Source organism: Phocoena phocoena, chromosome 10 (genome assembly GCF_963924675.1).
Source record: "Phocoena phocoena chromosome 10, mPhoPho1.1, whole genome shotgun sequence".
Taxonomy (NCBI): Eukaryota; Metazoa; Chordata; class Mammalia; order Artiodactyla; family Phocoenidae; genus Phocoena; species Phocoena phocoena.
Window position 1 is genome coordinate 64351750 of NC_089228.1, and position 60948 is coordinate 64412697.

The 60948-nt window shown below is 56.6% G+C and overlaps 5 protein-coding genes across 9 annotated transcripts; 3 read left to right on the plus strand and 2 right to left on the minus strand.

The window, feature by feature from the left end:
* Window positions 1–8060: 8060 nt before the first annotated feature.
* COL11A2 (collagen type XI alpha 2 chain) lies at window positions 8061–35533 on the minus strand. The gene is made up of 66 exons (XM_065886400.1): window positions 35452–35533; window positions 32628–32777; window positions 32283–32493; window positions 31644–31806; window positions 29992–30183; window positions 29108–29185; window positions 28422–28484; window positions 27561–27740; window positions 25336–25395; window positions 25194–25235; window positions 24908–24970; window positions 24549–24623; window positions 23994–24080; window positions 23676–23732; window positions 23456–23509; window positions 23313–23366; window positions 23152–23205; window positions 22941–22994; window positions 22702–22755; window positions 22581–22625; window positions 22404–22457; window positions 21938–21982; window positions 21697–21750; window positions 21460–21504; window positions 21304–21357; window positions 21016–21060; window positions 20731–20784; window positions 20557–20601; window positions 20381–20434; window positions 19913–20020; window positions 18834–18887; window positions 18505–18558; window positions 18360–18404; window positions 18222–18275; window positions 18071–18115; window positions 17879–17932; window positions 17726–17779; window positions 17455–17508; window positions 16955–17062; window positions 16719–16808; window positions 16496–16549; window positions 16184–16291; window positions 15948–16055; window positions 15752–15805; window positions 15598–15651; window positions 15309–15416; window positions 15031–15084; window positions 14726–14779; window positions 14447–14500; window positions 14253–14306; window positions 13803–13910; window positions 13364–13417; window positions 13149–13202; window positions 12979–13032; window positions 12397–12450; window positions 12019–12126; window positions 11871–11924; window positions 11678–11731; window positions 11340–11447; window positions 11133–11186; window positions 10790–10825; window positions 10535–10588; window positions 10155–10422; window positions 9488–9600; window positions 8918–9124; window positions 8061–8201 (listed from the first exon to the last, which is right to left on the minus strand). Exons 1-66 carry the CDS (start codon window positions 35531–35533, stop codon window positions 8061–8063), a joined length of 5211 nt encoding a protein of 1736 aa, XP_065742472.1.
* Window positions 35534–36923: 1390 nt separating this feature from the next.
* Window positions 36924–43755, minus strand: RXRB (retinoid X receptor beta). 4 transcript variants are annotated; one of them, XM_065886402.1, is made up of 10 exons: window positions 43209–43449; window positions 42290–42537; window positions 41639–41795; window positions 41095–41274; window positions 39786–39958; window positions 39266–39395; window positions 38930–39062; window positions 38723–38814; window positions 38299–38404; window positions 36924–38187 (listed from the first exon to the last, which is right to left on the minus strand). In XM_065886402.1, the coding sequence occupies exons 1-10, from the start codon at window positions 43447–43449 to the stop codon at window positions 38040–38042; spliced, it is 1608 nt and encodes a 535-aa protein (XP_065742474.1). In that variant the 3' UTR covers window positions 36924–38039. The 4 variants fall into 4 exon arrangements, with proteins under 4 accessions (XP_065742474.1, XP_065742473.1, XP_065742477.1 ...); XM_065886401.1 differs by having other exon boundaries at window positions 38723–38826; XM_065886405.1 differs by lacking the exon at window positions 43209–43449 and adding an exon at window positions 42911–42950.
* A 49-nt stretch (window positions 43756–43804) lies between these two features.
* Window positions 43805–48093, plus strand: SLC39A7 (solute carrier family 39 member 7). Of its 2 annotated transcripts, XM_065884792.1 has the most exons (8): window positions 43805–43911; window positions 44223–44631; window positions 44721–44889; window positions 45051–45104; window positions 45268–45411; window positions 45560–45700; window positions 45894–46090; window positions 47208–48093. In XM_065884792.1, the coding sequence occupies exons 2-8, from the start codon at window positions 44227–44229 to the stop codon at window positions 47478–47480; spliced, it is 1383 nt and encodes a 460-aa protein (XP_065740864.1). In that variant the 5' UTR covers window positions 43805–43911; window positions 44223–44226; the 3' UTR covers window positions 47481–48093. The 2 variants fall into 2 exon arrangements, with proteins under 2 accessions (XP_065740864.1, XP_065740866.1); XM_065884794.1 differs by lacking the exon at window positions 43805–43911 and having other exon boundaries at window positions 44318–44369; window positions 44737–44889; window positions 47208–47480.
* A 218-nt stretch (window positions 48094–48311) lies between these two features.
* HSD17B8 (hydroxysteroid 17-beta dehydrogenase 8) lies at window positions 48312–50420 on the plus strand. Its single transcript, XM_065884963.1, has 9 exons — window positions 48312–48371; window positions 48560–48777; window positions 48880–48996; window positions 49109–49201; window positions 49304–49389; window positions 49481–49565; window positions 49766–49808; window positions 49969–50043; window positions 50227–50420. The coding sequence occupies exons 1-9, from the start codon at window positions 48326–48328 to the stop codon at window positions 50241–50243; spliced, it is 780 nt and encodes a 259-aa protein (XP_065741035.1). The 5' UTR covers window positions 48312–48325; the 3' UTR covers window positions 50244–50420.
* Window positions 50421–52123: 1703 nt separating this feature from the next.
* RING1 (ring finger protein 1) lies at window positions 52124–56155 on the plus strand. The gene is made up of 7 exons (XM_065885489.1): window positions 52124–52264; window positions 52386–52520; window positions 53436–53596; window positions 53698–53913; window positions 54610–54999; window positions 55182–55455; window positions 55737–56155. Exons 2-7 carry the CDS (start codon window positions 52443–52445, stop codon window positions 55836–55838), a joined length of 1221 nt encoding a protein of 406 aa, XP_065741561.1. The 5' UTR covers window positions 52124–52264; window positions 52386–52442; the 3' UTR covers window positions 55839–56155.
* The last annotated feature ends 4793 nt before the right edge of the window (window positions 56156–60948 follow it).

Below are 60948 nucleotides of genomic sequence, written 5' to 3' on the forward strand. Positions count from 1 at the left end.
TTCAGTTAGAGTAGTGTGTATATGTCAATCCCAATCTCCCAATTTATCCCTCCCCCCAAATAGCTAATTGTAAATATTACTCAGTGATTAAAAAAAAGAATGAAATATTGGACAATAAGATCCTACTTTATAGCACAGGGAAATATATTCAATGTCCTGGGACAAACCATAATGGAAAATAACATTAAGAAAATAATGTGTAGGGCTTCCTTGGTGGCACAGTTGTTAAGAATCCGTTTGCCAGTTCAGGGGAAATGGGTTCAAGCCCTGGTCCGGGAAGATCCCACATGCCGCAGAGCAACTAAGCCCGTGCGTCACAACTACTGAGCCCACGTGCCACAACTACTGAAGCCCGCACGCCTAGAGCCCGTGCTCTGAAACAAGAGAAGCCTCCGCAATGAGAAGCCCGCGCGACACAACGAAGAGTAGCCCCCGCTCGCCGCAACTAGAGAAAGCCTGTGCACAGCAACAAGGATCCACAGAGCCAAAAATAAAAAATAAAATAAAAAGTAAAGTGACTGTTAAAAAAAATAATAATAATGTGTATATATATATATACATATGTATAACTGAGTCACTTTGCTGTACAGCAGAAATTAACACAACACTAAATCAACTATACTCCAATTTTTAAAAAGTAAAACAAAAAAATTTTTAATTAAAAAATATAAAAGAATGCCATTTGCGGCAACATGGTTGGACCTAGAGAATATTATACCTAGTGAAGTCAGAGAAAGACAAATATATGATATCACTTATATACGGAATCTAAAACCTAATACAAATGAATCTATATGCAAAACACACTCAGAGACATAGAAAACAAATTTATGGTTACCAAAGGGAAGAGGGAGGGAGAGAAAAATTAGGAGTAGGGAATTAACAGATACAAGCTACGATACCTAAAATAGATAAGCAACAAGGATTTACTGTATAGCACATGGAATTATACTCAATATCTTGTAATAACCTAGAGTAGAATTTAATTTGAAAAAAATACATAACTGAATCACTTTACTGTACACCTGAAACAAACACAATGTTGTAAATCAATAAAGTTTTTTAAAAGAATAATAGCTAATTCTTTGTTTTTTAATAACTAATTCTTAAATCGTGCTTACTAGATGCCAGGGATTGTTCTAAGTACTTATTATATATTTCACTCATCTAATTTTTTTAAAATAGGGCTTCCCTGGTGGTGCAGTGGTTAAGAATCCACCTGCCAACGCAGGCGACACGGGTTCGAGCACTGGTCCGGGAAGATCCCACATGCAGCAGAGCAACTAAGCCCGTGTGCCACAACTACTGAAGCCCACCTGCCCTAGAGCCCGTGCTCTGCAACAAGAGAAGCCCCCGCAGTAAGAAGCCCGCGCACTGCAACGAAGAGTAGCCCCGGCTCACCACAACTAGAGAAAGCCCACGCACAGCAACGAAGACCCAATGCAGCCAAAACTAAAATAAAATAATTTTTTAAAAAAAATTAAAAAGAGTAAATAAATAAAAATAGACAAAATGTGGTTAGCACTGTACCTGATATTATTTCCTTAGTAAAAGATCTTTCTAAGTCAATCCTTGATTAGCGTGTATGCATTCATCTGGCTGATATATTCTCCTCAATATCAATAAGCTATGTCCATCACCAGTTTGCTTTCCCTTGGCTGCCCCAACAAGTCTCATTTATTATATGACCTCAGTAGATTTTTTCACCCTGAGGCGCAATCCAATAAAGCAGAAGTTAAAGAGATGACCTAAACCTAATGCGAGTATTAAAATTGTTCGTTACACTTATGACACATTAACCAGGAGTGAACTGAAAACAATTATGCCTGTGAGGAACGTTATGGGGGTGGTAGAAATAGCTTTTATCTTGATAGTGATGGTGATTACACAATGAATATGCTTGTTAAAACTCATAGGACAGTACAGCTAAGGAGGATGAATTTCACCGTAAGTAAAATATATCTCAGTAAACCTGATTTTTTAAAAAGCAACTGCACCCCAAAACTATGTCTTCCCTTATTGATTTTATGATTGAAAGGAATGAACCATAAAGCCATAAAATTTTCAGTAAATTGGGGGAGAAAAATTCTGCCTAGGATCAGGGAAAAGCCCTTGCCCTTGAAACACCCTACCCCAGAAAAGAAGACCAGAAATTAATTGGCATGTGTGAATTCTGAAATCTGCATCTCCCACATCCGTATTTAACTTGGATCTCTTCATCATATTACTAAAAATGGATCCAAATCATATGGATCTTTAAACAGCAAGATACCTTAGGACTGTGCTGTCTGATATGGTAGCCACTAGCTACATGTGGCTATTTAGATTAATTAAAATTTAATAAAATTAAAACTACAATTCTTGTAGGACTTCCCTGGAGGTCCAGTGGTTAAAACTCTGCTCTTCCAATGCAGGGGACACGGGTTCGGTCCCTGGTTGGGGAACTAAGATCCCGCATGCCGTGTGGCCAAAAAACAAACAAAAAAATAAAATTCTTTAGGTGCACTAACCACTTTTCAAGTGCTGGATAGCCACATGTGGCTAGTGGCTGCCATATTGGATTGTACAGATGCAGAATATTTCCTTCATCACAGAATGTTCTAGTGGACAGCACTGCTCTAGAAGGCAAATAGATATATAGACCACTGGAGTTTAAGGACTGGAATACTGAATACATATCTGTATGGCATGGGTCTCTGAAAATTCAACTGGCTGACATTTCTAATTAAAATCATCTTGAGATGATACACATTCTAACTATTCTACTTATGCTCCAACAAGGCCAATTACCTTCTCACTCAGAGGCAAGCACACCAATAGAGATAACTCATGGTGAAGTCAGGGAGGAAAGTGTGACAACAAGAACAAGCTCTAGGGACTTCCCTGGTGGCACAGTGGTTGAGAGTCTGCCTGCCGATGCGGGGGACGCGGGTTCGTGCCCCGGTCCGGGAAGATCCCCCATGCCGCGGAGCGGCTGGGCCCGTGAGCCATGGCCGCTGAGCCTGCGCATCTGGAGCCTGTGCTCCGCAACGGGAGAGGCCACAACAGTGAGAGGCCCGCGTACCGCAAAAAAAAAAAAAAAAACAAGCTCTAGGTGCCTGTAACAGCCTGCAGAAACTTCAAGAACTCCCTAGAGGGAAGTTTGCAAAACAGAATACATAGTCTATTTGTTTTTAAATTTCTCCTTAGTACTTTGCCTAGTGCTCGGGGGTAGATAATATTGGAAACCCCTCCCCTCAGGGCAAATATGTTCTTAAACAACGGATTTTTATGAAAATTGTGGGACTGCTTTATTGGTAAAAGCAGCCACTGGAGAATCCCCCATTTCCGGATCTAAAGAAATGATTTAGAGACATGGCAGGCAGAGAATTGTCCCCTAATACCCATAATTCCACAGTTCCTCATAGAACCTTCTGTTTTATTTGGGAACATGGACTTCCAGAATAAGTCCTAGTTTCCCATCCTTCTTTCCAGTTATGTGTGGCCACACGTAAGTTTTGTCCAATGCTCTGTAAGGAGAACTGCTGTGTGCAACTTCCAGAAGGTGGCCTTATAAAGAGGGTGATGGGTCCTTCTTTCCCTTTCCTCTTTCCTGCTGATTTGAATGCAAATCTGAAAGCTGGAACTCAAGCAGTCATATTGAACCTGAGAAGGAAGAGCCATGTTGAGGCTGGTGGAACAAGAAGATGGAAAAAAAGTCTGAATCTCTGACACTGTTAAACACCCTACCAGCCCTGGAGCTCAACGTGAGAGAGAAATAAAAGTCTATCTTGGTTAAACCACGATTGTTCTCAGGGTATCTGTGTCTCACAGCTCAACCTAATCTGAACCAATATATATAGCATCTCTTGTTCGCAGCCAAGCTATAATAAGAGTAGATTCATGGAAATGTAAAACGGAGCTCTCAATGTACATATCACCCTCAAGCATCAGATACAGTAAAATGATGGAATGGTTTCCTTCAGTCCCAGTGCAGGACTGTCACGAACAGCTCTCTCACGGGGGCTTGTCTTCTTGGTAATCACACCTTACATTGTGCCTTGTCCAACATGGCACCCTCCACGGTGCTTGTCAGTAAAGAGCCCCGAAACTGTGACTGACAGGATGGAGAAGGAATCCCAGACGCTGTTGTGTGGGCCCGTGGGCATCTGCTGAGTTTAGTGCCATATCAAAGGATATCAGAAAGGAGCTGGCATAGATTTACTTGTGGTAATAACTCAATAAGACAATGCAGTGGCTGATACACTTTCCAATATCCATGTTGCATCCCGAGCTGCCAGGTAGGAGACTTAGTATCTTCAAAGCTTTTGCAATAGCCATAAAACCACTCTTTAAAGACACAGCAAAGTAGAACTGGGTTTTTCTACCGCTAAGTGGTGTCAGGTATGTCTAATGAATGAATGTCGGTGAATGTCATGTGTGATAGTGACATAAACAGAACCACAACAGCTATAACCAAAACATGTGCATGTACTTTAGGCAAAGAAAATGTGTAAGAATTCACACAGTGGTGCCATATTTCACTGACTTGATGACCAAGGGAAGACAGAGATATGTAGGCCATGGCCCTCTGGGATACGTAGTGCTCCCAAGTACAGTTACCTAAGTTGTCCACATTTTACAAGTTTTTGGTTTTTTTGCAGTACGCGGGCCTCTCACTGCCGTGGCCTCTCCCGCTACGGAGCACAGGCTCCGGACACGCAGGCTCAGCGGCCATGGCTCACAGGCCCAGCCGCTCCGCGGCATGTGGGATCTTCCCGGACCGGGGCACGAACCCCCGTCCCCTGCATCGGCAGGCGGACTCTCAACCACTGCGCCACCAGGGAAGCCCTACAAGTTGTTTTTTGACCATAAGTCACAGACGCCACAAATACAGCTCAAGGCTAAGAAGCAGCTCCAAGATGTGACAGGCTAGAGGACCCAACCCCCCAGGCTTCACGCTATAATCTCATTGTCCTCCCTCCTCCTAGTTCACCCCTCCTAAGTCTCCCAACCTGTTGTTGTCTGTGTGTCTAGGACCTTCACACCCTCCTCCAACCTGGGGGGCCCAAAGTCACTCCCCCAAGTCTCTATTTCTCTCTCCTTTATCTCCTCCCCATCCCATCTAGAAGTCTCCACTGTCCACAAGCCACTGGAGTCCCTGCCAGCCCCCACATGTCCAGATTCCAGGACGCTTGCACTACCTACGCCCAGTCACACACCAAAACTTCCACCTCTGGGTGCTTCCCCTCATCTTTCCTTAGAGCCAGGCCCCAGCTTGCTGGATGAGGGGGCAGGAGATGCCCCACTGCAAGGAGAGGGCTGTGGTCCTGGCGTCCTCAGCTGCAGCTTGGCACAGAATTGCTCATAAAACCGTTTGACGGGATTGCTTGGCATACTAGTTAAATAGGCTTTTGTGGATGGGCCTGGGGACCTAACCGCCGTGTATAAATGTTAGTTGAGTAAATGCATGGCTTTGTTTCCACGGAGAAAATCTCTCTGAGCTCAGAGCATCTGACCAAAAGTGACCTTTGGGAACACTCCCCTCTGTGCTCCAAGGGCGACCTCTGTGGGTTTGGCTCCAACTGCAAAGAGAGCTCCGGAGAAACCTCAGCTCTGGCCCGGCTTGTCTGGGAGTGGGTGCGGGCGAGCGGTGTGAGGAGCATCTATTTAGGTCTGATCTTCTGTTCAGCTGAGGCCTGGGATTGGGGGGAGAAGGGTGCCTGAAGCCATTGAGATAGAGGGGAGGGCGTGGCTGATCCCAGAAACCACGTCCATCGCCTGATTCCATATAGACGAGGGCCAGGGGCTTCTGCTCCATTCAGCCTCCTCCTGGGTTGGGGGAGTGGGAATGAGGGTTCAGTTGGTGACGCAGGAGGGGCGGCGGTTTAGGGATGTCTTAGGGCGCGGAATCACTGCGCTTGCGCTTTAGCCGGGCGAGGTCTCCGCGCCACCACCAGGGGGCCGCAGAGGCAGAGAGATGCGCGGAGCCCGAAGAGCAGGCGCGCGGAAGCGGGTTTTCACCTGCGCTCGCTTTTCCTGCCCACCCGCCGCCGATGCGAGGCCGGACTTCTAGATGCCCATAGGAGAGCTCCCTGGGATCGATACTGAGTTAGCTCCAGCACTTCAGGGTTTCAAGATCGGGGCTTTGTCCTTGCCGTCGGGGATCCGCCGGGAGGAAGAAGTACGGGGACGAGGGTTGGGGGCGCTGCCTACTGGGACTCCGGGTCTGGGGTGCAAAGCAGCCCCGCCCCGACCCGCACCGGGGGTTTGCGGAAGAGAAGCAGGGACAGACATACGTGCACACGCTCGTACACCGTCCCCCTCCCGCACCAGCAGCCCGAGGAAAGGGGCGTCGTAATCAGGAGGCCCTGAAAGAAGTCTTCATCTCCTGCCAGGACGGGCGGGAGGCAGGATGTGCTGTGTGAGGATGGGAAGCCCAGGAGCTGCCAAGAATGCCCGGCTGTGCAGCCAGCCCTGAACAGAGGAGACACCTGACCCAGAGGGCTCGGAGCTGCTGAATAAACCCCGAGAGGGGCCGCCAGCGGGCGGCACGGAGTCGGAGGAGACGCTGGGCGAGGATTATGCATCTTGACACGGCACAAAGCCTGGAGTAATGTAGACGCTAATACACACAAGCATGAGGGGCCCCAGCCGAAGCCCTGGCTTTTTATGGCAGGACATTCGAGCCTGTACCAAAGGGACTGGGGCGGTAAACGCTGTCGTGAAAGTGAGCCTCGGTCTCATTTGCAAACAGTTCAGACTAGACATCTGAGGCTCCTTCCAGCCCTGAGGTCCCTAAAGCTGGGAGGCAATGGGGTGTTTGAGGTGAAACCAGGGAGGGCAGGCACACCGAACCAATCCAGCGCCAGCGTCAGGCAGAACCCTGGACCCCCACCTGCTGTCACTGGGGGATCTGTTTGAGATTCTGAACTCTTATGCCAGGCTTTATGAACTCTCTCTGCACCCTAACACCCCAGCTGGACAGGCCCTCCAGGAAATAGGGATTAAGCCGTTCATTTCTGGGAACAGCTCAGCCAGAAGGGGCACCTTTGGATGAGAGTGGGGGTGGGGATTGAAATAACAACACAAGCACCACACACATGCACCCCAGCAGGAGACAATCACATTTTTTAACCATCAGTCAGAATGGGCGCAGGTCATAGTGCTAGACAAGGCCCTGGGAGTCCCATCCAGATGCCACACATTAACCCTTTAATTGCAGGATCAGAGAAGGTGAGGGGGCACCCAGGGGAGGGATGGGGGTGGCCAGGATGGCAGTGGTGTACCGGGGGGACTCAGGGCCACGGCGATTTCCCAGCTAACGTGGAAGAATTTCAATAGTTCAACAGTCTGCTGACCGCAGGGCCTGCACACACCCCTCACTATTCCATTTCTCCCCTGAGGGGCTGGCCTGGTCCCCAAGTAGCAGGCATTCCTGCGAGCCCCAGACCAAGTGAAAGACAGCAGGCATGCGGGCCACAGAGCCAAACACCCGGTAGGTAGAGATGAGCAAGCCCCACACTGGGCAGAGAGAGGCAGAGCCCTGAGACAAAGGAGACCGTGTATTACAACGTTCACAGTGGGTGCTGCAGGTGGGGTGTGAGGGAGGTGGGGTTCGGCCCCCAACCCCCCACAGTCTCTGAGGAGAGCCCTGAGGCAAAGATGAGGGTGCCAGGCTCACCCCTGGAGAGCCCTGTCTCCAAAGTCCGCTGATTTTTGTTGGCATTTCTCTCTTTATCTTTTTTGTCATTTTGTTTTCCACTCTTTAAATAATTAATATAATTACTTTTAAATACAAAATACACAGTGTCCTTTCTCTTCCACGTGTTTGGGGTGATTGGGAGGTAAATTTTAAATAAGGGTCTCAGCTGTCGAACAGGGCACAGGCTCCAAGTGGGAGGGCCACGAGCCCCAGGTGCACCCCTCCCCTGCACTGCCCCTGACTGGGGGCTCTCGGTGCCCTGGCCCAAGGCCCCCTAGATGGCGAGGAGCCCTTCTGCGAGGTGGCACAGAGCCGATGCTGTGGGATTCCAGGTGGGCCTGGTGTCGACGGACAGGGTCAGACAGAGGAGAAGGTCTTAGCCCATGAAGCAGACAGGCCCCAGCAGCACCCCTCCCCGCCTCGGGGGGGCCCCCAGGTCTGAGAAGGAGGCGTCCAGCACTGGCAGCTGCTCCAGTACAGGTGTTCGAACCTCCAGCACCGTCCGGCCTTGCTGGGTCTTGAGGGGGAGACACCAGAGTGGGAGGAGTGAGCATAGGGGAGGCACACAGGGCCTGCAGACACCCCAACCTCAGGCCCAGGCTCTCCGCGCCTTCAAGTGCCCTGAGATGCTGTTCCTCTCATCCGTGTCCCATGTTCAGACTTTGCTAAAGTTTCTTCCAGAGAGTCAGGATTGGGAAAGCTGGGAGGGTTGTGCGTGTGTGTGTGCACGCACACGCATGCAGTCTTGAGCCAGTCTGAACACCTTTGTGTTTGCCTTTGAGATTATTTGTCTGTAGTGGTGGTGTGAGCCTGTGTGACTCCACGGGGACGTGTGTACATGTGTTTGTGGGTGTAAGTGTGTGATGACAGCCAACACGATTCCACGTGTGTGTACCTGTGTGACCCTCTCCAGGCAACTCTGGGGATGTATATACGGATTGGGGGTGTCCGTGTGCCCCTCCGTTTGGGAGGGGGCATTGTTTATACCCCGTGTGTGCAGAGGGCAACCTGTGTAAATGTGCTTACAAGCCTGCATGACTCACTCTGGGTGACACTGCCATGTGCACACAGGTGACACCCACCTTCCATCCTTCCATCCTTCCTGCCCTTCCTGACACCAGGAAGCTGGCCTCCTCGTGCTCTCCCCGAGCGCCCCTGCCCGAAGGGTCTTCCCACCGCCTCCTCCAGCCTGAGTCTGGGACCTGCCCCCACCCAGCTCTCCCTGGTTCCCACCTGACAGCCGTCTCTGAATTCCTTGACATAGGGGCTGGTCTCCGGGCTCAGCTCATCCTCATTGGCCCCTCGGAGCTTCAGGGGGCCATCCCGGATCTCCCCAGAGCAGGGGTACGAGATGTTCTGGTGGGCTGAGACGCTGAGCAACCGCAGGAAGGTGAGCTGGACCACACCGACCGGGGAGCCTTCGGAGTCCACGTAAGAGAACTGGCAGGAGAGAGGGCTGTAGTCAAGGATGGACACGGGCCTGCAGAGCAGCTACAGAAGCAGGGCGGCTGAGCCAGGGTCACGGGCGGGGAATGGGTGGGAGGAAAGGGCTGGGGGAGAAGTAAGGGGCCAGGGCGGGAGCCAGGGCATAAATAAAAGGCAGACTTTTGTCTTAGGTTGTCAAGGGAAGGAGATGAAGTGAGCACCAGAAGACTGGTGAGAAGGAACGGAATAAGAGAATAGTCTGCAGGCTCCGCAGGGTCAAGGGTCAGGGAACTTGTCACACAAACCCAGAAACCACTAGGCCCAGAGGGGGGCTCCACTGTGGTGCAAGGGACAGGGCCGTCAGAGGCCAGATCTCACCTGCGTGACATCATCCCTGGGCGTCACACAGGTTTCCCCTCCTGCCGTAAAGTTGCAGAAAACCCGGAAGGCATCCCGAGCACAGCCCTGGTTGGGGTCGACCCAGTACTCTCCTGTCGAGTGGGGGAGGGTCAGGGCCCCTGAGGCCTTGGACCCAAGATGCTCTTTGCCTCACTTCCCTCCCACTGCTCCAACCAGCCGCCCCCACATATGCCCTCAGACACCCAGTCCTCCGTTCCCCCGCCAGGCCCCCAGAACACAGCTCTGGTTTCCCTCATCACCTTATGCCCCTGTCCGGCTCTGCCGCCCCTCCCCCCAGCAGCACCCCCAGGCTCGCCAATGGAGGCGGTAGGAGCACTGACACCCTCACGCTGGTCCAGCGTGTGGCTGTAGGCTTGCACACGTGTCTGTGTGTGTAAATGCCAGCATGTGTGTCCACGAGTCTATGTTTATCTATTTCTGTAGACCCTGAGCGGATAATGAGCCGAAGGTAGGACCATGTCAGTTGCTAAATACTGAAATACCTCTGACCCAGTTGGTAAAGAGCTGCTGCCCCAAGCCCCTCCACCCTCACCCCCACCCCACAGCTTCCCCAAGCCTCCCCCGACATCCGTCCTGCTTGTTCATGCCCACGCAGTTGTTCACATGTCGTGTCCCTGGCACTGACCGTCGGGCAGCTCTGGGTGGCAGAGCTTCAGGTCCTGGCAAGTGCGAGCGGGACTGTCCTGGGTCCCTGTCGGCCGCCTCATCTGCTCAATCTCCTCCCGCAGGGAGTCCAGGGAGCCAAAGACCTCCTCCAGCCCCCCAGGACTGCCCGGGGCCCCCCCAGTTGGCACGGCCTCATCTTCCTGCATCAGCTGGCTCCCATCCACTGAGCGCCGAGTCTTCTTGGGCATCTGGATGGGCAGGGGCTGGATTACCTCACCGGGGGGGCCCTGGTGGAGGGAAGGGCGGAGAGGGCAAGAGACAGGTCAGGGTGAGGGCGATGTGGAGAAACACCCAGACAGAGGGGGACCGTCAGAAGAGCAGGACCTGACACTGACTCACCGGGTGTCCAGGAGGGCCCTGGATGCCCTTCTCTCCCTTAGGTCCGGCTGGGCCCTGCCAAGGGAGTCAATGAAGTCATGGAGGGGTCAGAAGGTCAAGAATGCGATCAAGGTCACAGAAGGGTCAAATCAGTCTCTGGGCTGGGAATGAGGGGCTCCACCAGCAGGGAGTATGTTTGTCTTGAAGAGACAGTGTCAAGTCCACCTATGGAGGGCTGGGGGAAGGGAAGGTCAGAGCTGGCTGGGGGTCACTCACTGTGGCTCCTTTGGCTCCTTTGGGGCCAGCAGGTCCCTGTGAAACAAGGAACAAGAAAGAGATGGTCAGCACAGGGGAAGGTCAGGACAAGGAGAACTGGAGAGGCAAGGTCACGAGTTCACAGGACCCGGGAGCCATCACAAGAGGGGCAGGCATGGGAGACATGGGGACATTCGGGAGGCCCTGGAAGGACAGGAGTGGAAACACTGAAAGTGTAGGAACATATTGGGGACACGGGAACCTATGAGTGTTATGCTGGCGTCGTCATGGAAGCCAGTGGGGGATTATGGAGGGGGGCAGTGGGGTTTAGAGGACTGAGTTGAGGAACAGATGGGGTACTCACAGGGAAGCCGGGGGGCCCTCCAGGACCAATAGGGCCAGATGCTCCTGGGATGCCCTAGGAAAGGGAGGGGCCTGGTTCAACTGGGTCCTCCTCCCCTCCCCCTCCCTCACCCCACAGCTGAGTCTCCACCCCCCACCTTCCCACACCCCCATGAATCCCCACCCTCACCCCACCCTTAGACCTCCCAGGACCACGCCCTCTACTCACCGTCTCCCCCTTTGGCCCTGTGGATCCCTGAGGACCAGGAAGCCCTCGATCACCCTTCTCTCCCTGCTCCCCCGGGGGGCCAATCAGTCCAATGAGACCTGGGTGACCCTGGAAAAGGGGCCAGGTGGTCAGGGGGATGCAGAGAGGAGACACATGGACGGGGAGAAGGAGAACCACAGGGGTCAGAGCCCAGAAGACAAGAGAGGGACTCGGGCCGGGTCTGAGGAAAGAGCAGGGGCTGCCACGGCCCTGACTGAGGAAGGGCTCCCCAAGAGCACAAGGCCCCCCGGAGGTTTCAGGGGTGGGGCTGAGACACCTGGCAATGTGCGGTCACTCACCTTCTCTCCCTTGGCCCCAGCATCGCCCCGGAGGCCAGGAAGCCCTGGGGGTCCCTGTGGGGAGATAGGAAGTCACTCTCTCCTGGGGGAGGCAGGACCACACTCTCCCCCCACCACTTCCCACTTCCTCCAAGGCTGGATGCCCACTGCCCCAGGGCCCCCCCACCCACCAACCCTATCCACAGTCACTCACCACAGGGCCTGGAGGCCCAGCCTGGCCTGTGGCCCCGGGACGGCCTTGCTGGCCCTGCAGATTCAAGGGGACCACAGGGATGAGGAAGAGTGTCCCCACACCGTGCGCCTCCCCCTCCCCAGCCAAGCCTCTCTGCCCCGTGACTCACCACTGCGCCCAGGAGCCCCCGCAGACCATCAGGGCCAGGTTTTCCTGCTGGCCCTGCAGGACCCACAGGGCCTGTCTTTCCCGGGGCACCCACAGCACCAGGATCCCCCTGAAACACACCCAAAAAAGTGTCCTGAAGGGCAAAGGAGGGGGTGTGGCTGGGGGCAGTGGGTCCAAGGTGGACGGGGGTGAGGCAGGGAGGAGGGGTCAAACCCCAGGGACTCCTGGGCAGGGACAAGTATAGGGAACCCTGTCCCCGCAGGGGGCTCGGCGTGGAGATGGTGGATGTGGGGGAGGTGTTTGGAGGCTGCTGTGTGAGGACCAAAGGGGTGGGAAAATGGAAGGGATGTTCCAGCATCCAGGGCGGCCTCTCCCTCACCTTGGCTCCCTTCTCTCCTTGTCGCCCCTCAGGACCAGGCGCACCAGCAGGTCCCTGCAGGTGGAGGCGGCAGTGAATAGCCAGGCTCACCTCCCTCCCCCTCGCTGTCCTCCTGGTGCACATACACACGTGTACACACACACACGTGTACACACACACACATACCTGCGCATGCACAGGCACGACCGCAGAGGCCGACTCATGGATGGGAGAGCCGGTACAGCTGTATCAGCTGTTAAAATACTGAGTAGTTCTGTGCATTTGGTGAAGAGCCTCTTGCCCACACACCACCAGCAAAAAGAGGGTTAATCCTGACCCAGCAGGGACCTCCCCAGGAAAGCCAGCCCCTTCCCTCCGTGTCCATTCTGATTGGCTGGTACACAACACCACCCCTGGCAAGAACAGATGGAATATACAGGAACAAATATGCACAGCACGCTTACAAACACACATGGTCACACACATACACACCTCACCCAAGGACAACCGGCACACCAGGCATCTCCCTCCACATCCCACCTGCCATTGCCCCAACTGCCATCCAGCCTGCCCCGCAAGGTCCCAGGTGACGACCTCACTTACCCGCTTTCCAAGAGGTCCAGGAGGTCCATTCTCCCCAGTGGGACCAGGGGATCCCTGTGGAGGGAGGAAGAGTGGTGGGTGAGGGACCCCTCAGGCATAGGGCATAGTAGAGGGGAAACAGGGCTGAGGGCCTGGGCTCAGTGGTGGGGTAGGGGTCCCCGGGCACTCACAGGCTGTCCTGGCTCTCCATCTTCTCCACGGTCACCCTTAACACCATCCTGGCCCTGCAGGGATGAAACAAGGTCAGAAGGTCAAACTGCCAATCCTCCCATCCCTCCACCTGCCTTACCAAAACCCCGGTTCCCATGCCCACACCCATCGGCCACACAGAGCCCCTCCAGAGCAGACCACCTCTTTGCCCCTCCCCTCCCCAGGTAAGACTCACCCGAGGGCCACTTTCTCCAGGAGGGCCAGGGTCACCAGGAAAGCCAACAGGACCCTGATCCAGAGGGAGACCAAGGGTCAGGGTCACAGACCCCTAAGCCCACGCAGGGCCAACAGACCCCCATGGCCACATGCCACACTCTCCCTCTCTACAGGCAGTGCCCACCTGCACCATTTAGGAAGAGGGTCTCCGGCACCCCCTTTTCCCCACCTCCTGCACTGCCTGCCCTCTAAGGCTTTCAGGTTATTAACTAGGGTTTCTCTCACTTTCTCTCTGGATCCCAGACCCCGTACATCCCTCCCAGGAGACCCCATTCGCAAAGCCTTCCTCCCAGGCATCCCCCACACTCTTGGGCTCCCCAAACTCCAAGATCCTCACACCCATATCCCCAGATCTCCATTCACAGGGGCCTCCTCGCAGCCCCTCCCCACAAACTCACAGGGTTCCCTTTGGGGCCATCATCACCGGTGGGGCCCTTAGGCCCTGGTGGTCCCGCCTCTCCTGGCTGCCCCGACTCTCCTTTCTCCCCACGTTCCCCGCGTGGACCCTAGAGGATGAGCGGAGGTTACAGCTGGTCCCAAAGGGGTCCCAGAGATCAAAGATCCAGCCCCTGCTTCTAAAAAACCTTCAGCTTCCCCCTCGTGCATCGCCGACATCGGGGTGCACACAGAAAGGCAAGCCCATCATGGGAGTCCCTGGCCCCTCTTCCCTTCAAGGAAAGGGGACAGGGCCCACCCGGATCCAGGGACCAGGCCTCATGGAGAATGACCAGGAGCACAGACTCATGGGCTGCGCAGAAGTTCCAGCTCCAGGAGGTCAGAGGAAAGGTGGGGGTGGGATTGAGGGGGTGAAGGGGATTGCAGAGCAGGGCCTCAGAACTACCACTCACCTTGACCCCTGGCTCGCCCTGGACTCCTGGAGATCCTGGCTCTCCTGGCTCCCCCTGCAAGGAGATTGGGGTCAAAAACCTCCACCCCCCAAAAAAGAATCCTGATATTCCCCCTCACTCTCTTTTGACCCCCCAAAATTGGCAAAAGTCCAACCCTCATCCCCCCAGACCATCTATGTATCCCTTCCCAGTACCTTCTCTCCAGGGGGACCCAGGTTCCCAACACCTCCAGGGGGACCTTGTGGACCCTGGAAGAGGAATAGAAATAGGGATCATTGCTTATGGGGGGGGGCATGGGGGGGCAGAGCCAGGAGGAGGGCCTAAGGTCAGAGCAGTGAGACAGAGGGAGACCTTCCCAGGGTCCACCGGCTTCTCTTGGCATCTGAGATGAGACTAGAGTTTACAGTCTGGGGAAAGGGAGGCAGAGGACCGGCCACACTGATCTGGAGGGACAAGGGGCCAAGAGGACTCACATCAGCTCCATTGGGTCCAGCTGGGCCTCGAGGTCCTGGGGGCCCGGGGGGTCCCTGGAGAAAAGATACACGTGACGGGAAGGGACGTGAGAGAAAGCCAGCCATAGATGCACGTGAGTGGTGGAGGGTGAGGGAGGCAGAGGTCCTGGCGGGGAGGGAGGCAGCCAGGCCAGGGAATGGCATGCAGGGAGCTGGGAGTCGGAGGCAGTGGGCTGCTGGGGTGGGGGCTGGATGAGCAGGGGTGTGCCTAGCGGGTGGGGCTGGAATCAGTCGGGATCACACCCTATCAATGGGGTCCCACTCACCATAGGGCCCACGTCTCCTGTTTCTCCCTTCTCCCCCGAGGGGCCTGGCAAACCCTGCGCAGGTGTACACAGCACAGACCCAGGTGACCAAACCACCTGGAGCACAGCCTTCGGCAGAGGGGTCCCCCCCATACAGATCCCACATACCCCCCACCACCCAGTCCTCTGCCCCCACCTCCCCAGACCTCCTTTGTCAGCAGGGGGCTGGGGGGTCTGGGGCGGACATCAGCTCCAGCGTGAACCCACCTCTCAGCCCCTGTCTCCACCCCCCAACTCACCTGTAGACCAATGGGTCCTGGGGGCCCATTGAACCCTCTTGTTCCCTCATCACCTTTGGCTCCAAAGTGTCCCTGGGGACCCCGAGCTCCAGGCTCCCCATCTGCCCCCTGAGGTGGGAGGAGGGCAGGACAAGGACACAAAGATGGTCGTGGGTCAGGTGTGTTCTAGCCACAAGCCCCACACAGAGCCGGGCACCAGGCCTGGAGCCCCCCACTCCCACCCCCAACCCCATGGGCAGAGGGAAACTGAGGGCAGAATCAAGGCTGCACACAGAACATCGTCACTCACCGCGGCTCCAGGCTGCCCCACGGGACCAATGGGTCCAGGGGGTCCAGGAGGGCCCTGGGGGAGAAAGAAGAGTCAGAGATGCCAAGATGGGGAGAGACCAGGTGGGAATGAGGTTAAAGGCCAGAGGTGAAAAGTCAAAGGAATGGACACTTACATGTTCCCCCTTGTTCCCTTTAGTGCCCTTCTGTCCGGGGTCTCCCACCTCACCCTGGGGGTAGAAAGCACGTGGGACGTTAGAGGAAGGAGTGGGGGGGGCGGGGAGAATAAGCAGACAGGGATTGCGGGCCATGCCCAGACCAGCGATCTCATCGGGAAAGAAGACTGAGTCCAGGGTCTGTGGCCTCCCTCACCTTGTCTCCATCCTCTCCTGCCATGCCCGGGGGGCCAGCAGGGCCAGGAAGCCCCACGGGACCCTGCACCCCATCGCGGCCAGTCGGACCGATGGGGCCCTTCTCACCCTGTGAGAGAAGGAAGGAGTCATGACCCAGAGATAGCTGTCCCCCTCAAACACCCCTACAGGAAATCCCCCGTAACCCATCAGCTCACAGACCCCTCCCCAGCATCTCCCCAGGGACCCCACACTCACCGGAACACCTTTCTCTCCTGCTGCTCCAGGGGGACCTTGCGGCCCTGGGCGCCCTGGGGGGCCAATGGGTCCCCCAGATCCTGCTGCACCTCGCTCCCCAGGGGATCCCTGAGACAGGAGATAGAGTGAGACACCCCAAAGGAAGAGACCACAGCCCACCTACACCAGAGGACCACTGACCATGGTTCCCAGGAGAAGAGCCCAACATCAGATGCCTTATGGCTGACCCTGCCCGGTCCCGCAGCCCCCCCAAAATCCAGATGCCGCACCGCATCCTTCCTCCCCTCTGCCCCCCAGGGACCCCAGACTTACTGCAGGGCCAGGGGGACCAGCCGGACCTTCATTTCCCTTCAAACCAAGTCCGCCCTATGAACCAGAAATCAGAGGCAACAGACTTGAGACAGGAAGGGGGGACATGGGGTCCAGGAGACAAGCGGGGAAGGATGGGGGTGGGGAGACGGGAGTAGGGTGACGCTGAGGGGTGCCGGGAAGACTGGTGACTTATTACAGACAGCCAGGTTGGAGTCACACTCACAGCAGTGCCAGGGAGGCCTCTCTCTCCCGGGAAGCCCCTCAGACCAGCGGGACCATCCTTCCCTGGGGCCCCAGGGGGCCCAGGGTCACCCTAAAAGGAAACAGAGGTGATGAGCCACTTCCACACTCCCAAATTGGGCAGAGAGATCTCTGTCCCCTCAAATCCCCGTTTGCCTGTTCCCTTAGGCACCCCAACCCTAGACCCCCAAGTTCCCCCCTGCCGGGCCCCTTACTGACCTTTGTCCCTTCTTTTCCAGCTGTTCCAGTGAGTCCCTGCTCTCCAGGGGGTCCCGGGGGGCCTGGGTGACCTCGCTCCCCCATGGGCCCGCTTTCTCCTGCGGCTCCCTGGGAAAGAGAGAGAGAGACTCCAATCTCAGAGCCTTCACCTCACTCTGTCCACCTTAAATTTTCCCTTAGAACCCCTTCATGTCTGCCCCAAAGCTCCTGGGAAATTCCTGGAGCTCTCCTAGGCCTCCGCTCTGGTTTTCATTCCCCGGTGTGGAGTAACCATACCACCTGGTGTCCCTGAGGGGACCTTCCTCTTCTCCAAGATGTGAGAAGATGAGAACTGGCCCAGGAAACAGACTGAAATTTGGGATCCCTGCTCCAAATCCCAGTCCCAGGGGTCCAGCTCAGTCAAAGGAGGGGCAGGGGCCCGTGACCGGGAAAAGGGAGAAGAGAGGCAGATAGACTAACTCCAGGGTCTGGGGTCCTTTCTCTCCAGGGAGCAGGCATACCTGGGGTCCCACCACTCCTGGGGGGCCAGGGGGGCCGGTCTTCCCTTGGAAACCCTGAGAGAGGAAGAGAGGAGAGGGCAGTCAGAACACACAGTCAGGCGTGGACATTGTGGCACAGACCCCAGGCTCCCGGAGGGTCACCACCAAGTCCTTGGCTGTGGTCTGAGCAGCGCCGAGATGCGCTCCACTCAGCCAGGAGAACCTTCCCAGAGGGCCTTCGGGACAGGACAGCTCGGGAGTGAGGGTCTGAGGAGGCCGGGGCACCACTTACCACTTCTCCTCTCTGGCCTGGGTGTCCCGGCAGCCCATCCTTCCCGGGGGGGCCCTGGAAGAGGTTCAGATGTCAGGTGAGCTCTAGGCTGGGAAGGGGGATGGGGAAGGATTCACAGTACCAGAGCGGGTCAGAGGTCAGAGGTCAGCTTACTGGAGGTCCTTTGGGGCCAGGAAATCCGTTGGGGCCCTGAGGTCCAGGGAGACCCTAGATACAAAGCTAGGTTGAGTCAGGAGAATGGGGAGGGGTGCTGGGCAAGGGGTCTCTCCCTGCAGTGAGAGGGAGCCGGCCCCACTCCGGCTCCCTGGGGAGCGCTGGGGAACAGGGGGCTCAGGCCACACTCACCCTCTCTCCGGGGGGCCCGTGGGGGCCATCACCACCCGATGTTCCCTGTGGGGGAAACAGTCAGAGAGTGAGAGAAGATGCTTTCTAGTCAACCCTGAGGCCAGAGGAGAGCAGCTGGGCTACAGGGCAGAGCCCTGCCAAGACCACCAACCTTAGCTCCAGACTTCCCAGTGGCACCTCGGGGTCCCCTCTGACCCCGTGGACCCTAGAGAGAGGACAGGGGAGTTATCAGAAAAGCCCCAAAGCACCTCTTTGGATCTTGAGCCGCACGTCTCTCCCCTGCACTCACCGTGGGGCCACGTTCTCCCCGAGGCCCTGATTTGCCCGACACGCCCTGGTGGGAACGAAGCAGAAACAACACATCACCCAGGGCGTGAGGCCCCTGCTCCCAGAGCTGCCCCTCCCTCTGCCCCCCCCACCCTTCCCCAGCTTACACGGGCTCCCTTCTCTCCACTGGCTCCAGGAAAACCAGGAAATCCCAGAGACCCCTGGTGAGGATGGAGAAGGGGAAAAATTGACACGTCACAAAAGGGGAGGACCAAGGAAGGGCCAAGGGGGGTCAGGAGAGGTGGTGGAGGCAGCAGGGTGGGAGACCCGGGCTCTGCCAATAACTAGTGCTTCTGGCCTCTGTTCCCTCATCTGTAGAATGGGAGTGGGCTAAATTCTCTCTAGGGTCCCCCGCTGCTCTGTCAGTCTGTGCTTCCTGTAATTAGGGGTCAGGGAAGGGAAAAGGAGGAGGGGCACATGCGGGGCAACGAATCACCTTGGGACCTTGGCGTCCAGGGTAGCCAGGCAGACCAGGAACACCCAGCTTGCCCTGTGGATGGACAGCGAGCGATCAGGAGCGAGAGGAACCACGAATGCCGCTCCATCCCTGGAGATCCCAACCCTCCCCCCACCCAGAAAAGCCCCAGCCCCTGGCCCCTCATTTCCCACCTCCCAGGATGCCTGGCTTTTGTAACCTCTCCTTGCTGAGTGTGGATTTTCCCTGAACTCTAGTGCTGGAATCTCCCCTCCCCTGTGTCTTAAAATCCGCAGCTCAAGTCCTGCAGGCGCTGTGATCCGGCCCCTGCCTACCTGTAAACCTCAGCTCCATCTTCCCAGCACACAGTCCAGCTCCACCAAGACCGGCCCCCTTGAAGGCAGCCCCGCCCCCAGCCTCACTCCCTGGCTCCACTCTGCACCACCCCGGGCCCCCCCCACCGACCATCCACGCCTGCCCCCTGAGGCCTCAGGACCTATCTTGCCAAGGCAGCTGTGGAGCGGAAGTGGGGAGCAGGGGCTCTGCAGCCTGACTTTCGGGGCTCAAACCCTGGCTCTGGCCCTCACTGGCTGTGTGACGAACAAGTTTCTAAACCTCCTGATGCTTCAGGACTGTAGTAGCGCCCACCCCCCAGGACTGACAGGACAAGACGTCACGGTGCTGGCACACGGCGAGGGCTTGGTGAGAGTTAGCTCTGAAGATGTCAGAGCTCACCTCCTCTCTGACTCTCTTCCTTCTCGGAATGCCTACTGCTTGGAGTCTGGACACATTTTCACTCTGCCCGGCACCTTCAGGTATCCTATGACGGCCTCTCTGCCCTGTCCCCATCAATCTGCTGTAAAGTCTTCACGACAGAGACTTTTCCTTAACTTCTTATGTATTCCCCGCCCCCGCTTCAACGCATCAGTGTCTAGGAGGCGCCATGTACACACAGAGGAGCATAATGCATGGTCATCTTTGATTGACTTGCAGACTTCAGCTGTTGGCACCCCACCCCAGCCCTGATCCCAGCGCCCCTGGCCTCACCCCCTCCATGCCCTACAGCATGTAGACCAGACCCCTCACACCCTCCCCATCACCTTCTCGCCCATGAGCCCAGGGGGGCCAGGGTCTCCAGTGGGTCCAGTGCGTCCCTTCGGCCCCTCGGGACCATCCTCTCCCCTGGAACCAGGGACTCCAATTTCTCCCTGGGTGAGGGGGTTGGAGAGGTTACTGATAGGGACTAGGGGAGGGGCTGAGCCCCAAGAGGAGAGGCAGGCCCCAGTGAGGCTGAGTGGGGTCGGTGGGGGTCCCCGAAGCTACTGCAGAACAGGGAGCCCCACAGGGGCAGGGATGTGCTGTGATTGGCGAGCCGATGGGTCACAGAGCACGGGGTTGGGTTCCTGCACAGATCAGGCTCTAGAGGGTGATCAGATGCTCTAAAGGGAGCCTGGAGATGAGGAGTCTGGGGTATTGGGGGGTGGGGGGAAGGCTGGTAACTGGGGGCTCCAAAGGGGAGGATCATCAGCACTTAGAGTTGGGGGACCACTGTGGGGATTTCTACTCACCCTGTCACCTTTCACACCCATGTCACCTTTGAACCCAGGAAAGCCATCCTCGCCCTGAGAAAGATTGGGGTGAAAGGACACCACAGATGATGGAGGGAGGGGGTGAGGCAGAGATGGACAGAAAGGCTGGTGTGGGGCAGGTGGAGGGGCTGGGAAGTTAGGGGTGCATTGCTCACCTTTTCACCCTTGTGACCCTTCAGACCCCGAATTCCATCCACACCCTGGAATTAGAATGGGGCATAGAGACTGAGAGATCAGGGGAGGAGGCTGGGCTGGCAGGACCAAGCTCCTGGGGCCCCAGCTGGCTCCCCTGACCCCAGCCTGTATCTCCCAGTCTGGTGGTTTGTTACCTTGACGCCTCGAGGTCCTGGGTATCCCAGAGGACCCTGAGGTCCAGATGGACCCTGGAAGAAGACAGAGAGGCATCAATAAAGGGGTCTCAGGGTGTCACCACGGGGGCCCCCTGGGGTGGGGGTAATGGAAGTTACAACATTGGAGTCTGGAGAGGGTTGAGGGGTATGGGACAAAGGACTGTCAGAGCCGCGTGACGAGGTGAGGAAATCCCAAGGACTTGGAGGCCCAGGCTCTGGGTAGAGACCCCTCCAGGGGATGAGAGGAGGCGTGGAAGATCTCACCTGGTTTCCTTTGGTTCCAGGGGGACCTTCTTTGCCCGGGTGACCCTGGGGGGTAGGGGAAGGAGAGCGTGACCACTGGCCCCTGTCACCTCCTGCACCCCTCCCTACACTTCTTCCACCCAAATGCCCCCCTGGGACCTAATGAATCTGACCAACCATTGGCAGCACCACCAGTGACCTCCCAGTGCAAGGGACACACAGTATGGACACTCACTGAAGGTGCTTGAAAGTCATTTCCTGGGGTGGAAGGTCAAGGGGGATTTGTATTAAGAGGTGGTGGCCACTCACCGGGGGTCCATCTGAGCCAGGCATGCCAGGAAGCCCTGGTTTCCCTCGAGGACCCTGCAGGGGGATGAGGAGGCTCAGTCCCAGCCAGATATTTGGGGCCCACCCTACACCCCGCCTTGGCCCATCCACCATTCCCCTGATCACTTAGTCACTTACCTTCTCTCCATGAGGGCCGATGGCACCCTGGGGCCCAGGGAGACCCTAGACACAGGAGAGAGAAGTCACAGGGGGCCCCCCAGGGGTGGGCCGCTCTCTCTGCAGCAGCCCCCATTCAGAGCGTGAGCAGCGAAGGCTTGAGACCCTTCATTTCCTGTCCCCACCCGGGATCTGGCCCACTGTGGAAGCCCAGGGGAAATCACTAAAGTTGGGGAGGGGATGGACAGGACCACTCACCTGGGTCCCAGGAGTGCCCTGTTGTCCAGGAGGTCCTGGCTCTCCCTGGGGTCCCTAGAAACAGGCAACCAGGCAGGGGTCAGAAGGAGATGGTGACAGAACAAACAGGACAGAGAGCCGAGTCCCGGCAGGGACAGCCGAGACGGCAGGCAGGGGGTCGAAATGGTGGCAAAGGGAACAGGACTTTGGCAGAGACCCCAGGGGTTAAGGGTCAGGTGGGGTCTCCATGCCCATCACTCACCAAGCTTCCTTTGGGACCATGGGGGCCATCCATGCCTCGGACTCCCTGAAACACGAGAGGGGCGTGAGCAGGCTGGAAGGCGGCCCTGGGCCCTGGAGGGACCTGTGGTTTCTGAGGCCAGGCCGTCCCAGAGGGTGGGAAGGGTCAGGCGCACAGCAGTTCATCCCAAACCTAAGCAAACACAGCCGGTCCGGATCCACAGGGCGTGGGGCTCTGGGGCTCTGGGACTGTGGGTTTGTGGGGGTTTGTTTTGTTTTCTTGAGGTTTTTTTTTTTTTTTTTTGGCTATGATGAGAGCCTTTGGTGCACTACAAGACATGGTCCCGCAAGGGCACCAGGGGGTGAAGGCTGAAGCAGGGCTAGGTGGGGGCCAGGGAGGAGGAGCTGGAGGGGAGGGAGGAGGGAGGCAGTCAGGGAAGGTGGAGAGAGGGAGAGGGCAGGGTCAGAAGCCAGGGACAGTCACTTACCGGGGGCCCAGGAATCCCAGGTGGACCTTTGGGGCCAAGGAGACCTCGAGATCCCTGCATTCAGGTGAGGGGAAGATAGGACCCGCATGGGTGAGAGAAAACGTGTCCCTTTCATGCCCGCGTCCCTCCTCTGGCATCCCCAGAGCCACCCCCATCCCCAAACCCCTTGACACTCACTGACTCTCCAGGCAGCCCCCGAGGCCCAATCTCCCCATCGTCTCCCTGGAGGAGGAGGACGTGGTGAAGCAGGCTCAGCGTCCCAGCCCCCACCCCTGCCCCCGCCGTCCACAACACTTACCCGATCTCCATCCTCGCCGGGGGGCCCAGGAAGGCCCTGGGCACCAGTATCACCCTGGAAAATGGTTGAACAGGTAAGAGGGGGTGCAGAGCCCCCAACACAGGCAGACACTGACTGTCTTCAATTAACCAACCAATTTCCTTCACTGAGCTCCTGCTGGGACCCTCAGCCTCCTACCTCCCCTCCCCTCCACAGAAGATCTACCCCCTCATCACAACACACCATGCCCCTATACTCACCCTGTGTCCTTTCTCCCCAGGTAGCCCTGGGAGGCCATCAAATCCTCGGTCACCCTGGGGAGAAGAGGGGCAGCGCAGGTGAGGTCCCAGTCCCGTTCCCACCCCACCCCTCTCTACTGGGCCCTGAGTGGGGAGGGGTTATCCCTAAAAACAAACGAGCTCAGGTGGGGCTGGGAGTTATGGGTGCCAGAGAGGGGCCCAAGGCTATTACCTTCACTCCAGGTTCCCCAGGCATCCCTCGGGCTCCATCAGCACCCGCTCGGCCCTGGGGGTGAAGGGGAGGTGTCAGAGCAAGAGGGGGCACAGTCCTCCACACCCTGTGCTCTGCCTCCCATCCCCCACCCACACCCATCCTACCCTCAGGTCACTCACCCTTCGCCCAGCCTTGCCAGGGGGGCCCATGAGGCCCTGAGGTCCTCTGGGGCCCTGGGAGGGAGAGGCAGGGGCAGGGTTAGTGGGTATAGACGGGGGGTGGGGGGCACTGGTTTGGGGATCAGGTGGGTGGGGGCTGTCACCTGAGGTCCTAGGTCTCCAGATTCTCCTTTCAGTCCAGGACTCCCAGGTTGTCCCTGTGAGAGAGAAGAGAGGGTGGCTGTGCTGAAGGACACACCCATCGGTGGCCTCAGAGCCCTCCCCCAAAGAAGCAAAAAACTTGCGACTTGGCCCTTTTCCAGAACTATCCATACCCCCACACACAAATAAAGAATCCCCTATCCCAGCACCCCACTCACTCACCAAGGGTCCAGGGCGGCCCGTGTACCCCATGGGACCAGGGGGTCCTCGGAGCGCCAGCTGGGGGAGCAGGGGAGACGGAAGAGCTAAGCAAGAGGCAGCCGGAGAATTCCGGACCCCAGGTCACTTCCCAAAGTCACCCTTGTACCCCTGATCTTCATTCCACTGCCCTGTATCTTCCCCAACCTCCCTCTCAACCCCAAACCAACCCAGATCTCCGCCTGCCCTACATTCACTCCAACCTATCCTTCCAACTCTTCCTAGAGTCTTCCCCTTCCCACCACACCCCTCCCCCCACCAAGATCCCCCAGCCTTCCTCACCCGTGCCTGCTGCAGAATTGCCTGGGCCTGGGCCTCCTGTGCCGCCACCACGGGGCCCTTGTCACCCCCACCACTGCCAAACCGGAACTGCGGGCCAAGGAGAGAAGGTCTAGGGTCTTCCAGGAAATCCACATGACCCTCCCAGCCAGAGGCATCATCCAGCATGTCTGCCCCATCCCCCAGGTTCCAGGACCCCACTTCCCCCCATGCCCCCCTCCAGTGTCTCCCATGGGTTCCAGGTAGTCACTTAGAGGTTTTCAGAAACTCAACTCCTGTCCTCCTCCTCCACTCTTGAGCCTCTTCCTCCCCAAAGACTCTCCTTTGGTTCTAGACCCCCTGAAATTTAGGATTTTCTGCCCAATTCTAGATGTTCCATGTTTGGCTCCAGGTCATCTAATGAGGCCCTAAACCCTCCACCCCTAAGATCAATCTCTTTGGGTGGATGGTCTTTAGAGGCTCCTCCTTGGCGTTCCTGCTCCTCTGGTTCTTGGTGACACAACACAATTCTCCCTCCCTCCCCCCTCAGCTCGTTCCAAAGACCAGAAGACAACTCACTGGGAGCATGAGGGATGTGCCGGGAGGGCCAGGGGCCCCATCTGATCCAGGGAGCCCTGCTCGGCCAGGGGGGCCCTAAAGTGGGGGAAGAATGAGAAGGATACGGCCACAGGGGGTTGTTAGGGTCCTGGCATCATTTTGAAACCCTCCTCAACAGAATAAATATAGACTTCCCTAAATCTCTCCCAAGCTCTCCCCACACCCCATGGAGAAAAATGACTGTGAGATACCACACTACTCCCCTCCCCAACCGGAGGCTACCTTCTTTTCTAATGAGAAATTACTGAGCATGGTACCCCTACTGGGTACCAGTGGCTCCCCTGCAGCCGTCCCCCCACCCCCACAGGATGTCCTCATACCCTCTCGCCTGGGTCTCCAACTGGACCTGGATTGCCTTGGATGCCAGGGGGACCAGGAAATCCCTGAAGAACACAAGAAGAGGGGGTAAGGTGTGGGCGTTCAGATAGAAGAGGGGTATGTGGCTAAGGGGTGGTCTCTACAGAAGAGATCTGGGAAGCTTTGATTGGAAGGATGCTCTGAGTTCTAAGAAGGAGGCCTGGGCCTATGTGGGGAAGGCACAGGTGAGCACATAGGAAGCATCTCTGTGAAAAGAATGGAGGCTAGTGGGTCACAGCTAGAACTCACCGCAGGGCCTTCTGGACCAGGGGGCCCCTCCACTAGCATACCCTGTGGAGTCAAAGGTTAAAAGTCAGAGGCTATAGGGCTAGCACCCCCACCTCCTTCCCTTCATCCCACTGCCCTCAGCTCAGTGACCACGGTGACTTACAGGTTCCAGCACCGCAGGCTCCCCCTTCTCTCCTTTCAGCCCCCGGGGACCACGGGCACCCTGAGAGAGACACATATGTAACCCCCAGGGGGGCCCGTAAGCATCCAAGACACCAGGACTGCCCCCATCCCGGTGGCAGTCTCAGGTCCTCTGGAGACCTCCTGACCCTATCCCCAAGTCCCCCCCTCCTCCTCTAAGACTCCCTCTTCACAGACCTCCCAGGTCTACCAAGGTAGACCTCAGGGCTCCCCTCCCCACAATTCCCAGCTCTACCTCAACAAACACAGTCTCCTCATCTCCCTGAGAACCTCTCTCAGGAAGGTCCCCAGACACTTCCTGGGATTCCAAACCCCCAACCTTCCCAAACCCTCTTCTGGAGGACTGCACCTTATTCCCCAAACTCCCTGAGAACCTTAAGAAACCATCGACTTCCTCACCTTTACCCCATCTCACCAAATAAGAACATCTCTAAGATTGTGGATAGATTTTTACTTGGGTTTAGGGGAAGATCACGCATCCATATGAGGATCTGATGTAATCTATGGAGTCTTTCTCCAGAAAAGAAAAAGTGTATGCCCTTACGCACAGAATTTTACTTAGAGTTTCAAGGAGTTCACAAGTTTAAAACTCCCTGGAGATTAGGCATTCATACTGTAAGTAGATCTGGAGAGCAGATATCTCAAGCTTAGACTGCATAACTGGACTTTGGAAAAATACAGCTCCTGGGCTCAGTTGCTCAAGCCCCGAGCCAAGCCCCTCAAGTCTTCCCAGTTCCTCTCCCAGCAAGGATGCTACACCCGTCCTCTGACCCTCATTTATACTTCAAGCCCACCCGTCGCCTCTCTTCCACACGTCCACTCAGATGCCCACTCCCAACTCTGGGGCCAGAACCAAGATAAGGACAAGGAGAATGGAGGATATTCACCACCACCCCCCAACTCTCCCAACAAAGATCTTCAAAATGCCCCCTTCAAAAAAAAAAAAAAAAAATGCCCCCTTCTACCTCCATCCTGATCAAACAACAGTGATCTATTTCCAAACTCTCCCATATCCCAGATCAACCCTAAATTTCCAGAAAGCAGCATAAGGGAAAGGCAGCAGAGGGCCAAGGGTGGAATTATTAGAGCAGGGAGGGTGGGATGAGGCAGCGGGGTAGAGGCAAAAGACGAAGTGAGTAGACAGGAAATACCCCACTGACAGGGAGTGGTTGAAAACATGGGACACAATTAAGGGAGACAGAAAAAAGGGACAAACACTTGGAAGCAAGAATGATGCCAGGGCCAAGAAAAATTAAACATGGCCAAGACGGCTAGCAAATGAACCAGATAAACAGGAAGTGGTGGGACAGACAGGAAGCAGCCAAGGAAAGAGGATCCAGGAAGTGGACCTTCAATAACAACATGGCTACCACAACCAAGAGAGAAAAGAAACTCACAAAACAGACAGAAAGTAGCTCCGGGAAATGGATTATGACAATGAAAGGCAATTCTTCCAGCAAACACAAACATCAAGGCTAGTACACACAGGAAGTGGCTGTGATAAATATCTAGGCCCACATGGAAACTTTATGATTTGGATGACCTGAGACACATAGGAAGCGGCTTATTATCAAAGTATAAGAGAGCATGAAAAACTAGAGCCAAAACACAAAGAATAAGTCCCTTCCAGTTCAATCTGACACAGTCACCAGAACGGATGCCACGACTGGAGAAGACAGGAGGGGAGCCATTGTAGAGAAGGAGAGAAGACAGTAGGGGACAGACAGGAAGTGGCCTGTAGGTTAGAAAATGTGATAGAGGAAGTTAGATCATTTGGCAGCAACATGGACAAGAAATTGTTTCGACCAAGAAGAAATGATCGAGACAGACTGAAAATGGACACAAGGTAGGGGCTTACTGACCAAAAGTTTTATAAAATCCAGCTTGATGGAGACAGGAAATGACCAAGAAAGACAGAAAGTGGCCATAGGATTGAAAAAACAAAAACAAAACCCAACAGCAACAACCAATTGCCCTGGACAGAAGGATCCATAGAATAAGACTTTTGGCAAGGGAAGGCAGGAAGTAATGTTTTCAAGCAACAGATACATCTTATGTGAACAGAAAATGGAAAACCACTAATGGGAAGTAGCTCACAGACAAGAGACAACAATCAAAAACAACAGGAAGCGATTCTTGTAGCTCCCACTGGAAGTCAAGGATGGAAGAGGAGCTCCTTTCACTTACGGCTCCCAAGTGGGCTGTCTCCGCAGAGAGTGCAGGGCCAAGCTCCGTCTCCTCGCGAAAATCGTCCCCATAGCCATAGGTGTAATCGTAGGGCCCTGCTGTGGGGTCTGTGCCACCCTCCCCATATTCCTCTGTCAGGAACCTGTCAGCTGTGGAGGGGACCTGGAGATCTGTCTGCTCCTTCCCGGGGATGGGGAGGGAGAGGGGTAGATGGGGGCATTAGGGCCGAGAGGAGGTTCTCCCTGGACCCCAGGGTGTGACAACTTCCAGCCCAAAGGATTCTGAAGGGTAACAGGGACTGGAGTTTTCCTCCCAAGAAGAGCAAGGGGGGCCGTTGTAGAGAAGGGGGATGGCCATCAGAGCTCCCCAGTGTGGAGGGAGGTCCAGAAAATGGGCCCGGTTGGAAGAAATGATGGGTAACAAGAAGGGTGGCCAGAGGGCTGGACACAGAGTGGACAGTCCATGGACATAATAATCGATGAAAGAATCCAAGGAATGACCAAAGAAATGGATGGAAAGAGGGGCAGAAGAGGAAAAGTGACAGCATTGGACAGAAAATGGCTCCTGGGAACAGAAATATGACAGAAAGTAAAACCATTTGACACCAACAGGGAGAGGAAGTTACTCCAGAATCAAAGAATAATGGCAGGAGACATGGACACTGGAGAAAAATGAAGGTTCTGAAAGAGGAAAGCAGACCGATAGGTCCGGAGTGACCAGGAGACAGAAGGACACGAATGGAGATGACAAAGAGCCCTCCGGCCAGAGGAGGGGCTGGTTCATCAAGATGACATGGGGCAAGGAGAGTGGGTAACAGACGCCCACCGACCCAGCTAGGGCGAGGGTGGGGGATGGAGTTACCTCCTCAGTGGGTGGCAAGGGGTGTGACTCCAGGTTTCCTTCCTCTTCACCTGGGGTGGGGTCCTAACCCCAGGGGGAAGGTGTGGGGAGAGGAGCACAGGGCGGGAGGAAAGGAGAGAGGTTAGCGGAAAGGGAGGCCAAGCAGCAGTTCATCCCCGGGGGGCAGTGTCTGTCTGTGCTGGGGGGTGGGGGCAATCTCAGATCTTGCAGCCCCTTAGGAGGGGGGGAAGCTTTGGGGAGAGTGAATCTCCGAAGTCACAGAGGTTTGGGGGCAGAGATCTGGATGCCCCGGCTCTACCTGCCGGTAACCGCTGCCTCTGGTCCTGGGGGGGGCCCGGGCAGTGAGGGGAGCTGCCATCCGAGCTGGGCGCCGGGAGAGGGGAGGCTGGCCCCGAGCTGGGCCAGAACCTCCACTTCGAGAGGGGAACGCCTGCCCAGCCGCTGATCTCTTGGCAGGTGGGGTAGGCTTTCGGGGAGGGGTCCGACGCCCCCTGGGGGGAGGGGGAGCCCTGTGGTTGGGGCTTGGAGGCCACTGCAGCAGAGAGACACGGGAGGGGGCAGTGAGGAAACGCCCACAGTCTAAATACAAGGTGGCTGTCCCCGCATGTGGGGAGGGGAGGAAGGTGTCATAGATGTTTGCAAGGGGTTGGGCGGGGGGGGGAACGGGAGAAGTCCCTCAAGTTTACCTGATAATCAGGGGTGGTCACCGTAGTCATCACGCCGTAATAGGGGGGCTCGTAGTCATAGTAGAGAGACTCAATGGACTGGGGTTAGGGAAGGGGCGGTGGGAATAGGTGGGAAGGGGGGGCAGGCAGGTGAGGAGGTGGCGTGGGAGTTGGGGATGAAAGGAGGGGTGGGAGTCAGGAGAGAGAAGGGGTGGTGGGAAAGGGGGGTGGGTCCCACACGTGGGACAGAAGCAGACGTGATTAAGAGATTGATCCTCCAATCTTCAGGCCACTGACCCCTGTCACTGTCAAGACTCCACCCAATTCGTACCCTCCCTTCCCTTCCACCCCCCCAGTCCCTTATCCTGCACCTCCTCGTGCAGGGGGCCAGAGAGAGGGCCCCCGTATCCACACTTGCACAGACCTACTCTACCTCCTACTCCTTCCCCTTTTCCCCTCCTGGTCTTACCATTTCAACTTTCTCCCTGTTTCTGTCTCTCTCCTCCTCTGCTCTCCCATCCTCCGTCCCCAGCTCTCACCCCCACCCTCCATGGTCTCGCAATCTCTTAATTCGAGGAAGGGGGATGGAAAGCCCAAGGGCACAGTCCCAGGAAGACTAGCAGAGGAGGAGACACAAGGAGGGGACACGGCTCCCAGCCACGAATTCTTCATGACGACTTTTTATTTTTAAATGAAAATAAAAAGGTTGATGAATGAGGACTGGGGGTGGGGGGGTGTGATGGGAATAGAGGGTACAGCTGGGGAGGGGCACAAGGGAGGGGAGAACAGGAGCCCAAAATAGGATGGGGAGCTCTGGGACATTGGGGGAATTCCCCTGGGGAGATGTGAGGGTGTCTTCCCTCCCTGGGATGTGCTGCAGTTTGGGGTTCACCCAGCTCCCTCACCTGTCGCTGGGGTTCCTGGTTTTGTGACCTATGAAGTCTTGGTGGTTGCTGCTTCGGAGATCTCTGGGCTCTGTGAGACTGTTGTCTCTGAGGTCTCTCCCTCCAACCCCCCTCACACTCCAGCTCCTTCTGTTCACAGGATTCATAGGCAGCTTGCACCCCCGGGACGATGGCAAGCTCCTGAACATCACCCTACAAAGACAAGAGGAAGGGACACCAATGGAGGGAGGCAGAGGGGGCTTCCAAGAGACACAGGGTAGAGTCTGGGACACGGGGTCGGAGGCCAATCCGAGATAAGACTATATAATGGAGAAGGTCATTACCGGCCCTCCCATATGCACAGTGCTTTTCAGTTTTCAAAGGACCTTCTCATTCATAATCCCATTGAACCTTCACAACAACTGGACAGTTGGACAAGGATTGAAGTCAGTAGGACAAGGATCTTTATGCCTATTTCCCAAGCACATTCCATTCGTAAAAGTTCAAAGAGACAATGACTGGCCCAAGGTCACTCGAAGTGGTAGAATCAGGACTAGAATTCAAGCCTTCCAACTGTAAGTTCAACTCTTGGCCTACACCCTGCCCATGTGGCCATGCATGAGCCTGTTCACAAGGGTTTCTGGAGGCAGTGGCCCAACCTTAGTTGCTTTGACCTTCCAATGACAGCGACGATGAGAAGTCTCAGGATCTCTGGAAATGGGGGGAAGACAGTTCTGATTTCCAGTGGCATTTATTTGTGCCCACATGTGGTGATAAGCACACCCTGCATTGTATTCTAGTTTGGGGATACTGTCTCATCTCCACGGTGGAACTGGTAGTTCCTTGGGATGATAGAGATCTGATATTATTCTTCTGTGTTCCCCCTTAGTGTTGGGCCAGCAGGTGTTCAGAAAATGTTGACTGGCTGGGTGGGTGAATGGACAGATGGATGGCTGGATGGATAGATGGGTGGGTGGGTGAATGAGGGCTCGAGCACTTGACTGAATGGGAGAGTTGATGGATGGTGAATGTATGTGTGGGTGGACTGGTGGGTAAATAAATGGGAGGTGCAGGGTAGATACAAACAGTATGTAGGTAGATGGATGGAAGTGAAGAAATGGTAGGGTGGAGAGTGCGGTGGGTAAATGAGTTGCTAGATGCGTGCATGTATCCTATGCATGGGTAGATGGGGTGGGTGAGTGGATGGATGAGTGAATAGGTGGATGGATGGGTTAAAGAGGATGGATGGACGGAAGGATAGCTGAATAGATGGGTGGTTTACAGGAGGGAGTGACTGAGCAGGGGAAGAATGAGCAGGTGGGAGAATCCAAGACTGAATGCTTGAGTGGGTGGGTGAGTGTGTGAATGGATGCGTCGGTGAATAGATGTGAAAAGATCTGCCGATGGATCGGTTGAAGGGATGGACGGACGGGTGGACTAATGAAAACCGAGCGACAGAACAAGTGACTGTGGACAATCCTGCCACATAAGTGGGCACCTAATTCTCCTACAGAAAAAAAAAAATTAGCCCTGAAGACAGGAAATGGAAATATAAATTTATGAAAGGAAAAGTGAAGGGTAGGACATAGGAAGACAGAGTACTGAGGTCAGAAGGGGAGTGGATACAAGGCATAGGACCAGAAGTCACTCCTCTCTCTGGCTGCTCTGGTTACCTCAAAGACTTCTTCATCCAGGATCTGAGCACCAAAGATGATCACGCCTCGGGTGTCCAATACTGGATGAGCACTTCGGGGGAGGGGCCGGGTGACTCGCTTCTTGCAATCAATTATGAGGGTGACCGACTGGCCCTTCACAGCCACAGCCACACGGTGCCATCTGGTCATAGGGACAGGGAGGCGGGAGGTTCAAGCAACTGACCGAAGGGGGGAAAGTCAAGAGGGCTGAGCAGCCCTTGATGGAAGGGTTGACAAGTCAATGATAACAATAGTAGTAATCACAGTTAACTACCATGTACCGAGGGCTTACAATACACCAGGCACCATCCCATCACTTTCTCATTTGATTCTCACAATTCTATTATCCCTATTTTTCAGACATAGAAACCGAGGCTCAAAAAAGTCAAGGAACTTGCCCAAGGCACAAGCTAGTCCTACTTGCAAGGATTTAAACTCTAAAGCCCAAACTCTGGGCTAGAAGTGACCAGGCAGAAGTTTGGGCAGTGGGTAAGTGAGTGGTGGCCCACAGGGTCGGCAGGGTTTCCTAGATTAGGGCATGGGGGCTCTGCGGGCAGGGGCCAGAGGGGAGCTCCTGAAAGGGTAGGTCAGACAGGCCAGAGGAGCAAACTGACTTACTTGCCATCTGCTAGGCTGAGGCCTCGGAAGACGGGCTGAGCAGGAGGTTGAGGCCGTCCAGTCTGGTCCTCGTACAGGAAGCGGACAGGTTGGCCGAGCTCCAGGCCCAGTTGTCGGACACCCTGGGCACTATAGACAGTCAGGAGGGGAGCCTGGAGGCCAGGGCGGGTCCGGACAGCAGTCAGTAGAGAGAAGTCTTTGGGAAAGCCTCCTGGTACCGGAGAGACATACACAGGTGGAGTGAGAGGCAAAGTGAGACATTAACCCCTTCCCTTCTCGTGTCTGATCCCGGACCCTGCCCTGTGACCTCGGCCAACTTTCCCTCCTCCAGCGTGTCACCCATACCTGGGAAGAGCTGGCGGGTGGGTGCACTGAGCTGGGCGGGTCGGGACACTCGGTAAGCCACATCAGCTGGACAAATGCCTCTCGCCCTCCGGACACCGTCAGGGAGGGAGGGGAACCTCAGGGCCCACAGCACGTCCACAGGGGCTGCACCTGGGAGAGTCCACGAGGGTCAGGGGAAGGGACACACTCTCAGGGGGGCCCACACAGGCGACATTTGGGGTCTAGAGCTCAGCTTCCTGGGGCTCAAACTCCTTGGAAGATAAAAGTCACCTCTCCCTTACTTGCTCCTGAACGGGGCCTGAATGGATGGAAAACGAAAGTCACCTGGAAAAGGGCAGCGCTGAGCCGGTATTCAGCTCCGTGCCCACCACTGTCCCCGCCTCCCAGCCTCTGTCTCTGTCACTCCCTCCCTACCTCCGTCTTTCAGCCTATGAATCTCTCTCTATTCTCTCTTAACCTCTCCGTCCCAACTCTGCCTTCCCTTTACTCTAGCTCTGTCACGCTTACTCTCTCTCTCTCTGTATCTGTGGGTCTTTCTCTCTCCCCGGCTCTTCTGTCTTCCTCCGTTTCCCTCACACTCTACCCAACTTTTCCTTTCTCCCTCTCTTCCTCCCTTTCCGTGTCTCTTGGTCTCTGGGTCTCTGGCCTCAGTCCCATGTCTCCAGCATAAACAACATCTGGGCAAACGATCATCCTGGGCACAGGAGGTGCAGGGGGGCCACGAGGGAGGGAACAAAGAGGCAGCTCTGTGGGGAGGGGACTGCAAGCTGCTGGGGTTCCCGTGTTTGGGGAGGTGGGGACACCTCTGACCACGCAGAGGAAGGAGATACAAGAAAGGGCCACCCCAGGAGCTGGTGCCCCTGGCTTGGGAGATGGGCTGGGGTGCAGGGGCGGGTGGGGAGCCTGAAGCTGCCACGCAGAGCCGGAGCAGGTCCAGGGCCTGGAGCCACACATCTGTGGATCCCATCAGGGTCCTTTGCCCAAAACCCGGGCAAGCTCCCCACACCTGGAACTTCGACCGTGCCCGCCCCACCCCCCCACCCCCCCTCCCGCCACAGTCCAAAGATTCAAGGCCCGGGCCACCAGCCCTATCCCCCTAGAACTCGGCTTCTGAGGGTTCAAACTCCTGAGAAGACAGAGGTCGCCTCTTCCTCACTTGCTCCCCAATACACATACTTCTCACTCCATCAGCTCCATTGGAAAAATCCCGAAGAAAGTTCCAGCAAAACCCTCATAGAAGTGTGGGGCAGGGCAGGGGCCAGAGTGATCAGGAGAGCAGAGCTGGGTGGGGCGGGTGAGGTGGGGTGGGCAGGCAGAGAAAAGGCCCTTTGAGTCCAGGAGCCGGGAAACCACGGCCTTGCCCCCTCCCACCCCCCTGCCCTAGCCTGGCCCCCACGTGTGGCAGCTCCGCAAACACCAACACACAAGGGCCGCTTTGAGAGACGAAGGGTAAGTGAGACAGAGACACAGAGACTCACAGAGACCCCAGGCCAAGGGGACCTCAGAGGGCCCCGCCCTCCACCAAACCCCAGAAGAGCACAGTTCCATCCTATAGACAACCTACCCACAGGTCTGCCCACCCATCTTCCCGCTTCAGGCTACATACGTGCCCCACTGTCTCTGGCCTCAATCTGCCCCAGTCTCCCCACTGGTGGCCCCATCACCCCCACCACTCTACCTCTGGACCCCAAAACACCCCTTTCTTAACTCTGATGAATTCCACACTAACCTATTTCCCGCTAGAGTCCCACCTCTACCCACTCAACCCCCAAATAAGAGACAGTCATCTCAGGCATCCCCCTGCCTCCATGTTAAAGGTTCCCTTTTCTCCCTAAAAAAGACTCCTAGAGTCTACAGACATCCCACACTTCAATTTTCTGTCCCTGAGCCGCACGCTCCTCCTATCTTGAAAGTTCTTCCTTCTGTAATCTAATCTAATCCTTTATGCTGCTTTTCTGACCATCTTGTCTCCAAAGCAGAGAAGAAATGAATAGTCAAGTTATATGCAAATCAGCCTCCAGTGTTTCCACGGGGGGAGGGGGCTTGCTCCAGCCTGCCTAGTACCCAGGTACTCCCAGCCTCCTCCCCTCCAACATTAAACCCCCTTTCCTAGGAACCAGGACTTCTGGATCCTGGGAAAAAGAAGGAAAAGATTGGGATTGTGGATGCCAGGGTCCCAGGGGAGCCCGGCTGGCCAGAGGGGGAGGGGCGGGGCAGGAATGCAAAGAGTTGGCTCCTGCCTCAGACACCTGATCCTGGCCTGTCCAGCGGCCGTCCTGTTGGCAGCCAGCCCCAATGCTCCCCAGAGCCAGCCGCGTGGCAGCATCGAGGGCACGGGGAGGGGGAAGGGGATCCTGTCGGGGAAGCTGATGGGACAAATAGTCCAGGTATCCCTTCTTTCTCTACTTTCGAGGCTCTGCTCTGACCAAGGATGCTCCCCCCTCACCCCAGAGATACAGACGGAAAGACAGAAGACAGACATGCGCCTCTCACTCATCAACACTGGCATCTAGCCCTGACTCCAGCACCAGCTGGACCACAGTGGCCCTGCTGGAGGACCCCACCATCCAGCCCCACTCACCACCCTCAGGGGATGCTCCGCCATTCAGCCTTACCTGCCCTCCACCAGTCACTTCAAGGAGGGAAAGAGATCCCCACCCCGGCTCCAAGGATCCTAGGTGTCCTGCCCTCCAGTCTGGACCCCTGACCCCCCCAAATCCCATTCTTGGACCCAGAAGCTCCCCCCTGCTCCCCAGGCATCAGCTGTCCCCTGTCCCGAGGTGTGCAGAGATTCCGATGACCCAGGCGCTGGGACTCCCCTTACCTGCCCAGGCGGGGGCCGCGCTCAGGCCCAGCAACAGCGGTACCAGCAGGAGGAGGCGATGGCAGCGGCTGCACCGCTCCATAGCTGGCGCCCGGAACGCCAGGTCCCAGGGACCGCCGGAGGCGCCGGACACCCCGACGCTGGCAGGAGATAGCGAGCAGGCTCGCACGCCGGGGTCCCGGGGAAGTCGGAGGCTGCCGGGTGGCGACAGCTCTCAGTGACCCAGCTCCATGCAGCGAGGCGCCGTCGGGGCTCCGGCGCTGCTCCCTCCTCGGTGGCCGCCGCTCCTGTGTGTCCCCGGCCACCCCGGCAGCCCAGAGCCCCCACCCCGCTCCCGCCCCCGGCCCAGCCCCTGCCTCCAGCCGCCCGCCCACAGCCACCGAGGGAAACCCCACCCCCGATCTCCACCTGGTGTGGGGGTGCGAGTGGGAACCCTCCCTCGCTGACCCTCGGACTGCTCTCCTCTGCTTCTCGCAGAGACTCAGTGGCCTGTACCTTAGGATTCTCTTTTCGGGAACCCCAATATCTCTTCCCCAGTCTCTTTCTTTGGGGGGGCCCAGACGTCCAGTCACAACACCCCTCCTCGTTACTCCCCCTTGGGGGCCCAGAGCCCCCTTTCATTAGAGTCTGGGGCGGGATTTACAGCACAGTGGGAGGGGAGAGGCGGGCCTGGGGGTCGCTACCTCCCCTCACCCCGTCGGGTCTCCATAATTATTTCCCCTCGGCCCGGCCCGCCCGCTGTAATTACAGAGCCTGGCCCGGGGCACGGTATTTATAGACACGGCTATAGATAGCGACTGGGGACCTGCAACCGACGGCCGCGGGGAGCGGGGGTGGGGGGCGAGGCGGGAGGGCCGTTAGGCGGGAGGCCAGAGACTCGACAGACCCACACACAGGCTAATCAGGTCCCAAGGGATGGAAGCAGGGGGACGACGTAACGGCGCCCAGGAGCCCAGGTGGAAAGGCACCCAGTGGAGAGGCGGGGGCGCGGGGGGCCGCCGACACTGGTTGGCAGAGTACGGGAAACGGGGTCACTCGGGGACGAGGCCGCCTCCAGGCGGGCAACACAGGAGTAAGCCGCGGCGCTCGGCGCCCAGTGCGCCCCCACGAGCGGGCACGGCGCCGGGTCTGCCCGGAGCCCGAGGCGCGGCCGGAGGGAAGCCCGGAGCGAGCCGAGGCGCCGCCGCCCGCTGGCGCTGGGGGGGCGCCCGCGAACAAGGCGCCTTTGAGAGTCAGCCGCCCCCATCCCTCCGGCCGGCCCCGCCCCCAGGCTGGCACACCCTCTCCCCCCACCTCCGCGACAAAGCGCGCCTTGTGTCCCCCACCCTGCGCCCGCCTCCGAGGCCCCAGGGAACTTAGGCGGCGGCGGCGGCGGCGTCCAGGGAGCCGGTCCGGAGCTCCCGACCGGATACCCTCCCACACGCGGCCCGGTGCGGCGCTGCCCCCACCCACCCCCCATACAGTCACCTCAGTCCAGAAAACAGCGATTTTAATTTGAAAGCGATTTTATGTGAGTGAAAGAGAGGGTAAGGGAACCCCGGAGAGAAGAGCCGCAGGGCAAAAATCATGCAGCCCCAGCACCCCATCTCTGCAGGCGGGCCATCTCCCCTCAATTCTGAGGCCAGGAGCCTGTGTCCCCAGCCTACAAGGTGTGTGCCCCGGGCTGGGGGGAGAGCTGGGAGGGGAAGGGTCTGAGGACTACTCACCAAGCCACTTCCCCCCACCCCGCCCTCGCAGCCCAGGCCCCTTCCCCAAGCCAGACGGGAAGAGTGGGGGAGGGGGCCGGGAAGGCCAGTGCTGAAGAGCCAGCCCCGCAGACCACCTCAGGGACCTGCCTTTCCCAAACACCACCTCCACCACTGGCATTTCTTAGTCAACCTGGGAAAGTACAGTACTTCTTTGAGTCTAACTGCAAGTCTCTATCCTCAGAGAAAATTAAAAATAGCACATGGGTTCCTACATCTCCACCCACCCCTTAGCCACCACCACCTTTTTCTTTTTCAGTCTGACGGCAGAAGGTGAAGCGTGAGAGGGGGCTCTGGACATGGGACAGCGACAGGGCCCCTCCTTATTCCAGAGAAGCCCCCATCTGCCAGGCTTGGTTGGAGAAAGGCCTGTCAGAGCCTTACTCCCATGTCCATCCATTTGGGGGGCCTGCCCCCCAATATCCATCTCTGCGGGAGTTCCCATTTCCATTCTTCAGATGGGGGGCTAAGTGAAGCAAGACCAGAAGGGAGCCAGGTCCTGGGAGCAAGGCCAGTGCTCTGTGCTGGGGGAAGGAGAGGCCGTTCCAGGCCAGGGGTAAGAAAGCACCCCCAGATCATGGCAGAGCCAGACAAATTCAGAGACTCAAGGCCACTGAAGGGAGAGGTCCAGCCCTCAAAGTGGTCTGGGGTCCCCTCTGACTTGGGATGTCAAGCAAACCCTTGCAGGGTTTAGGGACCCCCCGTTGGAGGTCTCGGTTCTGCCCTATGCTCCTCACCCCACCAAGATTCTAGGAACATGGTCCCTCCCCACCCTGCCCCAAGGCTCAGAGTCCCTTGCCCATGTGCCCTCCTCAAGCGTGAGGAACACGTCTGGGTGTGGGCTCAGGCCAGCTGGTGGGGAGCCTCAAGCATCTCCATGAGGAAGGTGTCGATGGGGGTGTCGCCAATGAGCTTGAAGAAAAACAGATGCTCTAGACACTTAAGGCCTATGGACCTGAGAGCAGGAAGACGCAAGAGCAGCTTGGCAAACCTGAGGAGGGAATGGGAGACATGGAGTGAGAGCTAGAGCCACATGGCACTACCCCCACCCCAGCAGGAGCCTCGGTTCCCACAGCCCCTCAGCCCCACAGCGCCTCCTCACCGGCCCTGCTGCTCAGGGTACTTCTGTTTGCAATAGGTCTCCAGGGACGCGTACACTTTCTCCCGCAGGACCTCTACCTCGCTGGGGTTGGAGAGGCCCTTGGCATCTGGGATGGCAGGGAAGAGAGGAGGAAGAGGAAGGAGGGCAAATCAAATCAGGACAAATGTGGAGGTGTGGCCCACACGATGTCCCTTTTGGGCCCCACCTACACGCCCTTCACCAGATGCCTGGCAAGGGAAGCAGGGCACAATGGGTTTGAGGGATGGGGTTGCAAAGGGAATGTTATCAGCAGATGTGGGTTCTTCTTTGTCAGCTGTGAGATTTCTAGGTTGAGGGGGATAGCTGGGTAACTTAGGAGTCTCCGAAGAAGAGGAGGCTCCAAGGCTGCCTTGGTCTTGAGAGACGGGGGTAATCCTCCTCTTACCTGGATTGAACAGAATGATTGCCCTCAGGCAGCCAAGTTCTGTCTTGTCCATCCTCATGTCACGCATTTTGGACACTAGCTCTGTCAGCACCCTGGAGAGGGACCTGCAGGTCACTCAAAGGTCACAGCTCAGCCAGCCTTGGACACGGACCAGCCTATAGCCCCACCCCCTCGACCGACAGGCCAGCCCAGCCGAGGGCCACTGACCGATCAAAGATGGCTCCCACGCCTGCGGAATGGGCTGAGTTGCGGTGCACGTGAAGACCTGTGGCGAGGAGGATGCCGTCTCGGACATCGATGGATCGGTGAGAGAAGGAGGCAATGAGGAGCTCATTCCAGCCTGGGGGTGGGGGGCGGCAAGGGTGACGAGCCAGGGATCAGGCCATGGGATTGAAAGCACATCAGGGGAAGAGAAGAAGGGGTGGCGAGGTCAATGAGACTGGCTCTCTGAGTATGCAAGGTAAGGCCGCTGGGGTCCCTGAAGGTCAGGAGGTCCAAGAGGGGTCAAATGACAAGAGATTCAAGGAGTCCAAGGTCACTGACCTGCCCGTAGCAGTATGACCTGGTCATCCAGAGGCAAGGAGGAAAAGTGTGGGATCCTCTTTGCCCACTCAACAAGTGTGAAGAGCTGTTTGTCAGCTGCCTGGCAGATGTTAGTCACAGGATCATTTGGCTGCAGGGGAGGAGGGGTGAGAGTTATAGGTTTGGAAGTACACTGGGAGCCCCCCCAACCCCATAAGAGGCTTTTGACACCCCCTCCTTATTTGTAGTCTCTCTTCAAGCCCCACCTGAACCAATTCCTCCTCTTCTAGCATTCAGGAAAACAATTATTAATTTGGGACTTGCCTGTGGTTCTGTGAGTGGATTGTTTTGGGAGTGGGGACGGAGGATGCTATCACACCTACCTCAGATGTCTAAGAGACCTTGTTTGGCGGCACTTCCGGTCCCCGGCAGTGTTAGATGGGTTGTGAGGGGAAGGGAGGGGAGGGGGAGATAGAACAGACCTAGACTCCCGCCTCCCCACCCCCATCAGGAAGAAGAGTAGATTGACCCCAGCACTCACGCTGCTGCCGCTACCCGCCGTTCCCCCAGGACCCTCAACGCCCTGGTCACTCTTCTGCTCCACAGCAAGCTCTGCCTCCAGGATCCTGTCCACGGGCATCTCCTCGGGGGCTCCCCCAGCCCCCTCCCCATCCCCATCCTTGTCCTTCCCCCGCTGACGCTCCTCCTGAACCGCTGAAGGAGAAGGAGGAAGGAGAAAAAAGTAGAAAGTCAGCAGCCAGCCATGAGGAGATTCCAAAATGTCCTTAGGGTCTTATCAGGGTCTCATGGCCCTTAGGAGATATTTATAGAAATTGGGGAAGTCACTGGAAACCATGGCATATTTGTGGCAGTCCAGAAGCAGGACTTATAAAAGAACAGATAAATAAACCCAGAAGAAGTAAAAGGGTGGGTAAAGGAATTACGGAGAAAGCTAGCATTTAAACTGAGAGCCGACTATACACTAGGAAACGTGCCAAGCACACTTTCACGTTCACTCAAGTGTCATAACGACCTCATAACGACCCTGTGAGCTCTTGACCCCATTTTTTAAAATAACGATTTGGGGGCAGTTCATTAAACAGCTTGCCCAAGTTCACACAATACATGGCAAGTCGTATGTCCAAATCTAAGCGTGCCTGATGGCAAATCCGGTGCTCTTCTGACTCAACAAAAAAGCAGGAAAAGGAGCACCGGCCTGGGTCTTCAGAGGTGTGGGTTCTGATCCAAGACCTGCCACTCTTTTGTTGCATGACCTTGGGAAAGCCAGGCTTCAGGCTCATCTTCTCTAAAATGAGGGATGTGACCAACATATACTCCCTAAAGTATCTCTCTCAGAATTCCAGAATCAAGCTTAAGAAGAAAAGATAGAGATTAAAAAAAAAAAAAAGAAGAAGAAGTCCTGAGGTCTTCAGTAAAGGCTGCAGCTTAAGAGGGTAGAGTCCCAGAGTTTGGAGGAGAGAACACAGATAATAGGGAGATGGAGACCAGAGTGGAAGCACTTGGTCAAAATGAGGAAGAATTACTCAGGTTAGAGAAGGGGAGCTAGAGAAACCCATCATGGGGAAGGAAAACTTATCCTACCCCAGCACCAGACCAGGGAGGGGCAGAGGCCACAGAAGCAAAACCATTAAGAAGGAAACTCAAGGCACCAGGTCAAGGTACCAGAGAGGAGGGCTGACGAGCAGGGGAGAGGGAATCAAATATCGCCCTCTGGAGGAGAGAGAGGAGTCCAGCCTTCCTAAGAGGTATAGTCCTTGCAGTCTTCCCTCCCCCTCCTCCCTCTCTTCCCACAGGGTAGACTGGGAGGCCTGGGTAGGGCAGGCCCTTACCCTCCCTCTTCATGCCGGTGGCCAGGCACTTCTGATAGCGGCAGTACTGACAGCGGTTCCGCTGGCGCTTGTCCACCGTGCAGTCCTTGTTGTCCCGGCACGAGTAGGTCAGGTCCTTACGGATGGTGCGCTTGAAGAAGCCTTTGCAGCCCTCACAGCTGTAAACCCCGTAGTGTTTGCCTGCGAGGGGACAGGAAGAGCAGTAAGACTGCACGCAGACCCTGTGCCACTAGGACTCTTGCCCACCTCCCCCCAGCAAATTTAGTTGAAGTCTGCTCTGTGTTTGCCAAAGAGAGAGATGGGGAACCAGGACATGAGGCATGATCCAGTCTCACTCTTCTCACGGTTCAAAAACCCTATGCCAGCCCCCTCTTCCCTCTGACCACCCCCCCACACCAAATCTGAGCTGCAGGGTCCTTAACTCTCATCAGGCCTCCCCCAGCTCACTTGCTCTAACCAAACCTCAAGAGCCCCTGGGAATCCCACAGGTGATGGTAAATGGTACACGCTCTCTTCCTCTCTGCTGGTCCTCTGAGCCCCATACCTGAGCTTCGGTCCCCGCAGATTGCACATAGCCGTTTGCCAGCCCCAGGGCCACCTGGAGGGGGTGGACAGTGCAGGCCCCGGACCCCTAAGACTGGTGGCTTCACATCTTCAGGGGGGCCAGACCCACCCCCAGGGAGCGACACTGTTGAGTTAATCTGGGTTGGGGGAAATAGGGAAGTCACAGGGAGACTCATTGGGAAGGATAATCTCTCAGAGGGGAGGGACATCATTCCCTACCACCTAGGCAGGGCCCTGCATTGCACATTACAAAGGACATTATTTACACTGCAGTGCCCGGGAAGGGCCACCCCTGGAGTACAACCCCGAAGAGATGAGACATAAAGGTCCCCCTGAAATTGTGCAACACAGTGGCCCTGAAGGGCTTGTATTTCAGAAGGGTAGATGGAACCAAAAGGGCAAAAAATCACTGATATATGAAAGGGACATCAAGATTAGCTGGGTTCTTTTACAGGGTTGGGGAGGAGGCGTGCACTGAAAGCTCAGTCACCTCAAGAAATGCCAGGGGTCACACAAGGACCACAGGCCTGGAAGGTCAGTGGACCATGGGGAAGTTCACACAAGGATCTAGGTCACCAGGAAAACAAGGAAATGAAAGTGGAGAGGCAGTAAGTGGGTCACAACCTCTCACCTGGGGACTGCTGACAGGCCCGGAGAATCCTGGGGGAGCTGGAGGGGGCAGACCAGGGGACCCCATGGAAGAGCTGATGACCGGGAAGGGGGAGCCCAGTGGCGGGGGTGGCATCGGGGGTGGGGGTGGAGCCCCAGAGCCTCCAAGGGATGCAGCTGCTGAAGGGGGTAAGGGTGGCCCCGGAGGAGAAGGGGGAGCGGCCCCCTGGGGAAGGGGATTTGGAGAGGAACTGTCTGGGCTTCGGGAGTCTGGTGAGGGGTACACACAGGCACAGACACACACAGACAGAGGAGACAAAAAGAGAAAATGAGTCTTCGATCATCCAACCGGAGCCTTTAATTCTCTCTCTGGTCCCCCCACCGCGCCCCCACCTCACCCCACCCCTTCCCAAGTCCAGAGACACCCTGCTGTCAAACAACGGCTTAACTCCTAAGCGTGGTGAGAGAAGGGGGCTGACAGAGGATGATCGTTCAGGTGAGGCAAATTCCAAACAATGCATTTGGTCACCCCAGGCCAGACGCATCTCGTGTGGGTGGGGCAGCACGTGGGGTGGACCAGTCAGCCCCTCCACTCCCAGCTCGTAGCCAGAACGTGCAGAGAAAAGAGATAGGCAGAAGAGACCCCTCCTAGGACAGAGAATTTGCCTTCAAACGTCCAGAGTCCTCAATCTCGAGGACTAGTGTCCCACGCCTTGGACCTCCGTAGTGCAGGGCCTCAAGCGGCCACCGCTAGGAGGGCGGAAGCTCCCCCTCCCCGCCCCGCCCCGGGGGGAGGGCACTAAGGCCCTCGGGAGGGAGGGGACGCGTGTTTACAAACAAGGGGGCGGGAGCGCCTGGGAAAGAACACCAGGGGAGGGGGGGGGAAGGGGTTGCTGATAACGCGGTCACTGGCTTGCCGGTCCGTCCGCTAGGTCACTCACCCCGCCCGCTGTCGCCCATCCCGTCCCGTCCAGCCTCCCCCGGCTCCGGCTCCGGGGTTTGTTGTTCTCTGGCTGCCACCGCCGCCGCCGCCGCTGCTGCTGCTGCGGGATCCAGCCAGGGCCGTCGCCGCCGCCACCGGGACGCGACCCCACAATGCATTTCTTTTCGCACCCCCACCGGCCCACACTGCCCTGCGGCATGCCGCTGGGGGAGGAAGGGCGGGCGAGCAGCCCAAGACATGATTCCTGGCTGAGTGTAGGAATACCGAAGAGGTACCAGGGGTTCCCAAGGATTGATCGTTGGACTAGCTGAGCACGAGGAAGCCCCAGAGAAAAAGTCTCTGGCCTTAACCGGGTCGAATTAAGCGCTTCGCTCTGCGCTGTAGCAAAATGACAGCGCCGATGTGGCAGCCATCTTGGTATAGACGGGAAGTCTCCGTGCTAGTTCCCGCCTCCTCGTCTGGTTGGAAACGGAGGAGGCGGTCTCCTCCCGCCTGTTAACCCGCCTAGCCCAGCGTCCCCTCAAATAACCTCCACACCCGCGCATGCGCGCCAGGGCTAGACGGCTTCACCACTACCGGAGTGCCGCCATATTGGTAAAGGTACTGGGACCAAGGTAGAACGGAACTCCCTGTTCTCGCGGGAGCTAGAGGCGGGACTGCCACGTCCGAGCAAACCGGGAAAGGAGAGGATCCCGGAGCCGGTGAGAATTCCCTGTTTTTCCCTACCGTCTTTTTCAGGCCTTTTTCTTCATTTAGTGGGTCGTAGAGACGAGGACGCAGAGAGTCCATATAGTGGAGGATCAAAGCCTAGAGCGGTGTCCCGGGGGCCCTGCATCAGGGATGGGGTTCCGGATAAAGAAAACGAGTCTTGGGAACAATGTGGGTGGGGACAGGATGGAATGGGGAAGCAGCCCATAGAAGTGGACGGAGGGCGCGAACGGAGTAGAGCGGACCCCTCATAGGTATAGAGTTGAGGGTCAAGTGGAGTCACTATCTCTGTCCCTCTGGTCAGCGTGATGGCCAGAGGCCTGGGGGCCCCCCACTGGGTGGCCGTGGGACTGCTGACCTGGGCGGCCTTGGGGCTGCTAGTGGCCGGACACGGGGGTCATGGCGACCTGTACGAAGACCTGCACGAGGACTTCCAGGGCCAAAGCCACAGGCACTCACATGAGGATTTCCACCATGGACACAGCCATGCCCCTGGCCACACTCATGAGAGCATCTGGCATGGGCATACCCACGGTCACGACCATGGACATTCGCATGAGGATTTGCACCATGGCCATAGTCATGGCCACTCTCATGAGAGCGTCTACCGCCGAGGACATGGACATGATCATGAGCACAGCCATGCAATCTATGAGGAGTCTGGGGCTCCAGGCATCAAACAGAACCTGGACACTGTCACTCTCTGGGCCTATGTGAGTCCCCCGGGGATGGAGCAGAGGGGGACTGGTTCGGGATTGTTGGGAAACCCCACACCACTTGACCCCTGACTCTCCCTCGCCAGGCACTGGGGGCCACAGTGCTGATCTCTGCAGCTCCATTTTTCGTCCTCTTCCTTATCCCCGTGGAGTCAAACTCCCCTCGGCACCGCTCTCTGCTCCAGATCTTGCTGAGTTTTGCTTCGGGTGGGCTCTTGGGAGATGCCTTCCTGCACCTCATCCCTCATGCTCTGGGTAAGTGATCTCTAGCTTCTACCTTAAATCTTAATGTATTTCATGCTTTGGACAAGAGGGTTCTTTCCCCTTTGTGATCCCTGACCTTCCAATATTCTGCCAAATACACACCCCTTGGTTGGGGTATTTCCTCATCTGGCTTTGTCTCTCCCTTCCTCCAGAACCTCATTCTCACCACCCTCTGGAGCAGCCTGGACATGGACATTCCCACAGTGGTGAGGAAGGGGCAGGTGAAGACGTGGGGTTGGGGTGCTGGGGAAGGTCTGTCCCTCCCTATTCTTCTCTTGTGCTTGGGGAGGAAGAGTCTGAAATCAAAATCTCCCTTAAAAAAAAAAAAAAAAAAAATCTCCCTTAATGTCTCAATGTATCCATTCCTAGGCCAGGGCCCCATTCTGTCTGTGGGACTGTGGGTCCTCAGTGGAATTGTCGCCTTTCTCGTGGTGGAGAAATTTGTGAGACATGTAAAAGGAGGACATGGACACGGACATGGACACGCTCACGGTCACACACATGGAAGACAGGGTGAGCCCAGGAACAACTTTCGTGAAAGCCACCTTTCCATCTCTGAATCTCCTCATTTTATGGTTCTTAGGTGGGAGAAGACTACCCTTATGAGGACATATTGGCAAATCTCTGTTCTCCACTCTTACCAACTGCTTTCTTCCCTCAGGGTGTCCTTCAAAGGAGAAACAGAGCTCAGAGGAAGAAGAAAAGGAAGCAGGGGGGTCGAGGAAAAGCAGAGGAGGGAGCACAAGGTCCAAAGACAGGCCAGTGAAACCTCAGAACTCTGAAGAGGAAAAAGCAGGTTCAGGTGAGGGCCAGCGTTGCATACGCTTGGGCAAGGGGCATCATCATGAATCACATGGAACAACACTGTGGGTGATCACAGGTGTCTGGAAAATACTGAGGCTGGATATGAAGTGGTCTCTGGGGGGCTGATCAGGGCTGAGACTAGGGGTGATGAATACCTCTAATTGTTTAATCTTCCTTTTCTCCTGTAAAAGACCTACGTGTATCGGGGTACCTGAATCTGGCTGCTGACCTGGCACACAACTTCACGGATGGTCTGGCCATTGGTGCTTCATTTCGAGGGGGTCGGGGACTGGGGATCCTGACCACAATGACTGTTCTGCTACATGAAGTGCCCCATGAAGTCGGGGACTTTGCCATCTTGGTCCAGTCTGGCTGCAGCAAAAAGCAGGTTGGTGATGGTGTGCACCAAACATGGTTGCCTCAAGCCTTTTATCCCCCGCTAACCCACTCCAAACCCAGACTGCCACCCGTTAGTTCCGAACAAGTTGTACTACAGGCATACCTCGTTTTATTGCACTCCTTTATTACACTTAGCAGATATTGCGTTTTTTACAAATTTATAGCAACCCTGCTTCAGCAAGTCTATGGATACAATTTTTGCAACAACATTTGTTTACTTCATGTCTGTGTCACAGTTTGAGTAATTCTTGAAACACTTCAAACTTCGTTATTATCATACTTGTTACGTTGATCTGTGATCAGTGATCTCTGATGTTACTATAGCAAAAAGATTGCAACTTGTTGAAGGCTTACGTGATGGTTAGCATTTTTTATCAGTAGAGTATTTTGTTTGTGTGTGGTACGCGGGCCTCTCACCGCCGCGGCCCCTCCCGTTGCGGAGCACAGGCTCCAGACGCGCAGGCCCAGCAGCCATGGCCCACGGGCCCAGCCGCTCCGAGGCATGTGGGATCTTCCTGGACCGGGGCACGAACCTGCGTCGCCTGCATCGGCAGGCAGACTCTCAACCACTGCACCACCAGGGAAGCCCTCGGTAGAGTATTTTTTAACTAAGCTACGTACGTTGTAGGCATAATGCTACTGCATACTTACAGGATAGTGTAAATATATGCATTGGGAAACCAAAAAGACTTATGTGACTTGCTTTATTGTGATGGCCTGGGACTGAACTCACAATATCTCCGAGGTATGCCTGTATTGTTAACAACAGATCCTCTAGAAACGAGGCGGAAGAAGTTCTGTTTCTTTGTCTTGTAGCTCAGTAGTTCTTGAACTGTGGTCCATAGCCATCTGAATGTTTTCTGGGGGTGTTTCACACCATGCCCCTGACCCTGACCTATTGAGTCAGAAGGTCTGTGGAAAGGACCTCTTTGATCTAAGATTTTTCAGAAAATGTCTATTCTAGATCCCCTTCTTTTTGCCTTACTATTTAGTTTCTAAAGACATGCATCTTATCCATGTACACTTATACCCCTCCAGCCACATCTAAACCACTGATAACCTTTAGATGTTGGTGAGTGCCTCTCTCTCTCTTTTCTGCCCACCAGGCGATGCGTCTACAACTACTGACGGCAATAGGGGCACTGGCAGGCACAGCCTGTGCCCTCCTAACTGAAGGAGGGGCAGTGGGCAGTGAAGTTGCAGGTGGCACAGGTCCTGGCTGGGTTCTGCCATTCACTGCAGGTGGCTTTATCTATGTAGCAACGGTGTCAGTGTTGCCTGAGCTGTTGAGGGAGGCATCACCATTGCAATCACTTCTGGAGGTGCTGGGGCTGCTGGGGGGAGTTTTCATGATGGTGCTGATTGCCCACCTTGAGTGAGAGGTGAGGTAAACCAGCCCCACCCCAGCCCCAAACCTCTAGCCTCTAAACCCTCCAGGTCAGGGGTCTGTGGAAGTTGGGGGCCCTGGCCTGGGACATCTGCCAAAGGAGGGAGTTGTATCCTAGGGAGGTGGCGACTTTGTCTTGAAAGCTATCAAGATTTGGCAGTCTTACAGGGGCTGCAGAGGTGAGAATGACAGCCCAGAGGGACCATAGTGTTGGGCATGTGCTGACCATGTTGTTGGGTTTGGGGACTAAGTGGGGCCATGAAGAAGGCTGGAAGAGAGAGGAGTCACGGCAGCCTACCCCATATCCCCCACCCCACCTATTCACAGAGGACCAAGCTGCCACACACTGGCTTCTCCAGGGTCCACCTCCCTCTCTCCCACCGGTTGGTGGAAACTCCAGGGAAGACCAGAGCCCTGAAGTGGGTAGCAGAAGTCGGGGATAAACATCAATCGTGTGTCCTGATTTGGGAGTGATTGGGGGGGAGGGGGGCTAGTTGCTACTCTCATGGCCTGATTTTTCTTTTGTTTGTATTCTTTTATATCACTGTTTGAATGGGGAAGGAGGGGTGGTGACCGGAAATAAAATCCTTGGATCTTCCGCTCCACGCGCAGTCTTTGTCCTTTTTGGGGGGAATGGGGGCCCCCTCTTCTCCCGGCTCCACTGGCCCCCAAGCTTTGGTGTCTGGCCACGCCCCCGCGGTTGGAGGTCTGCCTGCGCGGGTGGCCGCCAGTGGCCTAACGCTGGCGGGTCTTCGATTGGTCCGGCTTTGCTCTCGCCGCGCCCCCTCTGCGCTCGGATTGGCTCAGCGCTAGGGGCCCGCCCACTCGCCACCCGCCATGGCGTCTCAGCTCCGGCTTCGCTTCGCGCTGTCTCTGGTCACAGGTTGGGGGGGGGGGGGGGGTGTCCTCTCCCGGGGTGGGTTGGTGTGCTAGAGTGACGTCGGGGCGCGCCCTCGGACTCTACAACCGCTGTGGCCTGTGGTCCGAATTTTACTAACTTTGCGCCCTGTTGACTTCTGACCCCTGCCCACTTCTCCCTCCCCCCCTCCCGCATGTTCTCTCCCATCTCAGGTGCTGGTAGTGGCATCGGCCGAGCAGTAGGTGTGCGCCTGGCCGCTGAGGGGGCCACTGTGGCCGCTTGCGACCTGGACGGGGCAGCGGCACGGGAGACGGTGCGGCTGCTGGGAGGGCCGGGGAGCCACGAGGGGGCACCCCGCGGGGCCCATGCAGCCTTCCAGGCTGACGTGTCCGAGGCCGGGGCCGTCAGGCGCCTGCTGGATCAAGTGCAGGTGAAAAAGCGAGACGACGTCGCCCCCTTTAAAGCCCTAACGTTGCCTCCAGTGCCCTCGGCTCTACAAGGTTTTTTGGTGTGTAACCTACCCCTTACATAGGCCTGCTTTTCTCGCCCGCCATCTGTCGTTGTGTCCTGTGCGGGCATCACCAGGGATGAGTTTCTGCTCCAAATGTCTGAGGATGACTGGGACAAAGTCATAGCTGTCAATCTCAAGGTGGTGATCTCTGAACCCATGACTTCTGGGCCCTCTAGCCTGGGGAGGGAGTTGGAGGAGTGTCACCCCTGCTGATCCTTTCTGCCTTGTTACTTTCTCTCCCCACCCCCAGGGCATCTTTCTAGTCACTCAGGCTGCAGCCCAAGCCCTGGTGTCCAGCGGCTGTCCTGGCTCCATCATCAACATCAGTAGCATCGTAGGGAAGGTCAGGTTGAGTTGGGACGAGGTCAGCCAGCCAAGTTGGCACAGAGAGGAGAGCCCCTCCTTAGGACTCCCAGCTTAACCCCAATCTCTGGCTCACCCAAAGGTGGGGAACGTGGGACAGACAAACTACGCAGCATCCAAGGCTGGAGTGGTTGGGCTGACCCAGACTGCAGCCCGGGAGCTTGGACGGTTGGTCAGACACCTGGGGCCATGTGGAAGGTCTGAGGGAGGGTCAGTGTTCAGTCCTCTCTGGAGTCAGCAGCCACTCTCCTTTCCACAGACATGGGATCCGCTGTAACTCTGTCCTCCCAGGGTTCATTAAAACACCCATGACACAGAAAGTGCCACAGAAAGTACTGGACAAGGTAGGAGACTGTGGGTGAAGGGCAGAATCATTCAGAGAGCCAACCTCTCTGGGCTTCAGAGAGAGGATGCTGGGCCCAGTGAGGGGCATATTCAGCAAGCGTATAAGGAATGACGACCAAAAAAAGTCACAGACTCGGTCTACAAAAAAAAAAAAAAAACCATGAAAAAAACCTTCACTCACACGAGTGTTTCCTTACAGGTGACTGGAATGATCCCAGTGGGACATATGGGGGACCCTGAGGGTGAGTGCAGAGGGGGCCTGAATGAAGAGATCCCGAGGTCTGTGGTATCTGAGAGGGTCTCACCAGGATTGGTGGTTGGGGGAGGGATGATTCTGGTAGGAGGCTACTTTGGGTCTGTGAGAGTGAGTAGGATTCTGCCCTCTCCCCACCATTCCCGTAGATGTGGCAGATGTGGTCGCGTTCTTGGCATCTGAAGACAGTGGATACATCACAGGGGCGTCAGTGGAAGTCACTGGTATGAGGCCATCAGGGGGAGGAAGAGGGCAGAGAAGTGGAACCCAGAAAGCAAATGAGGGGAGTCTGGAGCCACTGAGGGAAGGGCAGAAGTTCCCATAGGCCAAGGACAGAAGTGGATGCCTCCCCCCCAGCCCATTTGTCTCCACCTATACATCTGTCCAAATGTTTCTGCCCCTCCCAGGAGGTCTTTTCATGTAACTGCCTCAAGGACCCCGGACTCTGCTCACTATTCCACCACTCTGCCGGGCCTCCTGCTGATGAGGACTCTGAGTTCCCAGGCTACAAAAGGGGTGGCAGTGTATGGCTCAGGAATGCTGAATATGGGAGGCAGGGGTGCTTGTGACCCTAATAAATTCCAAATCCTCTTCCCTGCCACCTCCGGTTCTTCTTGTGTCCAAGTCCTCAGACCCTTCGCCACCTCCCCCTCCTTTCCCTTTCGCGAAGGATTGTTCCCTTTCACTGCCTGGTCTCCCAGGGCAACCCCCGCCGCCGGGTATGAGAGGAGAGAGTGTGTGTCACTGTGTGTGCGTGACACTCTGGGTCTTTTGGAGGGAGGGGCTCTCTGCCCCACCCCCTTCCACTGATCCTGCAGCCCCAGTCCCCTCCCCCAATTCCCTGGGTTCTTATGGTCCCCAAGGGTGATTTGTTCATGGCCCCATCGTAGTATCCAGTCTATCCTTGGGAGGGGGTCTTGGAACAGGTGGCCCTCCCCCACCCCTCTCCTTTCTCTGAGTCCCCCCCTCCCCTTTCTCTCCACCTTACAATAGCTGCAGCCGGCCGGGGGTCGGATGGGGGGGATTAGGGGAGGGGGCCAGGATTAGGGGAATGGGCCAGCCGATGAAAGGGGCTGGAGGAGAGCAGAAGGGAGGGAGGGGGCTGGGAGGAGGAGGAGGAAGGGGAGGGGGTCCGCGCTAATCGACTCTGGAGCCCACATAAGGACTGGCCACGGACTGAAGGAGAGGACAGGGAAGTAGGGGGGAACTGGGGGAGGGGGCGAGGGGACCCACTGCTGCCTTGTCCCAGAAAGAGGCCACCCCCTGGCAGTTGCAGCCCAAGTCCGGGAGCCCCAGTTCAAGCTGGAGGAGACAGACGCCCATCACGGTCTCTTTTCCCCCGTATCCCTCTCATCCCCTGCCCTCAATGGGGATCGCTCTGCCCCTTCCTCTTCTCTTCCCTCCCGGTCCCCTTCCTTTACTGGGAAGTCCTGGAGGAGACTTCTGCCCACTTCCCACTCCAGACATTCGGCCCCTTGTGCCCCCCACCTACATGCGCACAACCGCTCCCCGATAGGGGCCCCATCCTGTCTGTGTGTGTGTGTGTGTGTGTGTGTGTGTGTGTGTGTGTGTGTGTGTGTCCCTGCTTCCGCGTGGTGTCTCCATTCCCCCATACCTCCCGTGTGCCTCCCGCCCCCGCCCCGGGCCGCGGCTCTTGATTGTCCAAACGCAATTCTCGAGTCTCTAGCTCTGGCCGAGAGTTGAGTCTGGACGTCCCGAGCCGTCGCCCCCAAACCTCGAAGGGAGAGCGGGTCGGAGGGTCTAGGGAGAGCCAAAGCGGAGGGTGGAGCAGGTCACCAGGGTGGTAAGGGAATCCCGGGCGCGTCGGAACTTAGTTGCGTTCACAGGACTGAAGGACCGTAACGGCAGAGGCTCCTCTGCAACTCTTTTTTTCCCCGGAATCCCGGGCTGGGGTTATGGAGAAGTTGTGTGTGGGGAGGAGGGGCGCCCTTCCCCAGAGCCGCCAGGGGACGCGGAATGGGGGAGGTGGCCCCTTTTCCAATTCCCTCTGTCCCCTCCCGGGGTCCGAGAGATCCCAGGCCCCGCCCTCCAGAGCGGAGGCCCCGAGTGGGGGCCTTGGAAGGGGACAGTGGCTGAGGTCGGCCGCGCGACGGTGCTGGCCAGGGGACGGAGACTGCGGTCTCCACGTAGCGTGGGACTCCGGGGACGCCGGCTGCTCGCGGGGGCCGTGGGGAATCTGGGCATCCACGTCGCGTCCCACCCGCGCCGCGACTGGCGGGTGACGTCTCCGCCGGCGGGGGGTGGAGTGGAGTGGAGGGGCAGGCGGAAGTGACGTAGGGCCCCAGCGCCCGGGCCATGGCGGCGGCGGCGGCGGCAGCGGGAGGTGCTGTCTGAGCAGCGGCTGCGGACCGAGCGAACTCGGCCGGGGAGCCCGGGCCCCGGAAGAGGCGCTGTGGCGGCGGGAGCGCGGACAGCTGGAAGCTGGTGAGGGGCCGCGCCGGCGCGGAGTGGGGGGCGGAGGAGGGAGCCTAGGGAGGGCGGGGTCTCCGCGAGGGGCGGCCCCCCTAACACCCTTCCTCCCCTTCCCCCTTCCCCCACTCCCCAGCCTACCTCTCCTCCTCCCCGGCGGTGGAGCCCTCGTGGGGGTCTGTGCCCGGTCACCATGACGACGCCGGCGAATGCCCAGAATGCCAGCAAAACGTGGGAACTGAGTCTGTATGAGCTCCACCGGACCCCTCAGGTGACAGGGATTCTCCCTTTACAACTTACTCCTTTTCCCCAGACCCCTCCATCCCCAGACCCCCATCTCACAGCCTCTTCCATTTCTTGCCCCATTCTGCCCGATTTCACACTCCCTGGCCCTACCTTTGAATTACCTTAATCTTTCAAAGCGTTTTCACATTTATCTCATTTAATCCTCAAAACAGACGTGCCAGAGAGGTAGAGCAAGTATTACTATCTTCATTTGAAAGATAGTAAACAGGCTGAAATTACCTTCCCCGTTCCTCAGGTCCGCATCATAGGTCAGTGCATTTAAGACTCATCTTGGGAGTTTATTAAAAATGGAATTCCCGCTGGCCCTACCTGTAACATTGTGATACAGTAAAGGGATGCTTTTTTTTTTTTTTTTTTTGCGGTACGCGGGCCTCCCACTGTTGTGGCCTCTCCCACTGCGGAGCACAGGCTCCAGACGCGCAGGTCCAGCGGCCATGGCTCACGGGCCCAGCCGCTCCGCGGCATGTGGGATCCTCCCGGACCGGGGCACGAACCCGTGTCCCCTGCATCCGCAGGCTGACTCTCAACCACTGTGCCACCAGGGAAGCCCCAGAATCTGCATTTTTAACCTGCATCCTAGGGGATTCTGATATAGGTAGTACCAGGACTGCACTGTAAGAAATTCTGTTGACCAAGTAGGTCTTCCACAGATGGAAAATCTGTGCCACGCCCATCCCCAGGCCTATCACCAAACCTCAGATCCTCCTATTCCAAAGCTCCTACTCTTAGAATTCCCAATTTCCTCAAGTGGCCAACGTGAGGTACCCAGATTCGGACATCTCACTGTATTTCTCAAGACTCCAATTTCATGGACCACTTGTTTCTAAAACCCCTTTCCCCCCAACCCACCCACCACCTTTCCACTCATCGACGCCTCCAGGAAGCCATCATGGATGGCACAGAGATTGCAGTTTCCCCTCGGTCACTGCATTCAGAGCTCATGTGCCCCATCTGCCTGGACATGCTGAAGAATACGATGACAACCAAGGAGTGCCTCCACCGATTCTGCTCTGATTGCATTGTCACGGCCCTGCGCAGCGGGTAACAGGAGGGACAGGTTTGAGATGGGGGGAGGGGGACAAGAGTTGGACCTTCCATGCCCTGGTGACTGACTCCTCAGGGACTCCTTTCTCCCACACCAGGAACAAGGAGTGCCCTACCTGCCGAAAGAAGCTGGTATCCAAGCGGTCTCTGCGGCCAGACCCCAACTTCGATGCTCTGATCTCTAAGATCTACCCCAGCCGGGAGGAATATGAAGCCCACCAAGACAGGGTGCTCATCCGCCTCAGCCGCCTGCACAACCAGCAGGCGCTGAGCTCCAGCATTGAGGAGGGGCTGCGAATGCAGGCCATGCACAGGTTCGGGGGCCACGAAGAAGGTGGCAGCGGTGCTGATGGGACAGATCCGTGGGTCAGACTCCTGGGCTGTCTTTGCTTCTAAGCCTCAGCATCCTGAGTGCTGATCACAGTCTCACTGTCACGCCTGGAGGTCATGGATGTAAACTGTAGCTTGTACTACTGTACTTAAGGAAATAGCTCATCTTCTAACTTTCTAGAAGTTAGAACAGTAGAGTGCTTTTTGAGCATGAGCTCTGAGTTTACACTGCTGGGAATTAAATCACCTCCTAGTCCAGCATTACTCAGTCTTTAATGTGTATCCAGATTACCTGAGAGTCTTGTTAAAAATGCAGATTCTGATTCAGTAGGTCACAAGTTGGGCCTGAGATTCTGCGTCTCTACAAGGCTGTGCTACTGGTTCTTGGACCACGCTTTGAGAGGCAAAGAGACTATGGTCTCAAACTAGTTACTTAACCTCTCTAAGCCTCAGTTTCCTCAACCATAAAATAGAGATGATATAATTACCTGTGTCCGTAGGATCTGTATAATTTGAGGCAATCAGTGCAAAATACTTAACAATGTGCTTAGCGTGTAGTCAGTATGTAATAAATATTAGGTATCATCATTAAGATTTCCCTGATCTCTTAATTCTCTGAAGTTTAAAATCTAAACCCCTTATCCTTGGTGCTTTCTAACCTCAACCACTTGTTTCCACAGGGCCCAGCGTGTGAGGCGGCCGATGCCTGGGTCAGATCAGACCACAACGATGAGTGGGGGGGAAGGAGAGCCTGGGGAGGGAGAGGGGGATGGAGAGGATGTGAGCTCAGACTCCGCCCCTGACTCTGCCCCAGGCCCTGCTCCCAAGCGACCCCGTGGAGGGGGCGCAGGGGGGAGCAGTGTAGGGACAGGGGGAGGAGGCGCTGGTGGGGTGGGTGGGGGTGCCGGTTCTGAAGACTCTGGTGACCGGGGAGGGACCCTGGGAGGGGGAACCCTGGGCCCCCCAAGCCCTCCCGGGGCTCCCAGTCCCCCAGAGCCAGGTGGAGAAATTGAGCTCGTGTTCCGGCCCCACCCCCTGCTCGTGGAGAAGGGAGAATACTGCCAGACTAGGTGAGAGCTTCGTCCTTCCCCAGACCACTGAGAAACCAAAGGTCTCATGATCTTCCATCAGAATTGGGCTTCGCCCAAACCCAGAAAGAATCCCTAACCCAGAGGCCCTTTGGGAAATCCCCAACTTCCCTTCTCCATTTGAGGCTTCCTGTGCCCTCAACCTGCCCTCTCTCCCACTCCAGGTATGTGAAGACAACTGGGAATGCCACAGTGGACCATCTCTCCAAGTACTTGGCCCTGCGCATTGCCCTGGAACGGAGGCAGCAGCAAGAGGCGGGGGAGCCAGGAGGGCCTGGAGGGGGCGCCTCTGACGCCGGAGGACCTGATGGGGGAGGTGGGGAGGGTGGGGGTGCCGGAGGAGGTGATGGCCCTGAAGAGCCTGCCTTGCCCAGTCTGGAGGGTGTCAGCGAAAAGCAGTATACCATCTACATCGCCCCCGGGGGCGGAGCTTTCACGGTGAGAGCCTCTGAGGGCAGCGGTGTGAGAGGAGAGGAGGGAGAGTGGCCTGGGGACGCAGAACCGAGATCCTGACCTCCTAACTGACCAGCCCTCTTCTCCCTCTGCATCTCCCATCTCTCCCTTCTCTGTCCATCCTTCTTCCCCATCATCCGTGTCCGTGATTTGCCCCATTTATTATTCCTTCTTCCTTTCTCTTTTCTCCTCTCATTCATTTCCTTTACCATCTTTCCCAACTTACTTTCCTCTTCCCTCTCCTCTCCCATCCACCCCCTCTGTAGACACTGAATGGCTCTCTAACCCTGGAGCTGGTGAATGAGAAGTTCTGGAAAGTGTCCCGACCACTGGAGCTCTGCTATGCCCCCACCAAGGATCCAAAGTGACCCCTCAAGGGGACAGCCAGGGGATGGGGACCATGGGGTGTCCCTGAGTCCTGGCCCACCACCCAGCTTCTTTGTCCCCCAGAGCCCCCCAGCCCGGCCAGCCAGCAAGAGGACACAAATGAGGACAAGTGGCTTTTATACAAAGTATCTATATCAGATTCTTCTATATTGTACAGAGTGGGGCCTGTGCCCCCATCTACTGCCTTTTCTATTGCCCCCAACCTCCCATCCATGCAAGATGTTGGGAAGGGTGAAGAGCCCTTCCCTTCATGCCCTTCTACCAACAACAACAAATTTGCTTTTATTCCTCTTTGAAACCTGTGGTTTTGTGTCTCTTTATCAGGGGGTTCCTAGAAGGAGAGGAAAACAAAGATCGGGGAGGGAACCCTAGAAATCATGTAGAATCAGCCTTGGAAATGGGGAGGAAATGTCAAAGGGTATTCACGGTGTGTAGATCCCATTTTCCTGAACCTTCAAATCAGCAAATGTGAACGAAAATTGGAAGGACCTGTGAAGCTGTAAGAGACAGGGTGGAGAGCCGAGAGGTGTGAAGTCAGATCCCAAGATTTCCCCCTATGACCTGAATGCCCAGGCTGAGATCCCGGGTTTCAATACCACAGGGAAAGAAGGAAAGTGGCTCAAGAGGGTGATACGGCAGGCCCGAGATGTTTGGAAGGGGTACAATTCCTCGTCCCTGCGAGAAGCTGGTTTCTAAAGCTGGAGAGAAAAGGCGTGGATGGGGGGAGGGCTGCGAGAACCTCCCTGCACATATCCCGCCCCCGGGTAGCCTCCCGAAGAAGACGGGCAGGGCCAGGGACTACAGTTCCCAGGAGCGAGCGAGCCGGTCGGTGCCCGCCGAGCCGAGGGGCCGAGCGGAGGGAGGGCTGCCCGGGAGTTGTAGTTCTGTGCCGGTCCCGGCGGCAGCGGAGAGCCCAGGTGGGGGCATCTAGTAAAGCGCTCGCTGCTCCGCACCCCCCACGCCTCGAGTTCCGCGGGCGGGGCCCGGGGTCAGGGGCCCACGTAGCGCGCCACGCCCCGGCGAGGTGGAGAGGATCGCCTCCCCAGGAGGGACTGACGCTGCCTCCCGCCACCCACTTTGGCCTCTCTGCCCCTCACTTCCTGTTTCCGTTGCCCTTCGCGCCCCCACCCCACTCCGCCCCAAATTCCCGTGGCTCGGTCAGTCTCGGGCCTCCCGGCTGAGGAGTCAGCCTCGGCGTCAGACTCGCCGGCCTGAGGGTACCTCACTCCACGCTTGGCGTTTCTCGTTTGCTGCCCGTCGTCCCTTTCACCCTCAGTACGACGGACGCAGGGGGTACCCTCCAGCCCAGGTGACCGGGCGCCCACCCCCGAGACCTCTCGCCCTGTAGAAATAGACAACACCCACTTCACCCTCGTAGAAGCCCCTTTCTACCCCCGCCTCCCTGGATCCCCGATCCTGGCTCCCCTTTTCTCCCACCCCAGGCATCCACGGGGGCGACGCTCCCGGGATGTGAGGGCGGGAGGAAGGTGGGCGTCGCTCTCGGAGTTTCAAGGGAGAGAAAACGATGGCGAGGAGTTGCGGGAGGTACCGAGGTGGAAGCCGAAGAGTCTGGAATGAACCCGGCTTCTCTTCTGGTTCCAGCGGCTGCCCGGAGCGACACTTCCTCACTCTCCTCGTTCTCGCCAGCCCTACCCGACCCGGTGGCCCTTCTGCCTCTCCCCCCGCCCTCTGGCTTCGCTCTGGAGCCGCCTGCGGGCCTTGGTCCCCGGTCTCTCCTCTCCTAGGGCCCCAGTCCACACCACGGCCCACCCTCTCCGCCGTTCCGCTTCTCACGCTCCTCCTCGGACCCCTCTCTGCTGCCAGTGCTCTGTCGCCCTCCTCTGCCCCCGAGACGCTGAACTTCGTAGGCTGCCTGTTTCTTTAGATGGCACCGTGTGAGTGACATACAGAACTGTTGCTCCAGGTCCATCTCCCCTGCCCACAACAAAGAAAAAATGACTACCTGACCTGACCAGGCGTTCCCCTTCCCCAATGCTGGCAGAAGGGGGCGGGGGTTGCTCCAATTCTGTTCCACCCCCACTCCCTGAGATAGCTCCCCAAGTCTTTCAGCCTCTGTCAGTGAAGCCTGCACCTATGGGTGAGGCAAAGTGAGAGACACAAAGTATACAAAAGGGAACCTGATTATTTTGTTGAGAGACAAGATACAGAGGATAAAAGGAGAGTACCCAGAGGAGCAAGGTGGAGAAAGAAAGACATTAGGTTCAGACTGATCGGGGTCCAAATCTCCACCTCGCCACTTAGAAACAACACGACCTCACATAGGAAAGGGACTTGCGAGGTGGGGCCCGCAGTTGTGTATTAACAAGCCCTCCATGTGAATCTGATGTGCTCGGGGCCCAGAACCCCTGCAGTAGATGCTCTGGTCCTTACAGTGAATGACAAGTGTCCCCTTGGAGGGATGCCAGGCCTCAGGGCAGGGGCATCACTGGAAGCTGCAGGGTGGTCAGGAAGAGCTTCTCAGAGGAGGTGCCACCAGGCTGGATGGGGGAGGGAAGAAGGAAGTAGGTGGGGGGCCTGTGGGGGAGGGGAGCCTCTCTCTCTGTTAGTCTTCCCCTCATTTTATCTCTTGGTCCCCAAACCGTAGCAGATTATGTGTCTAAGTGCAGAAGCTGAGCCCCAGAGCCCAGGACCAAAGGAGACCCCTGCCCAGGTGACGCCTAACCCTGAGGGCTTGGTTGTCACTCAGCTGCCCTCAAAACCCTGGCAAACTGCTAACGGGAAAGTTGTGCCCTGGGTTCCTCAGGGCGGGGCTCAGCCTGCCTGTGCCACCTTGGTCTCTCTGCCTCCCCCTCCTCCTGGCTGCTCTCACCTTCATCCCCCTCCCCCACAGGCTGGGAGCCAAGGCAGAGGAGAAGGAGAAGGCAGGACAGACCTCCAGCTCCCCATCTACCCCTTGACCCCTCTGCTGTCACAGCTGACCCTGTCCCACGTCCCTCCCAGCAGCCCCTGCCCCAACCCCAAAGCCCTTTTCTGGCCTGGACTGTGGAGCCTCCTTTTGTCATGCTCCCACCCCTCCCAGCACCGCCTGGTCCATTTGAGTGAGAGGCCCTTTCCCTGCCCCCAGTGTGGGAAGTGCTGCAGCCACGGGGCCACCTGACCCTGCCCCTGCACTCCCACACAGGTGACAGGCCCTATGGCTCTGGCCTCCATGGCTGTGGCTTCACTCAGAGCCCCCTTCTGCTTTGACAACCGTCCACACCCAGTGGGAAGGACAGGGATGAACAGAGCGGGCCGCCAACCCCGCAGCACTCCAGGAGGGCAGCCCTGGGGACAGACTCCCTCCACAGTCGGAGTGACTTGCCTCTTCTGTGGAAGGCATAATGGGGCAGGGCTCCCTGACCTACCCCATCCCCGCCAGAGTCACCACATTAGGTGATCAGAGTGTCTCACCGGGACCTACTCAGGGCTGGAATGGCCAGGTCCACCTCACTTCTAGTCCACAATCTAATCCCCCAGGAAAAGAGCTTTTCCTGTTTCTTAGAAAGGAATCTGTACTTCCAATCTCCTGTCCTCCATCTGAGAAGTTTAACCAGGCTGCCTGAGACCTACTGCCATCACGGACGGATCAGATTTCCTGGGATTTTCTTGAAGGGATTTTTTAAAGAGATAACTGAATCCCCAGAGATCTCCATGACAACCCCCACCATCAAATTCTAGTTGCCCACAAATCCCACCCAACCCCATCACTTCCCCCAGAGGCCGCTGGGTGCTTCTTGCCTCCGGTGCTAAAGCTACACCCAGCACCCCATTGGATGAAGCCATCTCCCTGTGCCCAATCCTGGACCCACGGGCCCTGTTTCAGGGCTTTCTGTGACCTTCACTGCATTTCACGCTAAGAATAAAGCCCAGACGGAGGCTGCTCTTTCCAGCAGCACCATGGGCCTCTTATTGAAAGGTGAAAATAGGCAGAGGCATGTATCCAAGGAGAAGGAAGGGAAATGGAGGAGATGGAGACCAGTGGAAGAAGCTAAGGGAGATTTGGGGAGAAAGCGGGAGTTTCTGGGTGTGGAAAAAGTAGAACAGGGCTGTGTGGGAGAAGACAAGAAACACCTGGCCAGTACAAGCACTTCCTTGCATTTGCACTTCTTCCGCAAGATTCCTCACTCACTATCTTCTTCATGTGCTGGGAAACTGGTTTTGAACAAGAGTCAGCAGGGAGTCCTGCGGAGCGTCCCCTCCAGGTTGGCACCCTGGGGCCCAGCGTGGCCCCGAGGATGGCGCCGTCGTCATTCACTCTTGAAGGAGGTTCTGCTAGGGAAGTTTCCCCCTTGGGCGGCCCCTGCAGTAAATTTACTGTTATTGTTCATGTTCAAGGATAAGGGAGACCTTAGTTCTTGTATTAACTTCCCCCAAAGAAAACGCTTTAGAACTGGGCAGATTTCTCCCGATGATGTATCGGAGAGGCTGATTATTGCCACATGCAGGAAGGGATGAAAGAACCTCTAAGGTAAAAGGATCACTTGGGAGACCGCTGGTCAGTTTCACCCTTTCAGAAACTATGTATTGAGTCCACCATGTGTCAGCACTGTTCTAGGACCTGGGTACCACAAACAGGTGTGTGATGTGGCCCCGCCTTTGAAGCATGTGATCTCAGGTGTTCGTGGTGAGCATTTCAATATTGAATCCAGCATCTAGTCCCAACGAGTGTATCCACTATAATATCTCTCAAGTCTGTCCACTCTTCTCCATCCCTCCACCTCCCTGGGCCAGCCACCACTTGGACTGTCTGGCTCTTCTCTGAATCACTGAGATCACTGGAGAGGCCGGAAAGACCTTCTCTGAAACAAGAGGCATGCCTGAGTAAGAGAGACCTTTCTGAAATGCAAATCTGATGGTTTCAGGCACCCTGCTGAAACACAGTCAATGGTTTCCCACCGACCTTAAGTTAAAGACCCAAGTCCTTAACCTGGCCTCTAAGGCCCCTTGGGGTGTGGCGCCACCGGCCTCTCCAGCCTCACCTCCCACTACTCACCCCTGTCACTCCCTAGCGCTCTACTCCACCGTGGCGTGCTTCCTCCCGCAGGCTGGGCCCTCCACCCGAAAGGCTTCTTCCATTTCTCTTTTAAGTTA

Bases quoted from the DNA above. Each gene is read 5' to 3' on its own strand.
- COL11A2 (XM_065886400.1), bottom strand. From the start codon at position 35,533: ATGGAGCGGTGCAGCCGCTGCCATCGCCTCCTCCTGCTGGTACCGCTG. The intron at 22,458-22,580 runs GTGAGTGTCAAG...ACCTGAATGCAG, and splicing joins GGGGGCTGCCTGGAGAGTCA to GGATCTCGAGGTCTCCTTGG. The intron at 14,780-15,030 runs GTGAGTGGGACC...TCTTTTCTCCAG, and splicing joins CAGGAGACGTGGGCCCTATG to GGACCCCCCGGGCCCCCAGG.
- RXRB (XM_065886401.1), bottom strand. From the start codon at position 43,449: ATGTCTTGGGCTGCTCGCCCGCCCTTCCTCCCCCAGCGGCATGCCGCA. The intron at 41,275-41,638 runs GTATGGGGCTCA...GTCCCCTCGCAG, and splicing joins CTGCGGGGACCGAAGCTCAG to GCAAACACTACGGGGTTTAC. The intron at 39,063-39,265 runs GTCAGTGACCTT...CCCCACCCCCAG, and splicing joins GGTCATACTGCTACGGGCAG to GCTGGAATGAGCTCCTCATT.
- SLC39A7 (XM_065884792.1), top strand. From the start codon at position 44,227: ATGGCCAGAGGCCTGGGGGCCCCCCACTGGGTGGCCGTGGGACTGCTG. The intron at 45,105-45,267 runs GTGAGGAAGGGG...ATCCATTCCTAG, and splicing joins ACATGGACATTCCCACAGTG to GCCAGGGCCCCATTCTGTCT. The intron at 46,091-47,207 runs GTTGGTGATGGT...TCTGCCCACCAG, and splicing joins CTGGCTGCAGCAAAAAGCAG to GCGATGCGTCTACAACTACT.
- HSD17B8 (XM_065884963.1), top strand. From the start codon at position 48,326: ATGGCGTCTCAGCTCCGGCTTCGCTTCGCGCTGTCTCTGGTCACAG. The intron at 48,372-48,559 runs GTTGGGGGGGGG...CTCCCATCTCAG, and splicing joins CGCGCTGTCTCTGGTCACAG to GTGCTGGTAGTGGCATCGGC. The intron at 48,997-49,108 runs GTGGTGATCTCT...CCCCACCCCCAG, and splicing joins TCATAGCTGTCAATCTCAAG to GGCATCTTTCTAGTCACTCA.
- RING1 (XM_065885489.1), top strand. From the start codon at position 52,443: ATGACGACGCCGGCGAATGCCCAGAATGCCAGCAAAACGTGGGAACTG. The intron at 52,521-53,435 runs GTGACAGGGATT...CGACGCCTCCAG, and splicing joins AGCTCCACCGGACCCCTCAG to GAAGCCATCATGGATGGCAC. The intron at 53,914-54,609 runs GTTCGGGGGCCA...TTGTTTCCACAG, and splicing joins CGAATGCAGGCCATGCACAG to GGCCCAGCGTGTGAGGCGGC.